Consider the following 71,917-nt stretch of genomic DNA (forward strand, 5'->3'; position numbering starts at 1 on the left):
GATGTCATAATATATACAAAATATTATAATATTTTTTTAAAAAAATAAAAATATTTTTATTATTTAAAATTTTCAAATAAAAAAATAAAGTTGTAAATATTAAATACGCATTGAAAAGTAGTTGGATAAAAATATATTTTTTATATTATGATATTTTGGACCATATTATGACACTCTGGACTATAATACGTCACAAAATTTTATAATTTTTTTTTAAAAAAATAAAAATATTTTTATCATATAAAATTTTTAAATAAAAAAAATTATTCTATCGTTACTGAATATACATCGAAAAATAATTATTATATAAATTAATTAGATAAAATAATATGTTTGGCATTGAATTTTGTACGTCACCTACAGGACGTGATAATTGAATAAGATACGCAATGATGCATCTTTATCGTTGGACAGAACAGCAAACTTCAAAGAGCGTTGCTGGGCCCGAGAGAGTCGTTCACTGACGACAAACTGCAGATAGGCATAACTAGACATGCATTCCTATTTCCACGTCTCCCTCGTAGCAAGGAAATTTGTAGGTCAAACTCGTTGTCTTCGTAACTAGTCATCCCAGCTGCTCCAAGAACTTGTTACCTTAGAAACGAAGACATTCGTTCCAAGTAATTCTATTCTTGGCACAAAACGTTTCTTCCGCACTATTCTTACGAGGGTCTCCAGTATTTTCCTGGGAAGATGTAGCTAGCATTAGATCCCGATGTTACTGAAAAAAAAAAAAAAGATCATTCCAGAACAACAGGGAGCTTTCATATTGAAATTTTTAGATTGACACGTATAGGATGCCAGCCACGACATCTGACTAATTAGTGAGATTTTTAAGCAACTAGAGTATTGGCGAAATTGGTTCATACTATTCTGGTTAACTTTGTTCAACTCTGCTCAGGCAGGAGAATCACCACCAGAAAAAGACTCAAGGACTGGAATTAGCCTACTGCTATTTTTCTCGTTGACCGAGGACTTAAACCGGCCTATCCTGGTAATCTGATGGGTGGGGATTATTAAGTATTCGAGAATTAAATTTATCCTTCGCTTGAAGTTGCATGTGAGGTTGGATATTAGGAAAAGAGTCCAAAAACCAGGCGGTCCAAAACCGAGAGTCTCGGTCAAAAGAGACGGGCCCAGTCCCGCAGAATAAGAAATTCGAGAAATTCTTTGCACACGGCGCGTTCCGCACCGCGCGCGGTGATTGGCTCACGCGCGGAGCCGGACAGCGGTGCGAAAAAAAATATATATTTTTTTTTACCCGGCCCCGCGGATGAGCCAATCACCGCGCGCGCGCGCGCGGTGCACCAAGAATTTCTCCTTTCTTAAGGCCAGGTTACCCACTCCCCCACTCCAAGTCCCAAAACGCCCGCTTGTGAAGCAAGAATTTCTTTCAGAAAACTTCACCCACAGACGTGACATGCAGTAAAGAAGACACGGGATTTTTAATTTCCATGGCAAAATTATTTTTTACCCCCTCACCTTTTGCGCATATTGTTCAACGAGACCCATCAACTTAGTTTTCAGTATAATCTGATCCTTCCGCGAATGAGGCCTTTAATGAGTGATTCGCATGACCATTGTCCAGAGTGGCTTGAAATATACCAATATTCCTAAAATGCCCTTGACATCTGATGCAAGCGGAGAAAGCCTCCTTCTGGTTCTGTTGGTCCCCCTAATCTTCCTCGGGCTTTTACGGCACCCATGCTCGTTGTCTCCCACACTCGCCGCTCTCCATGGGTCCCATGATATGTGCAAAGATGTAATTCTCTCATCCGGTCGGATCCTGCGTCTCCATCCCCCGTTCGCCATTTCATTTTGTTCCCGGCCGGAGAGAGAGCGGGAATCTCCGCCAGCCAGCTGAGAGAGATATCAAAAGCGCCTTACCCCGCAAGTTCAGGTTTCCTCTTTCTCTTCTTCCTCTTACTCGTCCTTTCAAAGATAAACACCGCTCTCCTATAGTATTCGTTCGTTCTTTTTTTTTTTTTTTTTTTTTTTTTTTTTGTTTCCCGTAAGCCTAGTATTCATTCTTTAATTCATTGCTAGCTATTCGCTAACTGCCTAATTGGTTTTCATCACGGTTTGGTTTGATTTGATGTTTCTTGCAGTTAATTTGTTGCTGCTATTCTGGTTAGTTTTGGATCATATTCTTGGATTTGTTATAGAACAAATTGATCAGAAATAACAGCCCATAAAACAACATCCCCTTCCAATACCCAACCAAATAGCTCTCTAGCCTTCTCTACTGTGTTCCAAGCGATGAAATCTCTGTAAACGGACTCATCGAACCACTAATGACTAATGAGAAACATTTAATTTGCCTCTTCTTGCATAGCCTGCAAAAAGAGCAGATTGAGCAAACTATATCCCTTCTCTGAGGTCCAAAAGGACCACCAGCAGGTTACCAAATCTCCACAATTCGCATGTAGATCCATGAAAGTATTCCTCAAGAATTTGCAGGGAATTCCAATCCAAGCTTCAAAGCCATTCCATGCATCTGGGGTCAAGCATAGGCCGATTTGAGCTTGGTGCAGGCCTTGAGGAAAAAGAGGAAGGTGATAAGCTATCATGCTTCATAGTCCTTTCCACCATCATCAAGTATAAAGAAGATGACATTTGAAAGATAATTTTCTGTAATTCCATTTGAAGAATTTCTTCTCATTAAAATGAGAACTGGAGATCTATACAAGAGCTCGACGACAGAAGGGCCGCACCGCTCCTCCATCCGTTTTTAAAAAACAAAAAAGCTCGGAGGAACAACCAAAAAGATTAAAGCAAAAAAAGAAAAGGGGAAGAAAAGTAAGGGAGGAACAGCAAGATGCCAAGATATATAGGAGAGGAGCACACCCAAAACAAAGCATCGGAAAGGCTCCATCGTCCGAACCTCGCTTCCTCCTTTTCCCCCATGTTCTTCTCTCATCAGCCCCGGCTTCGGATTCATATTATTCTTATTTTCTCCATCACTACTCCGAATCACTGTCCATGCTCTCCATTCCCTTCAACCCTCTCCGCTTCTGCACCCAAAACCAACGAAACAATCATTGTGACCACCCACAAGATTCCAGAATAAAATAATAAGAACAAACAAAAAATAAAACAGATCTGAGGGTAACCCGTTTCGGTCCAAAGGGGAAAAATTAAAGGCAGGGGTTGAGACCATCAATGAGGACACCACTCACCAAACATCGAGGTCCCACTCGACAGGGAAAGCCAACCAATTATTTTTGAGTTTGGATCCTTTCGAGTCCGCGCTTGGACTGGAGAAGGTCCGTTAGCCGATCACGGCAGTCCGTATTTGCACTGACGGCCGTGATCGAGGAGGCCCACCATAATACATAACGGCCAATCACGCGAACTCCGTCCGATTACGGTCTTTCACACAAAAAATCGACGGCCGTTACTGGTAACGGACCGTCGATTATAATTCCCCTTTTCTTTCAAATTTATTATTTATTTACATCGTTTTCACTTTCCTTTAGCGAGTAATTTTGGCCCTCAGCCTAAAATAAAAACGAAGACAGAAGGGAAAGCAAAAGAGATAAGGCGCGTTTTGATCGGACGGCTGGAATAAAAGCACCAAGTTACGGAGCATCCAGGAAAGGTCCAAAAGGCAACCTGAGTCCTTCGGGCAAACGGACAGTCGTATTACAACACACCAGACGTCCATGTACTATTATGAAAAGAAATCAAAGGAGAGAAGTTTCGAGGAAAGAAGGGGAGCAAAATAAATAATAATAATAATACCTTCTTCACGCATTTCTTCTCCCTCACTTCATATCGTCCTCTGGTCAAGTCCGAAAGCCACATCCCTGGAAAACAATACTGCACCATGCCCAAAAATATACAACAAATTAGACAAGACCATAGAAATAAATAAATAAATATTAATAAAAAAAACACAAAATGTGAAGATAAATCCGGTATAAGTTCCAATAACAAATAGATCAAAAAGAGATAGAATGGATGGAGACCTGGAGGGTTTTATCGATGTTCTTGGCCCGTTTCTTGGGGCGCTGGGGGAGCTTGGTGCCCTTCATGGCCAAGAAGTCGTCCTCTTTCTCCTTCCTCGAGAGAGAGATGTAGATCCTCGGCCACTCGAAGTTCTCCAGGTTCAGCTTCTCCCCCGTGGTGGCCGCCACGTTGCTGCCGCCCATCTCCTGGTCGGACGGCGCCTTGGAGTCCGCCGGATTCGCATCCGCAGCGGTGCCGTTGGGAGCCCCCTTCTGGGTCTTCTCCGCCGGGGAAGGTGGGGATCGCTTCTCGGATCTCGACAGGCCGCCCGATCGCTCTTCGACGCCCCTGATCATGGCGAGAAAAAGAGAAGAATTTTTTTTTTAGAGGTCTGAAAGGAAAGGTAGGAAATGGACGGGAAGAGGGGACAAGCCCGATGGGCTACTAATGTGCCTTTGATGCCACTCAAAAGATATTGAAAGTAGTAATATTTATAGCCCACAGTAGCGTCTCCGAGGCGATACAAAAGGGGCAACGCAATACGAGCTCTCTGCTCATTGCGAACACCGTCCCAACAAATTAAGCTACTAAACTTTCAGAAAAAAAATTCCAAAAATAAAAGGGAAAATTTCTGAATGAAGAAACAGCTAGGGTTTGCTAATAACGAGAAAAGAGCCCAAAATATTTCCACAGGGGAGGAATATTATACTGTAGAGACAAATATGTCACGAACAAGAAAAAGATTAGCGAGTGATGGACCGGAAAAAAAAAAAAAAAAAAGTTAAGGATGCCCGCAGGGACAACAAGGTATTTAAAGTGGGATTCAAGCTTTCTATCACATGGAACCGAGAGAGAAGGAAACGAATAATCGGATAGGATAGGATCTATAGCTAAGACGGCAGAAATTAAAAACGAAACAGCCTCTAAAATAACTTTACCACGTACGACCGGAGGTAAAACCCACAGCAATAAACCAAAACCACGAGTACCCACCAACCAAAGCATGATATCAAACACACCGACTTTTTTGCTCTCCACCTCAAATGCACAAAAGCATACAACTAAAAAGCCAAAAATTCGTCTCTGGAGAGACGGTATTGTCACAACCAAGCCCGAATGAAATAATGATATAAAATATAAATAAAAATAAATAAAAACCCAACAAACCGCCACCCTTCTACAACCTAGAGGCCCAAAAGAGTCCATCCATCAATGAACTTGTGCTCTGCAGACTCCACGCACCCAGCACAAAAGCACCAGCCGCTCTCTCCTCTCTTACCACAGAGTAGCGTAGGAAAAAAAAAATTCAGAGAAAAATAATATTCCAACAAAAAAAAAGAGGGACAATAGAGTGGAGATAAATCAGCAGAAAAGCCGGATATACCTGTTGATCGAGGAGGCCATCGCGTCGCGGGAGGGCAAGCAAGGCCGGAGATTGGCGCCGCGTGTGTAGGACCCACAGGGCGGGGGCATCGCCGCAGACGCCGCGGCGGCGGCGGCGGCGGCGGCGGCGAGCTTCTCCGCCCCGGCGGCCGCCGATCTCCGCTGGATCTTGATCATCTGGCGCGAGTGGACCGAGCCATTCCCGGCAGCCGGCCGGCTCTCCGCTCTCGAACCCCGGGATCTCTTCTTGTGGCCCCACTGGAGAAGCACATCCCCGCTCCCTCGCGACACCCCGTTGATCTCATGGTGGTGACTCGGGGCTTTCGCGGCCGGCGGAGTGGAGTCTGCGGCGGCATAGGGCGGTTGATTCTCGGACTGGGAGGAGTCGGATGGGAAGGGGACGTGGGGGGAGTGGTGGTCCTGGGGCACGGTCGATCCCGACCCAGAACGCCTGGGAGGTTTCCCTTCAAAGGGGGAGTAGTTTGGGATCCGCCCACCGTTGTCGGCGTCGTCTTCCTTGCAGGTTCTCAGGCTGTTCTTCCTTCCATTGCTGAGGGGGACGCAATCTGGGCTTACTCTGTATCTGCTAACAAATCGAACAGAAGAAAAGGTCATCAATGGCACCAAAAAGAACAATATTTGGAGGATCTAATGCTACAGCTATCAAAAAAATGACCAGAAATGCAGATCAAAGAAGGATTCAGGCAAAAGGCATCAAAATCTAGCTCTCAGAGAAGAGAAAAGATTACGAAATGTGGATCCTTTCTATGTCAGAGGGCATTAACTTCTTCAGATGAGCATAATCCAAGCTTCTCGCTAAACTGACAGCAGGGAGAAGATTTTGCTTGATTTCTTAGGTAATTTCCGAAGAAAACATGGAAAAACAATTGGAACAATACAATTCCGGAGAACTCGATCCTGAGATTCGAATATAGGCAATCAAAGAGAAATCTTATAGAGAAGAAGAACAGGTCGTGAAAAAGAGGGAGATAGAACCAAAAAATTATTTCTTCTGAAAACCAAAGCACAGGCCTACAAGACAAGAACATAAAAACTTCTAAAACTTGAAATCTACCGGAGATCCTTGAAACACAGAAGGCAAATGAAATGAAAAAGCATGACCACCCGCAAGAATCCTAGTTCTCCACATCAAATGGAAAAAAAACTGAGAAAAGGGAAAAAAACTTAAACGAAGGAAAAAATAAGAGAAAAAATTGCACAGAAGGAGAAAAAGAAAGAAAAGAACCCAGCAAGGTAGAGACGGAGCCTGGCCGCCAAGCGAATTCTTAGCCTGTCCACTCCCATCGCCGGAGATCCAAAAGAATCATCACTGGAAGATAATTTTGACTAAATTGCAAGCAAAATCAAACCAGAAACTGAGGAGAAGAGGAATAAAACGAAAGAAAATAGGGGGGAAAAAGCTTTAGATTTCCATCCAAACATTAGCCCTGCTTTCCTTCCACCCCAGAATTCTCCCAAATGATTCTAGAGAAACCCGATCGCCTCTTGGTGGAAGACCAAAATCCGGCAATACTCCGCCGGAAATCCACATAAGAGGCAGATAATGACAATCCAGCACTACTCGATCTGGAAACTATAAGATTTTCAGAGAAAACCACCAGAAAAAATGGCAACAAGAACCGATACAAAGGCACCGGTGGGGGGAGCAGAGCGATCCGAAACCCCACCGGAAATCAGATGTCTCGCCGGGAACCGACAGTTGCTCTCCTTTTCCGGCCAGAAGCCTAAAATGACAAATCAACAGTCCATAAGAACAACAACTAAAATAAGAAGGTAGAAACTCGAAACGCCGGACTTCCGGAAACGCCAGGCCGGACTCGGCGTAAGGGAAGCAAATCGTGCCAGAACCGACCGACTTCCGCTCCCAAAACCCCACAAACTGGATCTATAACCAGATACCCGCCGGAATAGAGAGCAATCTCCACCCAGCGAAGCGTTCAAGGCCTCCATCGCCGCCTCTAGCATCCAGCCATCTCCTTATCAACAAGAAACGAAACAAAACATCGATCTCAAGCGAGGAGACCTCACGAGAAGGAATCCAAAAACTTCGAAATTAGAACGCCATCAAAAGATACCAAAGCAGAGAGACAGATGGAAAGAAAGAGGAGAAGAGATCGAGCGATCGGAGCAAACCTCATCATGTCCAATGCCGAGGGGATTCACCGAGCGGTCGCCGTTCAAAACTCTCCAAAAATCGCATCCCTTCCTCGAGAGAAGCACATCGATGGCTTCCTCCTAAGAACCAGAGGTCTCTTACCTCAATCTTTCGCTCTTAGATGCGAAGCGTAAGATTCAGAGAAGCAGAAGAAATCTTTAGGAGTTGCGAGAAGAATTGCTCAATAGAAGAAAAAAAAGAGGGAGGGAGTCAGTTCGGAGAGGGCGGAAGAGGAGCAATGGGGCGATGCGGCAGAAACGGGGTTAAAATAGCGGCTTCATCGAACGGGGTTCCCACTATACCCCCGCTTCTTGCCCTACAACTTCCGAAATGCCCCTCCTAGCCTGGGCTTTTTCGAAATTAGGATGGATGGCTCCGGGCATCTCTGAAACAAGAAAGATCCAGTTTACGCTTCGTGCGTGGATTAGCTATCCTAACTTGTTCCCGTATAATAATCTCCATGCGACCAAAAGATCCGCCGTCCATTTTCTATGAAACGGACATCGCCCTCTACTCTATAAGACTCTTTATGGTGACCATCAGATGGAATTTCCGATACTCGCTGTCGCTTATGTGTCAAATTCTAATATCACCCCTGTAATTTAAAAAAGCTCACTCCTCTTTTTTTCACATCTAATGGCAGGTTACCAGCGATTCCCGAAGCACTGGCTCGGTAATTCTGCAGCCACCATTCATAGCCGGTTCACGACCGGGTGAGAGGCTGATGGAAGCCATTATCCATAACGGCCGTTACAACTGTTCAAAAATATTTACCACTAAATATGATATAACAAAGAAAATTATATGGTTGGCCCACATATATTTGGCTGGCGCGGACGGGGCTTATCCGCATGAAGTATTTTCTGCAAAATAGTATTGCAGAAGTAACAGTTGTTATTTGACCATTACTTTATTAAATTTATAATTGAATATTATTGAATACCATATTATCTTGCCATTATTTGCTGCTATATAACCTTAGCTGATGCATTGCGACAAGTATTGTTTTGCTTTGAAAAGTTTCATCAGAAATATTTAATTAAGTATGACACTATAAAGCAACCTGCCATATTTCTTTTTTTTTTTTTTGTTTGGAAAAGCATGATAATCTAAAATTCAAGGTATATAGATCCCAAGAAAAAGTGTAAACAATTGATATTTTTCTAGATATGTTCTGATTTGCAGGATTTTTTTAGTAAAATGAAGAGAGTAAATTAGATTAAATATGAAAAAATATATTCATAAAAATTAAAAATAAAATATTGAACTGAAAGATCAATCGTAGAGATCCGTAATATCGTAGATACCTATAATATCGATCTTGTATGGATAGTCTCGTCCGATCAGCGATCCTATTAACTCTCGATAAATAAACTTAGAATTTACGAGAGCCTACTGTAAATAACAAATTAATGAAGGGTGAGAATATCAAATCTGGACCTGAAATGTGTTGATAATTAATACACTACCTTATTTACTCTAATTACCAGTTTCTATTTTAATTTCGACAAAACTATTGATGGCTCGAATCCAGATCCTATATCCAACGGGCGCCAATCCAAATGCATCCTGTACGTCGGTTCTAGGGCAAATAAGCTTCCATTTTCAGCCGTCCGATCAAGATCTAACGAATAACATTCGCTCGTTAACTCCCTCAGCGGGAAACGCGTTGTCTTCTGGGGAGCGCAGTCCCGATAATTACGGTATAAGAGCGGGAGGTTTGACGCTACGTGGGCAGCGATTATCTCGATTCTATTTTTCTTAATTTACTCCGGCGAAAAGATCTCGCCACCTAAAATAATAGATCGGGAGCCAGACACTACAACCCCTCGATCAAGATCGTACGACCAGGGATCGAGACAGGGATTGATATCAACCCACCAGCGAATCACTCATTTGGATGGACGGCTATGACGGATGTAGGAGGACGAGCCGCATTTGGATTACCTTCACCCGAGGGACACTGTAACTCGCGCACGTTAGATTCGAGGGATCACATTACCCGCACCCGGCTTTGGACCCACCTGGGCCCCACCACTGACGACGGATTAGTAATTATTATTTGGAAATGACGCAGTAAAAACGCCTGCATGTGAGTCTCATACATTCGTTAGTAGCTCTGATGGCTGTCACTGCGTTACATGTCTCGCAAATACTTTTTTTTTCCTCATTTTTTTTTTTAAAATAATAGTTGGAAAGGAGCATATTTTTGTCATGCTGATTGATGGGAGGTGTCACACCGAATGGATGATCTTGATCGTGTGATGTATATGGATTGCTCCTCAGATGGTGATGCAATGGAGTTCCCCCACCATTAATTATATCTCACTGCTGGAATATCAGCCATTTACCCTCTCCTCCATGTGCAACATGACATATGAGAACTAAAATTTATATGGTAAACTTAACCTTTCCTTTATTAAAGTTAAAAGAGTATGGTTTCATCCATAAATTTGGGCAATGGTAAGCACCATTATGATCGATTTGGGAAATATGATTTTGTATAGAGTGTTTTTTTCAGGGTTATCTTTAATAACAAAGAAATTCATATAGAAAAAATAATAATAAAACCTTTTAAATAAGAAAAAGTTTTGCAAATGCAGTAGTAAGTTTTTAAATTTATATTTTTTAAAAAAATTATCAATTTGAAAAATAAATAAAAAATAATTTTTTTATTAAAAAAAATTGAACTTAACGTATCTTTGACCGAATAATATCGGACAGAATATAATGGCAAGTAACTCCAAATATTTGAGATCTCTATTTAGGTACTATTTATATTTTTAACATATCAACTAATGTATTCTCTTTCATATCAGTGCATGTGCATTTTTTAAAATTAGGAATGAAAAAATAATTGAAATATAAAAAAATCTATCTAATTTGATCTAATAAACATTTTTTTTATTCGATTGAAAGGTATAAATCGGATGGAATCGAATTAAAATTTATAAAAAATCGATTATTTATGATTGGATTTGGTTCCTACACTTTGAACGATATGAAATCGAACCAAACTTATGTAGTATTTCATAAATTCACTTTCATTTTGGAGCGGCATCATTTAAACCTCAATATTTTATTCTAAAAAAATATCATATCACCTATTTAGATTTATAAAAATATTAATATTAAATTATTGATCGAAGTACGTCAATTTGAGACAATTCTAAAGTAAAAATTTTCAAATGTAGTTACTTTTAGATGAGTAAATTTTTTTTTTCTATTTTATTTTACACTGATTCAAAAATAAATTCAAAATTTGTAACTTAAAAAGTTTAGATATTTTTTATATTAAATTGATAAAAAAAATAAATAAACTTAAGTGGATCAATATTGAAGTCCAAATCGATACAACATATCCGAATCTACTTCGGTTTCAAACGATTTATAGATGTTAAACACACGGCAGCGTATTAAATTTTCTTCGTTTTAGTTAAATTTTTTTCAATCTAATTAAATTTAGTCGGATAAAATTTTTCTCTCAATTCAATCGAATCCAATCTGTACTCTATCTTACTTAAAATCTAATAATATGATAATTATAGATACTTCCAATTTTGACAGTGGAGCAGGTTAATACTCACAAAAAAGCCTTTTATATTGCTTATCAAAAAAAAAAAATTTTTACAACTAGATAATTTCTTTTTTCTTTTTTAAAAATTAAGCTTTATATTCTTTTTGTTGAAAAGGTTTATATTTTTCACATTCAATGCTGGGGATACGATGAACATTTATAATAAATAAAAGAATAGAAAATTTTGACCAAAAAATAGGTAAGCATTCTACATCGGAACGGTGGAAAACTTTCTCAGTTAAATGTTTGGAATTAAATATTTTTGCCATTCCAAAATTTATTTGGCGGTAGATTTAGTAAATTTTTTAATGATCATAGAAGTAAAGCATCCATCAATAGAAAAAGTTGATGCATATAAAATGTTTTTTTCTTCCTTTCTTTTTTTCTTTCCATTCCTCCCTTCAAATTGTCCAGAAAAAGATATAACAAAAATTATAGTTGTCTACCCCATGAGGCAGTTAACTAATGTTGGAAGAAATTTTAGTCATCTCCAACAGACTTTGAAACTATGGGTACCCTAGATCATTTTGGAAAGTTGGGTAACCTTAAGATTAGTTCACTCCGACAGCTGGTAGCCAAACGAAATTAATTTTATGAAATCATTATAGTTACAAGCTGAAGGTGTATTGATAAAGATCAATTTTTCTTTTTTCTCAGAAACATCAAGTCTATAATGCCATTAAAATTAGAAGCTACTGCAGTAAAGCAGTAGAAAATGGAGTTTGCTTGCCGTCATATGCTCTTTGTAGGAGAATCCAAAGCCATGGTATGGGACACAATTTTTGCTTATGGTCGATATCTTGACTTCCAGTTCCAGAAAGGGACATCAAAGTCAATTTCAAGCACCTCCCTTTACCAAAAGCTTAGTATATAACAGCAGAGTTTTACCATAACCTTTGACTTCCAAGCCATAGACCTAATCGAGAAAAAAATTGAGGGGGGGAAGGACAGAATCCTATTTTGCACCCAACTGATTTGACCAAATCATGACATGGGAATTGGTTTTGAGTGCCAAATCTGGGCCGTTCTCTGCCCGTATGGGTCTCGTTTCTTGGGCAACTTTGGACCTAACACTATTAGCGTCATCAAAGTCTTAACCACGTTCCAGGACCTCAAGTCAATTTAGAGAAATTCTTTGCGCACCACGTGCGGTAGGAAAAAAAATACAGCACTTTACCGTATTGACACCCTATAAATAATTATTAAAATATTATAAAAATAAATAAAATTTCATAATAATTTGATAAAATTTTATTTATGTTGGTGCAAAAATCCGCCTGCGCCGGAGAAGTTGGAGTTGAGGAGGCCGCGGTCGCCGCCGGGACCTGCAAGGAAAGTCTAAACCGGAGGTGGGGTTGCTCCGGCAAGACCCTCCGACGCTCAAGTCAGTTCTCTGCCTCAACAAGAATGGAGTGCTCGAACGGAGAATTTAGCAGAGTTTTGAGATAAGAAAAATGAGCTTAAGAAATAACGTATCTGAGTCCCCCCCTTTTATAGGCGGGGAGGCAACGGACTGATGGCGACGTTTGTAACCGCTTGGTAGTGGGCCGCCCATGATCAGGGGAATTGATTGCGAAAGATAATGGAGCAGACACGTGGGTATCACCTCGACTTGCCACGTGGAATCCGTTATGAGGGGTGGAGCAGCGTCCGTCGTCAGGAGAATCGCATGGTATCCGTCGCAGGAGGTGGGGCAGGTTCGTGGCCGTTACTGTGGCCTGCCAGGGGGATAATGGAGCTGTGCGGAGTCCGCCACAGGAAGTGGAGCAGGGCGGCTATGGCTGTTGCGGCTTGTCAGGGAATGATGATACTGCGTGGAGTCCGCCACAGGAGGTGGAGCAGGGTCGCGGCCGTTTTGAGGGCCTGTCAGGGGGCGTGGATCTGTCGATTGAAGCTCGGCAATGGTCGGAGCCGTCGTGAGCGGAGCCCGGCTCCCGTAGGAGTCCGGGCGGAGCTGTTCTGATGTCGGCGGCGGAGTCCGGCTCCCGTAGGAGTCCGGGCGGAGCAGCGCTTGCTGATGGCGGTGGAGCCCGGCTCTCGTAGGAGTCCGGGCGGAGCTGCGCTGGTGGCGGTGGAGCCCGGCTCCCGTAGGAGTCCGGGCGGAGCTGCACTTGCTGATGTCGTCGGTGGAGCCCGGCTCCCGTAGGAGTCCGGGCGGAGCTGCTCTGCAAACAAAGTCAAGGGTGAAGTCCGGCTCTCGTAGGAGTCCGGACTGAGCTTACCAGCAATTGATATTGAGAGTGGAGCCCGGCTCCCGTAGGAGTCCGGGCGGAGCTGTTTTGATGTCGGCGGCGGAGCCCGGCTCCCGTAGGAGTCCGGGCGGAGCTGTTTTGATGTCGGCGGCGGAGCCCGGCTCCCGTAGGAGTCCGGACGGAGCAGCGCTTGCTGATTGCGGTGGAGCCCGGCTCCCGTAGGAGTCCGGGCGGAGCTGCACTTGCTGATGTCGTCGGTGGAGCCCGGCTCCCGTAGGAGTCCGGGCGGAGCTGCGCTGCAAACAAAGTCAAGGGTGAAGTCCGGCTCTCGTAGGAGTCCGGACTGAGCTTACCAGCAATTGATATTGAGAGCGGAGCCCGGCTCCCGTAGGAGTCTGGGCGGAGCTGTTTTGATGTCGGCGGCGGAGCCCGGCTCCCGTAGGAGTCCGGGCGGAGCAGCGCTTGCTGATGGCGGTGGAGCCCGGCTCCCGTAGGAGTCCGGGCGGAGCTGCGCTGATGGCGGCGGTGGAGCCCGGCTCCCGTAGGAGTCCGGGCGGAGCTGTGCTGATGTCGGCGGCGGAGTCCGGCTCCCGTAGGAGTCCGGGCGGAGCTGTGCTGATGTCGGCGGTGGAGTCCGGCTCCCGTAGGAGTCCGGGCGGAGCTGTGCTGATGTCGGCGGTGGAGCCCGGCTCCCGTAGGAGTCCGGGCGGAGCTGTGCTGATGTCGGTTCCGCCGTGGGTTCCAGCTGTGGGTATTTTATACCCAACACCAGTCCCCCTACATCCGAGTTTTGAATTTCAAACGAAGGAAGTACACAGAAGTGCAGCCGGAACCGTCCCTTCGAATCCCGCGCCCTGCCGCTCCCAGATATTTCGACATTAAATGAGCGCGTGCCGGAGTCTTTTCGAATTGGGGCGGAACGAGGGGACGCTTCGAAGACCCCGCAGGTACGCTGGCCTAGGTACGGCGCAATTATGGCCCTGCCAACCGTCAGTCGCCTTCAGCCGTCTGCCATGGGGAGTGGGACACGTGTCGAGCGCGGACTGGCCTGGGGGCATTTACCAAAGGGTTTGAGCTTTGCCGGGAGAAGGTGGCCAGCAGATATCCCGATCTTGGCCTCGAATTCTTGGAGGAGTCCGACGACGAGGCCGGCCCTTCGCCCGCCGCCACAGCAGTTGCACCCCCCGCGCCGAACTCTCCATCCCCCGCTCCCGAGGTCTGAGACCTCCGACCTTGTATCTTTCTTTTGTTATCATGCTTCCTTTTCATTTGTCTTCAAGATCAATTAATAAAGCTGAATTTCTTTTTGTGGATGATTTTTTCCTCCCTCTGCTCCTTCTTTCCGGCCTTTCTTCTTGTAACGAATCGGTCTTTGACGCTTGCCTCTTCCAATGGCAGCGCCCCGCCGAAGCACTCCCCCTGCCCCTGGGGGTCCCGCTGAAGTCGACTATCCAGCGGCTCAAAAAGGAGGTCCTCCACTTGACGAAGAAGTTGAAAAAGTCGGAGGGCGAGCTCCGCCAGGCGAAAAAATGCTACTCCGAGGCCGCTGCCGAGGCCGCCCACTTCAGGAGTATCCAAGTGAGGGCGATCATGGACTACAGTCGGAGGAAGGCGAGCTTCACAAAAGAGCTTGAGGAATGTAAGAAGAGCGCTAGTGACCGAACTTGGGCTCAAGAAGCCAGGGTCAGCGCCCTTAAGATGGAGCTTTCAGCTGCGCAGAGGAGGATCGGCCAGCTGGGAGGAAACTCATCCCGGCTCACAGCGCGGGATGAGCAGATATGGTCGCAAAAAGTTTCCGACCTCCAGAAGCAGCTTCAAGACGCCGAAATGAGCCACGACGTGCAGCGGGCTAGCTGGCGCCGACAGGTAGGGGAGCACAAGGGGAGATTCCGTCGAGCGGCGGACGAGGTAGTCCGTCTCCAGAAGCAGCTGGTTACCAGGGCGCAGCTTGCGAACGCCCAAGACACCGAAGAGCTTCAAGCCTTGAGAGGCACCGTCGAGGGGATCTCTGTCTCCCTTGGGGAGAAGACAGCTGAGCTTCAACAAGTAAAAATCCAGCTGGGACTTGAGCGGAAGGCCGTCGCGGATGCAGAGGCGGAGTCCGAAGTTTTGCGGAAGTGGCATCGGGAAGCGGAGGCTGAGAGCCGGCGACTTCGGCAGGCGCTCCAGGATATGCTGCAAAAGAAGGAAGGACTGGAGGAAATGGTGGAGACCCTGAGGCAGTCCCGGTCGGGGGATGGAGGTGATCACCCTATGTTAGAGGGAGCAGGACCTCCTTAGAGTTCTTTAGTAGTCACCCCCTTTTTGTAGCTGCTCCCCTTTTCTTTTCTTGTCGTTTTGTCCCTCTTCTTCTGGCCGTCCTGGCCCTGTAGCATATATATCGGAAATGAGAAAAAGGCATTTTGTGTTACCTTGTCCGCGCGTAGCACCAATATTGTCGTTCGCTGACCCTTTCTCGTTGTTTGGCTTGTTTGGCTTAGAGGTCGTCGTGGGAGAGGGCTCTTCCCTTCCACCCGATCTCGCCATGTGGCCGAGTCTCGCCACCGTTTTTAACCCTTGCTGGTGAAGTGGCGGATGGAGCCCGGCTTTCTTAGGAGCCCGGGCGAAGCCTTTCTTGGGGGCGGAACCCGGCTCCCGTAGGAGTCCGGATGGAGTTTTACCTTGGCGGCGGAACCCGGCTCCCGTAGGAGTCCGGGTGAAGCTTTCCTGGCGGCGGAACCCGGCTCCCGTAGGAGTCCGGGTGAAGCTTTACCTGGCGGCGGAACCCGGCTCCCGTAGGAGTCCGGGTGAAGCTTTACCTGGCGGCGGAACCCGGCTCCCGTAGGAGTCAGGGTGAAGCTTTACCTGGCGGCGGAACCCGGCTCCCGTAGGAGTCCGGGTGAAGCTTTACCTTGGCGGCGGAACCCGGCTCCCGTAGGAGTCCGGGTGAAGCTTTACCTGGCGGCGGAACCCAGCTCCCGTAGGAGTCCGGGTGAAGTTTTACCTGGGCGGCGGAACCCGGTTCCCGTAGGAGTCCGGGTGAAGCTTTACCTGGGCGGCGGAACCCGGCTCCCGTAGGAGTCCGGGTGAAGCTTTACCTTGGCGGTGGAACCCGGCTCCCGTAGGAGTCCGGGTGAAGCTTTCCTGGCGGCGGAACCCGGCTCCCGTAGGAGTCCGGGTGAAGCTTTACCTGGCGGCGGAACCCGGCTCCCGTAGGAGTCCGGGTGAAGCTTTACCTGACGGCGGAACCCGGCTCCCGTAGGAGTCCGGGTGAAGCTTTACCTTGGCGGCGGAACCCGGCTCCCGTAGGAGTCCGGGTGAAGCTTTCCTGGCGGCGGAACCCGGCTCCCGTAAGAGTCCGGGTGAAGCTTTACCTTGGCGGCGGAACCCGGCTCCCGTAGGAGTCCGGGTGAAGCTTTACCTGGCGGCGGAACCCGGCTCCCGTAAAGTCCGGGTGAAGCTTTACCTTGGCGGCGGAACCCGGCTCCCGTAGGAGTCCGGGTCTTCCATTTTGCTTGAGCCGGTGGCGAGGTTCTCGTCATCAGCCTGGCTTGTGGGGGCGCGTTAGGGCGCTGTAAGGCCTCTCTCCCCTCCGGTCTAAAAGAACCGGACCTTCAACTTTGCTCATGTCAGGACGAGGTTCTCCTCCTGTTCCTGACATGGCTATGGGGGCACATTAGGGCGTTGCAAGGCCTCTCCCCCCATCCGGTCTAAAAGAACCGGGCCTTCGACTTTGCTCAAGTTAGGGCGAGGTTTTCCTCCTGTCCCTAACAGGGCTGTGGGGGCACATTAGGGCGTTGTAAGGCCTCTCCCCCCATCCGGTCTAAAAGAACCGGGCCTTTGACTTTGCTCAAGTTAGGGCGAGGTTTTCCTCCTGTCCCTAACAGGGCTGTGGGGGCACATTAGGGCGTTGTAAGGCCTCTCCCCCCATCCGGTCTAAAAGAACCGGGCCTTTGACTTTGCTCATGTCAGGACGAGGTTCTCCTCCTGTTCCTGACACGGCCGTTGTTTTTTGGAGAGGTCATATCCAGTTATAATACATCCGCGATAAGCAGGAGGAGTGTGTTAGCTAGAAAGAAAAGTAGATTCAAAACGAAACAGTAGGCAATACATTTACAGTTCTCCCGCTCCTCCTTGAGGCCCTCCGGTGATGGAATCGATGGTCCCGATAGGAGGCCGGTCCCCGGGCTGCTCCTCCCTCTTCTGCGGTTCGGACGGTGGGAGGGCTCTTGGCCGGTCTCCTCTATCCTCAGGCCTGCGGCGGATGAATCTGTCGAGCCGACCTCGCCGGATGAGCTCCTCGATCTCGTCCTGGAGCTGGATGCACTCTTCGGTGTCGTGGCCGTGGTCGCGGTGGTAGAGGCAGAACTTGTTGGGGTTGCGCTTCCCGGGGTGCGTGCGCATCCTCTCCGGCCTAGGGATCAGCTCCCTGACCTCCATCAGTACCTGGGCCTTCGAGGCGTTGAGGGGGGCGTAGCTGCGGAACTTCCCTGGCGGGGAACCCCGCCGAAATCTGTTGTCCGGGCTTCTCTGCCTGCGTGCCCGGGGTGGAGTATGGGCGCGCTTGTGCCCAGGAGGGGATCGGGAGCGAGGTCGGGCTTCCCCTGGCCTCTTCTCAACTGCGGGCTTGCCAGAATCTCCCACCCGGCGCTCCCTTGCAGTCTCTTCATCCTTCATTTTGAAGGCCTCTTCCGCTCGGGCGTATCCTTCAGCCCGAGCCAGCAGATCAGCAAAATCCCTGGGGTACTTCTTCTCCAGGGAGTACAAGAGATCATTCTTCTGAAGGCCACCTTTCAGGGCGGCCATGGCAACCGACTGGTCCAAGTTCCGGACCTCCAACGCCGCGATGTTGAAGCGATTGATGTAGGCCCGTATGGACTCCCCTTCCCTCTGCTTGATGTTGATGAGGGACTCCGAACCTTTCCGGGGACGTCGGCTGCTGACAAAATGGGCCACGAATTGGTGGCTCATTTGGTCGAAGGAGAAGATGGTACCCGGCTTCAGTGTCGAGTACCAGTTTCTTGCCGCTCCCTTCAAAGTAGACGGGAAAGCCCGGCACAAGATGGCGTCGGGGGCACCATGAAGCAGCATCATCGTTCGGAAGGCCTCCAGGTGGTCCACCGGGTCCGACGTCCCGTCGTAGCTTTCAAACTGGGGGAGCTTGAAATTCGGCGGGATCGGTTCCTGCATAATCATTTGGGAGAAGGGAGGGTCAGTGCAGATATCCTCACCGTAAGCGGGAGGCGCATGGCGGAGTTCTTCGATCCGTCGGTTCATCTCCTGGAGCCTCCGGTCCAGGAAATCCTCTCGACTTCGAGTCTCGAGGGTCCTTTGGCAGAACGGGGGCAGGGATCTCCCAGGGGTGGAGTCGTGGTCCGACTGAGGGCTCTCCACCCTTGGATTCGCCTTCTCGGGAAGGACGGGGCGGCTAGCCCAGGTGGCCCGCCCCACCACCGGGTTCTGGCATTCCGGAGATGCCCCTTCCGGATGCGCTGACGCCTGCGGCGGCTGCTGCTGCATCGCCTGTACGGCCTCGACGAGGCCCTTGACCTGCTGCGCCAGCAAGTCAAACTGCTCCGCGCCGACCGCCGTCGCCGGAGGGGGAGGAGGAGCTGGCTGAGAAACGGGAGGGGAGGCCGGAGCCTGAGATCTTGCCGCGGAGGCCGTGGACCGCCGGGTGGACGCCCTGCGCGGAGGCATCGGGTGCCGGTCTCGCGGGGGAGGATTAGGGGTAGATGACGGAGAGATGGCCGGAGGTGGCTCCGTTGAGCGCTCCTTCAAGAACAAGGGTGCTGCGAAGATACAAGCCCCTTCCTCTAGCGCCAATCTTGTTGGTGCAAAAATCCGCCTGCGCCGGAGAAGCTGGAGTTGAGGAGGCCGCGGTCGCCGCCGGGACCTGCAAGGGAAGTCTAAACCGGAGGTGGGGTTGCTCCGGCAAGACCCTCCGACGCTCAAGTCAGTTCTCTGCCTCAACAAGAATGGAGTGCTCGAACGGAGAATTTAGCAGAGTTTTGAGATAAGAAAAATGAGCTTAAGAAATAACGTATCTGAGTCCCCCCTTTTATAGGCGGGGAGGCAACGGACTGATGGCGACGTTTGTAACCGCTTGGTAGTGGGCCGCCCATGGTCAGGGGAATTGATTGCGAAAGATAATGGAGCAGACACGTGGGTATCACCTCGACTTGCCACGTGGAATCCGTTATGAGGGGTGGAGCAGCGTCCGTCGTCAGGAGAATCGCATGGTATCCGTCGCAGGAGGTGGGGCAGGTTCGTGGCCGTTACTGTGGCCTGCTAGGGGGATAATGGAGCTGTGCGGAGTCCGCCACAGGAAGTGGAGCAGGGCGGCTATGGCTGCTGCGGCTTGTCAGGGAATGATGATACTGCGTGGAGTCCGCCACAGGAGGTGGAGCAGGGTCGCGGCCGTTTTGAGGGCCTGTCAGGGGGCGTGGATCTGTCGATTGAAGCTCGGCAATGGTCGGAGCCGTCGTGAGTGGAGCCCAGCTCCCGTAGGAGTCCGGGCGGAGCTGTTCTGATGTCGGCGGCGGAGTCCGGCTCCCGTAGGAGTCCGGGCGGAGCAGCGCTTGCTGATGGCGGTGGAGCCCGGCTCCCGTAGGAGTCCGGGCGGAGCTGCGCTGATGGCGGTGGAGCCCGGCTCCCGTAGGAGTCCGGGCGGAGCTGCACTTGCTGATGTCGTCGGTGGAGCCCGGCTCCCGTAGGAGTCCGGGCGGAGCTGCTCTGCAAACAAAGTCAAGGGTGAAGTCCGGCTCTCGTAGGAGTCCGGACTGAGCTTACCAGCAATTGATATTGAGAGTGGAGCCCGGCTCCCGTAGGAGTCCGGGCGGAGCTGTTTTGATGTCGGCGGCGAAGCCCGGCTCCCGTAGGAGTCCGGACGGAGCTGTTTTGATGTCGGCGGCGGAGCCCGGCTCCCGTAGGAGTCCGGGCGGAGCAGCGCTTGCTGATGGCGGTGGAGCCCGGCTCCCGTAGGAGTCCGGGCGGAGCTGCGCTGATGGCGGTGGAGCCCGGCTCCCGTAGGAGTCCGGGCGGAGCTGCACTTGCTGATGTCGTCGGTGGAGCCCGGCTCCCGTAGGAGTCCGGCGGAGCTGCACTGCAAACAAAGTCAAGGGTGAAGTCCGGCTCTCGTAGGAGTCCGGACTGAGCTTATCAGCAATTGATATTGAGAGCGGAGCCCGGCTCCCGTAGGAGTCCGGGCGGAGCAGCGCTTGCTGATGGCGGTGGAGCCCGGCTCCCGTAGGAGTCCGAGCGGAGCAGCGCTTGCTGATGGCGGTGGAGCCCGGCTCCCGTAGGAGTCCGGGCGGAGCTGCGCTGATGGCGGCGGTGGAGCCCGGCTCCCGTAGGAGTCCGGGCGGAGCTGTGCTGATGTCGGCGGCGGAGTCCGACTCCCGTAGGAGTCCGGGCGGAGCTGTGCTGATGTCGGCGGTGGAGCCCGGCTCCCATAGGAGTCGGGCGGAGCTGTGCTGATGTCGGCGGTGGAGCCCGGCTCCCGTAGGAGTCCGGGCGGAGCTGTGCTGATGTTGGTTCCGCCGTGGGTTCCGGCTGTGGGTATTTTATACCCAACAATTTATATTCTATTATATCCCGTTACATCCTATAAATAGTTATGGAGATGTCATAAAAATGAACAAGACATCATAAAAATATTATGATATTATATTGCATCTTATAAACAACTATTAGGATGTCATAAAAATGAACAGAATATCGTAATAATATTATGACATCTTATTTCATCATATGATATTTTATTGCATTCTATAAGTAACTATCGGAATGTCATAAAAATAAACAAAATGTCATAAAAACAAACAAGACATCATAATAATATTATGACATTTTATTGACATCTTACGACATCCTGTTGTATCTTATAAATAATTATTGAGATGTCATAAAAATGAATAGGACGTCATAATAATATCATGGTGTCCTATCATCCTATTATATTTTATAAATAATTATCAGAATTTTATAAAAATAAATAGTACATCATAATAATATTATGAATTCATGTTGCATCCTATAACATCCTGTTGTATTCTATAAAAAAGTAATAAGATATTATAATATTGTATGAGATGTTATATCATTCAATAGAAAAAAATATTTTGATCAGAAAAAAAATTAAAAAATTATTAAGCTATATTAAATATCTATCTTTTTATTAATTACATTACGTCGTGTGATCTGATGAATTGGTCCATTTTGTCTCCACCGCATGTGGTGCAGAAAAAATCTCTAGGCCAAATTATAAGATGGCAAACCCGATACCAAATCCTGGACCTCTAGACCAACGGCTGGGCCCAAAGCTACTGAACCCACTTCAAGTCCCCAGGATTCATGGTCTCACTCTGGTGGAAAAGACCGTACAAAATAAAGATTCGATGACACATACAGAGGAGAAATTCTTAGGTTGACCATATCTACCGTGAACCAAGGATGAATTTGCTATCACACATAAAAAGAAGAAAGAGAAGGGAAAAGTTGATTAAATTCATCCTATATTCACACCAGACCTCCTAATAAATTTCTCCGCAAAGAGAGGGACAAGGATGGGGAAAGGAAAACCAAATTCACTACAAGAAGGCCTGAGGAAATTAGGTTCACTCCAAATTCACCACACACTGTCATGCAGCCACCTCAGTTTTATTGCTCTTTCTATTGCATGGGAACGGTATATTAAATACATGGTCTAGTCCAAAAGAATAGAGAAAAACGAAAAAAATCTTGGTTCAGATGGTACAATTGTTCACATTAATGGCAAAGAGTAGGGTTCAATTAGGAAGGGCATAGGTTATATATAATTTTCCATAAGCATTGGCTAGATCTGTTTGGGGACTGGACTTCGAGCTACATAGGGATGGGATGGATGCGCAAAAGAGGGTGGAAATAGCCCAAATCCAATGACATATAGAGAGGAGAAATTATTAGGTGCACGAGATCTACCATGAACCTAGGATGCATTTGATATTACCAAAAAAAAAAAAAAAGAAAGAGGAGGGAATAGGGATTAAATTTATCTTAGATCTATGGTTGACCTAGTCCACCTAAGAACTTCTCTACCAGAAAGAGAGGAGAGAGACCAAATTCACTATAAGAAGGCTGAGGGATATTAGGTTCACTCCAAATTCACCATATGTCTTGCAGCCATCTCATTTTTGTTACTCTTTCCATCGCATAGGAATGATATATCAAATGCATGGTCTGAGCTAAAAGAATAGAGGGGAAAAAAAAAAATCTTGATTTGGATGGTACAATCATTCACACTAATGGCAAAGAGCAGGATCAATTATGAAGGGCATAGCCATATATATATATATATATATTCCCATGAGCATTGGCTTAATCTGCTGGTAGACCTCAACTCCAACCAAACAAGAATGGGATGCATGTACAGAAGAGGGTGGGAATAGGCCCTCCTAGTTCTTTAAAAGAAGGAAAAAAAAAAAAAAGAAACCCTAGAAAACATTGGAAATGAGAAAAAAATGATGGGCTCCAACATACAAAGATTAAATAAAAATTCATCACCCTTTTTTTCCTGTTGTCACAGTCATGGGCCATATTACATCAACTGAAGAATGGACTTGTGACCAAACTTTAATACATTTGTTACAATGTGGAAGTTAGATAACCCAGTCAAGGATTATTGATTTGAGACTAATATATAGAAAGACTTGAGAAGAGTTAAAGCTTTGTTTTAAATATGCTAAAAGAATGTTCTCCCCCCCTTAGCTGCAAACCTCGCCTAACTGATGGATGGATCCAACCATTCATCTCTCTGATTCCAGGCCAGGCCCAAGCTAGATGCAGGATAATTTAACCTTTCATATAGATACAACTACCAAATAGAGTGCAGCAAGAGGGTCCATGGTGGATCTCATATATGTTACCAATGTTCAAAGACTAGCAAGAGATTTGCTCCTAGAGGACTAGTAAACCATCTATTAGGCAAGGAAAAAAAGGAACAGGATGGTGAAATTTATTGTTGTACGGGTCAGCTTAAGGGCAGCAAATATGCTATCAGTCAACCTATCACCATTGATATCGACTAAGTAGTTAGAACTGAAGCGAATAAAGGCTGAGATGGGAGTTCGACACGATTGAGATTGACAAGTGGGAACAAACTTTGGAATAATGTGGCCCTCTCGCTGCACACGTCTCCATGCAGAATTGGATGGATGATGATGAATTATTCCGTTGCTTCGAAAGCAAAAGATAATCATTATTAGGTGTGAAAGATATGTTGCCATGACTGACCCTTGATGATGGATCATGAATTCAAAATAGTAGAAATTATCATTTGCAGCTCCTGATCATGATTCATGTTGCACATTGCCACAACTCCCAATTGGCTCCTCCATGCTCATCTCTTTCGGATCCTTTTTCTTTAATCCTTTAGTCCTTTGGGAAGAATTAAGCGAGATTGAGCTTCTGGTGAGTTCTAAAACCAAGAGCACCAAGCCTTAAAACTCTTTTTTGAGACTACTGAGGTTGGCTTATTGAGGCCTCATCCACCCATCTCCCTACTAATGGCTACCCCCGATTTCATCCTAGCATTACGTGATGCTGAAACCTAAACTGGCTGTCCATCAAACATCAACCTTAACTGGCTGTCTACCAAACATCAACCCTCCCCCCATTTTCCCCTGATATCAGGGGGTGGCATAGGTCCATTGAGATGCGTTGGGGAAAATTTTACATGAACCAATTATATGAAAAAGTTCGGAGCCCAAATTGATTGTGCTCAGTAGATCTATCTACTCCGGCTAAACTAGTCCTTTATAACCGCTTGATCGATACCTCACATCCTAGACAGACAGATCATGCCCAACCATCGCTCGGCAACCTCTGTGTGCCATTGCCGATGTCTCTTCATTGGTTGATCATGTTTGGTCTACCAGCTTCATGCCAGTAAATAAATTTTGACCCTGGACGTTCCTATCCGATAGTGCTTTACAGTGACCGACCTCCAATCGTTGCCGACCAACTCTCGTCTCGACAACACTCGGTTGGCAATTTTATTCAAAACATAACAACAACAACTGTCGCTAGACTGATAAGACAACCACAAACACCACATCTCGAAAATCTGGAACAACAATCTCGTGCCTTATGAATCACGTTCTGATCATTCAGGATCGTGCCAACTACTTACCAACTGAAGCTCCAACTCTCTGCTATAAAAGAGACTTAAAGAGGATTCTGAAAAAGGTATGTCATTATTTTACTTTTCATGCTCTTTCTTTTATTGGACGAAAGTTCTGATTTGAACGTTGAAGGATCTTCACCGGAGCCATTTTTGATTAGGATTTTTTTGCAGATCGTACCTCCGAGAGACTCATCTCGCCATCAACTCCAGTATCCCGGCATCAGACTAATTCTCGCACCAACAAGATGATTTGTTCTCCGACTTAGATACAATAGCCTCAAAAATGCTTGCTTGCTTAGATTTTCTACTAATTAGATTTTTGAAGATGCTTTCCACCTACAGAATCCTAAGTAGCAAGTTTGCAATTCTTTACTAACTCAACATTTTCTAGTAAAAAATGTGCAAATAGTTGCTCTGTTATTATTATCTCAGCTAGACTGGATAATGTTCAACAATTTATCTTAGAAAACCTGGTTTTAACCACTTTATAGACAGGTTCATCTGAAGGACATTAAATATTATACTACTGTTGACAATGGTATTCCTTTCTTTAAACATGCAGATAAGACAAGATGATAACTAACAAAATTAACGTTGCAATCATCATTAGTTTCTCATCTTTGACAAAGAAATATCACTGCATTATTAATGACCCAGAATGCCTCCAATCGAAGTCAAGTACTTCGACATAACTAGATAAGATTCTGACTGAAAGACAGCATCCTATCTGTGATCATACCACCGGCCATGTTTTTTTAGAACATGGAAAACATTAGATCTATGTTACAGGCGCCTTTGAATGCCTCATGTTTGGCAGAGAAATAGTCACTATTAATATATTGGCAAGACTTCACAAATAAATCGGAGTACTTCAATACAACTAGCCAAACTTCCAACTCTGTTAAATGGTGCTCACCGAACCGTGCCTTACAATATGACCACTTATCCCATTATTCGACGAACAGCGTCAAAGATGATTAAAAGTCGAGATCCAGATTTTAAATAACCACCTCTGAATCTCAGCTTAATTGTCTAATAGTCACTTTTGTTGTTGTTTACAATATGTAGTAAGTGGGAAAGTTAGAACATATTTCAACAATATGCAGAATAAGTGAAATAGACTAATTTTAGCGAAAAAATTAGAACCGAAACCGGATCGAATATGGATTGAATATCATTATATCCATATGTATATTTATTTTATCTGATGAATACATATACGGATATAAATATTACTTGAATACAAAAATTCATATCCATATTTATTTTAAACGAATACGGATATAATTCGGATACTGAAAGTATGGATATTGTTGCAGCCTGTCTTCGGTGGGTTAATCGGGTGGAAGCCGAATTGTTGCGCCTGGATGTTGAACGGTAGGAAATCTGCAAAATGAGTTCATTTGTCGGAAATTATCCGACGGAGGACTCTCCGATGCTTAAGTTAGTTGGAAAAAGAGAACAGCCAAAGAGAATAAAAAACGAGAGCGAAAGCTTATATTAAGAAAGCTTACCAGGTCCTCCGTTACTTATCGGTATTTATAGAGTAGGTGATACTGTTACTGTATAACTCTTATCCCTGAATGTTCGGAACATGGTAGTTATGGCATTTAGTTGGCAGTTTTCTCATTGACTGCCATTAAGGTCGAATAATGAGCCGCTCTGAGCGATTATTACGCTCCACGTTCGCATGTAGTTAATGCCTATGCCAGATAACCATCGTCGATTCTCAAATATACAGAATTCAAATAATCGGCATGGCATCGAAGAAGTAGTCAACTACATGCCAGATATCACTAGCTAATCGTAGGTTGCATGTCGAACCAAATCGATTAAATACCGATTTGGTTAGATCCGTTGCTCTTAGTTGATGGTCAAGTTCCGTCGATCTTAATCGGTCAAACACTGAGTAGGACAAGACTCGTTGATCCAAGTCGAATTGAATCACAGCAATCCGATCGGTGCAGAGATGAGAAATAACCAATTGTTGCGACTTAATCGATTAGGAAGCGAGGAAAAGGATTAGTCAGTTAAGCGACAAGGATCTACTTCAACAGATATAATTATAAATATTGCTTAGATAATTAAACTTTGTGACTACAGAATTTAAGATATTACTAAATGGATGATAAATCAAGTTAATAACAGATTTATATAGTTGTATATTTTTTTAAAAAATTAATAATTATTATATAAAATTATATAATATTATATATGATTTGGATATTCGAATACAGATCAGATAGTTGTCTATCCATATTCATATCTATTGTTCTTTGATGGATATGAATACGAATACGGATATTAATTGGATTTTTAAATTTTTATTCATATCCGAATTGATTTTGTAAGTTGAAAAATTCATACGCAAAGAATATGCATACAATTCAAAAAATTAAAAAGAAGGATATTCTGCATTGACATCAACAAGAAAATGATACATCTATCCAATTATTTTTTTTAAAATGACCTGAAACAAAACTTGCGATCCAATTGACCGCGGAATTTAACGGAGACCCCCGGTCCCAGACCAACAGATTGTAAGCTATTGCTTCAAAAGGGGTTTCAAGCATGGGACCAAAAATTACTTGATTTGAAGCTTGATTGGAGGTAGTAGCACAAAGTTGTGCTTAAACTAGAATGGTGCTTATGCTTCCATCACCGTCTCCTCAAACAAAATTAGGTGAGCTTAAGCAATTTTTCTCCGTACCAGGCTCAGTGCAAGAAAAAGTTCCAAGAAAAGAAAGCATGGTCAAGCCCAACATTAATTGAGATCCAAAAGGAATGAAAGAGGCCTTAGAGTGAGGCTAAGGTCATCACTGTGACTAATTTATCGAGAATAATAATAGATGAAAAAGGAAATCCATTTCAAAAACTGACATATCAGAATGTCTTAAAACAATAAAGCAAACAAAGAATAGGCACATGCGGGCACTTTCTTTATGGCTGCTTGTTTTTGTTATCATCATCCTCCCCCGCACCGCTATTTAATTATTTATTTATTTATTTATTTTTTAAAAAACTTCAGATTACTGAAATCTGAATTGTGATTTACTAGAAAAATGTAAAACAAATTGCCCGAAAACAATTCAGTGATATTTATCAGTAAGCATGGGATCCTTGTCAACAATATGCAGTCCCTTGCGGTAATTACATAGTTGATGAGCTATGTTTCTTTTTCGTACATAAAAATGAAATTTAACCACAAAAAGCTTGCAAAATTATCTGAATCGAGATTGTTCTTATCTGGATAGAACAAAATATCAACTCAAGAGGCTTATGAATTACATGAAATGATGCAAAAGGTAACAGCGGAGAGCGTCCTGAGATTCAGATCCATGCAAAGCTCTACGGATGCAGTTCCTACAGTCTCAAGGTAGCAAATGATTTGCAAACACGAGGATACCCATGGTTAATGCTGAAGCATTTCTGGACAATTTTTTATATTTCATTTCATTCTAAATCACAAATGCAAGTGGTTTGCTTTTAGACGCCTGAGATTTCAAAAAGCCATAAAGGAGTTTAATACAGATTTGTCGCAGTAATTCACAGTTGATGACCGAAATTTAAAACAAAGTGAGTTTTGCTAACTCATTTACCTTTAGACCCTCTTATTGGACTTGCTCAGCTTTCCACCCGCCATGAAAAATACACAACCATGCTCCTGAGATTCGAAAGACGCTTTCGCTACTTTGCAGTGAATACGTAATGATCAAAATCATGAATACTACTTAGAAACTATGCATCGCTAGCTTGCAGTCAAAGAAGAGATTAGATACATAGAAACAGGAGGAACTAAGATTTTTAGTACATAAGAGAACTGAATCATTGGCCTATCATTGCTAATGAAAACACTATGGAAGATTCATCTTAACTAGCCCACGAGCTGCGACGGATGCATCAAGAAAAGCTTCACAATTTCTGAAACAACATCCAACTAATACTCGGTCTTGCATTTTACTCCAGTGGATACGTACGAGCGGAAATCATCAAAAGTACATAAACCATGCATTTCTAAGCCAATGCCCCCAAATATGGGGCAATTCCCAAGCAGAAGCCATCATGCACAAGCAAATGTAGACCCGACATCACCACACAAAAGCCCAAGGAATCCACTGAATTACGGTCTAAACTCCCCTATCGGAAGAGCCTTGGAACTGACCGCTTCGGTATCTTCCCTTCAAGCTTCAGTCTCCTATATGCTTCTCTGATGTGACAAGGCCTGATAGGCCCACTCTCTTTTCTTTCTGTCATGACTATTCTAGCTGCAATGTTAATAGAAATTATTATTTTAAAATAAAAAAAAGTATATATCAAAAAGGTAAAAATATGAGAAAAGTACATATGCCGTATGACATGCAAAATCCAAATATGAAGTTTTGGAGGATCAACGTTTATATATATATATATATCAAATGATCTTAATAAAGAGTATATGCCACACTATTTTAAGTGTAAACAGAATTTAAAAGATAAGGCTGTACCAAAATGATGGCAAAAAGGTGCAGCAAGGTCATCTGTTTCTTAATTATGGATCTGAAATTCAAAAGAACGAAAAGATAGACTACAGCATATCAACGAGGTCAGAGTGGGTCATGAAGTGCAATTGCGTACTAAGGTCATCATGATTATTGCATGTCATTAAAAGCATAGGTAGAATTTATAAGTGAAGGGCTCATAAAGTCGTGTTGTTGACAACATGGTGCAATGAAGAAACCATGCCACATAAGATGGGCATAGAAGAAATGAGAATGCAAAGGCCGATGCAATAAAAACAAGAAATTTTTATTTAGGGGATAACATATACCACTGACCAGGAAACTCAACTAGCATGCTTGTACCAAGAGCTTAACCATTAGTAAATATTTTAACTTGCCTGTCTCCACTAGCTCTCCAATGAACATTTTTGCTATTCCTGACACCACAATTGTCATGGGTACAGAAATTTTTTGAGTTCCAGTGATGCTTGTCAATAGCTGAAATCAATCCAGAAACATATATCATCAGAAAACGAACTCATAAAACCCTGCCAGATAATTAGAGCAAACATGTAGAACTGAGGCTTCCATGATGCCTAATAGGGCTTATCAGTTAACTATAGTCTAAATTAACTCATCAGTGATCTTGTCCAACTAATGAAATGCTCCATTTGTTCCTCATATATAAAATATATATAAAAAATGGTGCTACTCCAGGTAGCGAAATTAGAATCACAAAATTTAATTGTGCAACCAACAAGCAGCAGAAAGCTATCTTCCCTTCTTCCTATAGGCTTTTACCAAGTCCCGTGAAATTTTGGGGGTCTCTGGTTGTGCATGCTTGTATTGCAGCCAATAAGGTAGCTTTCTCCACCTGCTGATTGGCCTTCTATATGGCAGGCCTCCTCTAGTGCCTACTAGAAGATTGAAACCAATTTTTAAAGGATAGCATAATACTGACAACTGATCACAAAAATCTGTTCAATCGCTCCATTAGACTGTTGAGTCCTAGCAAAGAGTTGTCCTCATAGCCAAACGGCAAACAAACCACAAGATTGAGATGGCTTGAGATGATGATGACAATGATAATGATGTTGAATGCATGAATAGAAAGTATCACCCCTTTTCTTTCACGTTGAAGATAAACATTGATCTCGCAGGCTGATTTTATTGAATCCATTGTTCTCAATCATGGACCATATTGTTCATTGACAGTTCTGCTGAATAGCCTCTGTTCCATGCAAAGACAAAGCAATTATCGTGAGCAAACAAAACCTAGAGGGAGACATCAAACTAGCTATACAGACAGGATAATGTTTCATGGAAGCATCACATCCAACTTCAGTTGTCATTCTCTACCCTCTACACGGTAATCCTTTACCTCTATACAGTAATCCACAAAAGATGAATCGGAGAACAGAGCTGCAAATTTGCCAGCATTAACTTATCTTCAGGTGTAGTGAGATCTGGGGCCCTGATCCCGTTAGTCTCCTGAGTTTGATGTATTTTCTCCGTAGTGCCTCTCATTTTTAAGGCATCAATTGCTTCAATTTGTCTGTTGCTTCAGCTTGTAACAAAATTGGAACAAAAACCTCGAAACTTAGATAAATAATATAGGTCATGTGGAGATTACTAATATACCCCATATACAAAGGGAAGCTCCAATTACTGACTCATCTAATAATAAGGATTGTAAGACAGTCGAAGGACAAGAAGAATAAAGCCCATCGTGCAAGGAGGAGATCAGGAGAAGGATCTATCCTATTTTTTGTTGAGCTAATTTCACTGCGATTACAGATGGAAGAATATCCATCTAGGAAGGGAAGCTCCAATTGCTTACTCTCCTGATAATGGGTTCTACGACACAGCTGAAGGACAAGAAGAATGAAGCCCATCACAGGAGGACATAAGGAGAAGGATCTATCCTATATTTTGTTGTGCTGTCATAATATCACTGCTGGGCCAGAGATCTGCAAGAATTAAAGATTTAACCTGTGTAAAGGAGCCAAAATGAGTACTGCACAGGGTAAGTTAATACTGAATAATTCACTAGTGTAGCTTATGTGTTTAGTGATTTTGTCAAAAAGGACACTTAAACATGGTTGGCTGTTACATAACTTTATTTATAAACATGTCCTAATTCATATTTGGAAAAGGACCAACTGGATCAAAGTCTGCGCCTCAGGCTATTCAGAAAGAGGGAGGAGGTGACCAGTGAGATGCAATGGGCAAACAAGAGAACAATCAAAGTGGAGATGGACAAAATTGTTGGAAAGAAATCCAGCAGCCACCAAGAAGTGGACATGCAAAAGAGATGATAAGTGGATACATGGATGGATGGATATACCCACAGTTCCTAATGTTTTTTGAGAATAATGTTTTCACCACTTCAATGCTGAATCCACTTTCATGCTAGCAGCTGAGTTTACACTGGCACGGGAATTCCAGTTACATCATGTGAAATTTTATTATTTGTCCAATGTCTTGAATTTTATCACTTATTGTTTATTCAGGGAATACTGAATAGTTAAAATTCAACAAACAGAACATTAACAATGGGAATCTTGAGGTGGTATTACTCAAATTCAACCTACGGTTCAGATTTAGGGGCCGTTAGGTTGCCTTTAATTGGACATGTTGCGAATTCAATTGCAGCAAATATGGCCACAATTTCAATTGGAACCTCAGCTGCAAATCCTATCGTCTCACCCTCTCACCTGCCCAACTTAAGTTACAAACTTCATATTATATAAGTTAACATATTAGACATTAATTTATTATTATTATTATTATGAATAATTATTATCATATCAAATATTTTTTATATTAATATACGTTGTATAATTTTACAAAAAGGTTAATAATTGGCCTCTTGTTGGTCAGAATATCATAGATAAAACAAATAGTTCAATGTTTCGTGAGTTTGGTAATCTTACCCAGTCATTTACAAGGTTACCATTATCTCTTTCAACATCATACAACCAAACTGTACCTTCGCAATAATCAATTATACGAACTGTTGTGAATACATTTGCAGTCGACAATTATAGGCAACTAAAAAGAAGCAGCTTTTGCAACTGCAGTTCTTATTCATGTAATTAGAATCCAGGCAACCAAACAGCTCCTTACTGACATAGGATGGTAACCATAGCTCATTAACTAAGATAGGTGATTTGTGGATCCATAAACATTATCTTGATATTCTATAGAAACCCATATATGCATTTGGTGGGCTTGTCCTAAACCAACAACCCGCCTGTGAGATTTCCCAATTCTCTTCTATATGACACAATGACCGAAGCATGGCAATGCAGTGCTTTCGAACTTCCATCACCACGGAACATAATATTCATTTGGTGAGCTTGTCCTAAACCAACAACTGGCCTATGAGATTTCCCAATTCTCTTCTATATGACACAATGACTGAAGCATGGCACTGCAGTGTTTTCAACCTTCCATCACCATGGACATACATTATGCTGTTAGTTCTGTCCAGCTGCAAAACCCATGGCTTCCCTTGCCACAAGAATTTAAAGATTTTGTCGATTGCAGGATTCCAATTTGTTGTCACACAATAATTCTTGACATATGAAAGATGATGAAATGCACTTTCTCATTCCTTTGCTTTCACAGCTCATATCTCTATGATGCAGACATGCTTCCTATTGTTCATATCTAATACATTCTCCATACAATTAACCAAGAAAGAGTTAATATTGAACATATATAGTATCAAATGTATAAATAGTTCAATTTCAAACAAATCAAAAGATATGACCTCACATGTATTCAGTTACACTTGATATAATGGGGCACATGTTTCAAGAAAACATAGTCCAAGCTAGCAAATTGGTGAGTTATATGGTAAGCATACCCTTTTCATGTTAGCTTTCTGAAAACCAGACCTCCGAAATGACTCATAACGACTCATTTGCTCCTCCGTGAAGTGGGATAGAATGGCCCTAAACAAGAAAATTGGTGTCAAGCTAACTTATAGGAAAATGCATTAAAACCAATTTAACATTAATTTCTATATTTGTATGCACATACTCATCAAAATTAATAAAAAAATAGCATAAAAAATCATCTCAAGCAAAGTGTATTTTGTAACAGTGCCTAACCACCTTTTTAAGTTATAAGCCCAGCCAACAGATGGCTGGATAAATATGGGCACTTATTTTGCATGTTTAAGATATATGTCCTCTACATCCCCACAAATAAAAAAACCACAAACAACATCGCTGTTGTTGAACCCACTGTCATGCAAGATTCCCATTAATGTTAGAGCCCAACAGAAATTAAATTAAAGATTAATCTAAGAAAGGAGTGAAAAACATTTGAGCCACCATAATGTGCAGAATTAGAAGATTCTCCACAGTGAACCATCAAGATACATAATCCATTTTGCCATGTCATTCAACAGCATAAGTCAAAATTCATTCAAACTAAATCACTTGCACCTTTTTTTTCTTTTGAATGGGCAGAATAAAATAGCCCATCTAAGCCATACTAGAAGAATCGGTCGATGACACTATTTCAAACAAAACCAAGAATAATCTACTTCATCTGTTCACCAATTACACGGTTTTATCAGCTATAAACAATCCCAGATTCAATAACTATCACTTGTATCCATGCACTTCACATTAGCCTGGAATTCGCTCCCAGCAATATGGCCATCCCTGCCCTATAATGTCACTCCCACAAGCTACAGCCAAGTTATATCCCTTCCTGGCCCCAATTTGAGTGGAATAACATAGCGAGAAAATAGGACTCCTGGAGGCAGGCTTATCAATTGAAAAATATCATGAGTCAAAGGAGTTTTAGCAGTTCTTGTTGTGATAGCATATTAGCAGCATGACCTGCAGGCTTCAATATTAATGTGCTGGCAAGTCCAACATGCCACATGAGGTTCAAATGGAAGCTTGGTCAATATTGATGGAAAGAACTTTGTGAAAGATCATTCAACTTTTAAATTTTTCTTCTATCTAAAAGGAATCATTTGTACCTTGAACAATACTAAAGAAAAGGTGAAGGGAGAGTGACACAATAAAAGAAGCATGTGCAGTGCTCAAATATTTAAAATCATGCCAAAAGCGTTCGGCAAATTATTGGTACATACTTTATCCAAAAAAGAGCCATATAATGGCAATTTATGTGGTCATATATTAAAATGAAAGTGGAAAAAAGGGCAATCTACAAACTATTCAAGGAGAATTTCATATTGGGATTCACCTCCAATTTAGACAGTGTGAATTAATACAGAGATGAGTAAAGATTCATGATGAAGGCAGCATACAACCTCCATAACTCATCGTATAGACTAACCTTTCTTTTAATAATATTAATTGTCATATATAGAAAGAAGGAACAAATTGTCATCTCGGTATCCGGATCCCATATTGGTACCATCCCATTACATCCTATTACAGTGTCAGCACGTAGTATAGCACCAGATGGTAAGGCATATTGAGCGTTCTACGATATGAGACTGTGTACCCACTCGGCACTGATGCCGGTATGGTACGATAACCATTGATATGGCAAACCTTGCATGTATATCTCCAAGCATGTATTTGTAGGTATATTCAATTACATGTAAAACTTATGAATAACAAATGTGCACAAGTTATTATGTAGGAGTGTTGCTCAAAGAAGGGAAAAATGGACTTCACTAATTTATTACATTCTGATGTCCACTTCAATATTTACACATCAAGGGTTTAAGACCTAGTCCATCCTTGCTCTCCCAAATAGGATCATAGAGAGACTAGGTCTTGGGATGATGGTGGGATCCTAGGTCTCTCTATATTAGGTCATACAAGCCTATCCCAAGTCATACCAGTCAGGATCATTTGGTTCAATAAAAAAACCAAGTCGATCACTACCATGGTTCACCATATTGACTCGTACCCCTATCGGGCATACCATACCATACCCGTATGATACTGAGGTTTCATGAGCTAAACTAGGTGGAACAATTGATTCTACCTAGTTTCATATTGCGCTGATGAAAAATAGAAAGAAATCGATTAATACCCATCTAATATCATTCAAAAGAGCATCGAAACGGTAAGAAAGAAAGATTCTTTGAATATAGAGCGCGGAACTCACTGCATCTTCGCCAGTTTATTCGGGTCGCCATCAGAGGGAAGCTTGCTGAGCTCCTCCATGTTCTCCTCCTCCTCCTCATCTTCTTCCTTCCCCCTCTCCCCACTGGCAGGGGCAGACGAAGGTGCCGATGCAGCGGGCTGCGACCGCGCTTCGACCTCCTCCTCGTCGCCGTCGACCGCGACCGATGCGCCGGCGGTGTCCTCCTCCGGCGGGATCGGCGATTCCGGAGGTGATTCTTGCTCCTCGACGGCCGCCTCGAAGGGATCCTTCATCTCTTGCCCGAACCAAAACCCTTGGGTTCCGTCGGTTTCTTTCTCCTTTGCTTCCCCTTGTTCTCTGACTGGCGAAGAAATGATTTATTTATAGTTCATCATGCTTTCATGCTTTCAGACACAAATGCCTAGTGCTTGAGCACATGAAAAATTTTAGGAAAAAATCTCCATCCATCGTCTAAACTTCCTTATTCCGCCCCTATTCCTATTGAGACTTCTGAGAACGGATGAACTTCCCTATGCGACCGCTCCGAGCCTCCCACCAGATTGAGACTCCATAGAGAAAAAACCAAGACAAAACATAGGAAAAATCAACGAAAACAAACGAAGGATGAAAAAAGTAAAAGCACCTGAGGGAGATCGGATGGGAAGGCCAACGCCGGTGACGATGGGGAGGAAGGCGACGGCGTAGACCGGTGGGAGGTAGTGGCCAGGAGAGCAGGGAGGCAGGTGAAGGGGGAAGGCCGACGCCGATGATGATGAAGAGGAAGGCGACGGCGGAGACCGGCGGGTGGTGGCGGAGGAGGTGGGCGTCCTAGGGCTCCGGAAGGGTTGGTCCAAAAAAAAACGCTGCCAAGTGCGTGAAAAAAAAAAAAAAACTCGTGAGAGTCTAGAGCTCGGCGCGCCGAGAGAGCTCTGGACTCTGCTTTAATGTGTCGCATATGATGTATAAAACGTGAAGCCGGCAGAAACGAAGTCGGCGCCCGGCCGCCACTTCATGTGCAACTAGTGTGCGAAAACAAAGGATAGGATATACAAATCCAAAATCAATTTTATCGATCACAATCTACCTCTCTTAAAATATAATAGATTCAAATTCAAAAGGTTTGCATCATTAAATCATTGGTAAGATATGGTATTATATTTTTTAAAATTTTTGTTTCTGCACCAATTTGATGATTAAGTTAGGGTCCAAATATATTTTCTATTTTTACATATAATTTATTTTCAATAATTTAGATTGTTAATTTAAATAATCTATTATTATTTTTCGATTATTATTTTTCAATTATTATTTAAAATTATTATAAAGTATGTAACATGACTTTATAGTTGTACTAGTTTTTCATTGAACCATTACAACCTGTAATAGTTTAATGTAATAATATTATATATATATATATATATATATATTATATATATATATATATATATATATATATAATGATTATATAACAAACAAAGAGATAGTTAATAAAATATTTGATGATTAAATTATAGATTTTTACATATTATTTTTTTTAATTTTCTTCAATATCTCACCGTCACTATCTTTGTCTTTAAATTTAGAGTTTTTGATTTTTTTAAAAAATTATGTAATTTATGCTTAAAGAATCATATTAGTTATGTAAGTTATGCACGTGCATTCATGTATTATTCATCTCGAAAAAAATCTCTATCCATCATCTAAACTTTCCTACGACACATCCCATTCGATTAAGATTCTTGAGATGAGAGCGGATCTAAACTTTACTATTTAGCTACTTGGAGCCTTCAATCCTATTGAGACAATTAAATTGCAAGACCTTTTCCCGCAAAGATTGATCAATTTTTTTCTTTTTCTTTTCATTTCTTTCTCTTTTTTCAAGATCTGTAGGAAGCAAAGCCCCTAAAGAAGATCGAAGGGGAAGGCCAATGCTAATAACGATGGTGAGGAAAGCGGCGGCGAAGACCGATGGAAGGTAGTGACGAGGGGAAGATAGATGCTAATGACAATGGGAAGGGAGGTGACGGCGAAGATCGATGGAAGATAGTGACAAAGAAAATAGGAAAGATGTCGGTATCTTTCTTTTTCAAAAATCTATAGGAAGGAAAGCACCTAAGGGAGATTGGAGGAGGAAGGCCTGTGCCAACGATAATGGAGAGGAAGGTGATGGCAGAGGTTGACGGGAGGTGGCAGTGAAGAGAGCAGGGAGGAGGTGAACATCCACGAGAGTTTAGGAAGGCTTCGAAGCAAAAAATTAAAAAAAAATTGTATTAGGATTTGGAAAGGGTTTGAAGCAAAAAAATAAAAAAAAATAAATATTGCTTGGGAAAAAAATCTTATCGTATGTGGGGTACTAAGAAAGCTCTAGACTCATATAGATCTGCTTGCTTGATATTTGAGCTATCGGGTTTAATTTTAATTTTATTATAATTGGTCAAGGTTTGCCTTTGTATCTTTATTTTTTCATTGAACGAATTTGTAAGCTAATAGTGAACTATCAAACCACAAGAAAGCCTCCATGATCAGACCTCATGGGTTGTTGGATGTACTGTGCATGATCTCATTATTCGTGCCAAAAATGTTTGTATACCTTGGATCTTTCATGTAAGTTGGATGTGTAAATCACCCATAGATACATGTATTATGATTCCAACTTACAGTCTTTTCTAAAGAGAAGCAACATACAAATCAGTAGTTCAATCCCATAAAATAATGTTTGACTTTATATTGGATATCAACCCTTGTTTGTCTTTTAAGATTTTGAATCAATTACAAATACACAACAACTTGCAGACATCTTAATCGTTCAAAGAAGACCACCAATGCCACCATATCCTTTAAGTCTTGTATAATTAGTGGTTGAACAAATGTCGGTGTCCTGTGAATTGAATCACCATTCCTTATCTAAAGTGACAAGTTTTCGTTGCATCCGAATCAAAGTAAGGTGGTTCCAATACTATTACTTAACCTTGCAGATTCAGCCAAACAAAATTATTGCATCTTATATCATACTATTGACTCATTTTGTTCCCCATTTCACACAGCAATGGCTTTTGAGCTTGGCATAACACTATTGTAATATTGTAACACCCGGCCCATTTGAACCCTGGACCAAGCCCAAAAGCCCAAAGCCCAAAGCCCATATATATATATATATATATATATATATATATATATATATATATATATATATATATATATATAATAGAACGAAGAAGACTCCTGCTGGGAGTCTTCTTCCACCCAAATCACCGGAGGAGAAGTCGAATCCGAGGGGGATTCGACCTTCCCTCCACTCTATAAGACTCCCCTCTCCTCCTCCTAAACAACCCACAATGATCACCGATCTCTCTCTCTCATTTCTCCTTGTTTTCTCCAATTGAAGTCAAGGCCTCCCGTACTCGTGCTCGTCGAAAATTAGAGTCGACGATGCTGTTAAAGCTTGAGGTAAACCCTTCTTCTCCTTCCTCTCTTCCTTCCCCTCCTTTCCATGGCTTCATGCACCCTTGCCGGCCTTCGGGATCGTCGGAGAATCCATGAAAAGGGTGCATCATGTTTTGCTCTGTTTTGGCCGGACCCTTTCCTCTCTTTTTCGGCCACCAGCGCCGTCAGTTGCGGCGTCTCACCCCTAGGATAGGACCCTCATCCCTCTATCCTTCTTCCTTGAAGGTCTTAGCTGCCGATGACCGGCCAATAATCGAAAAATAAAAAGAAAAGAGGCAGATCCCCTGTTTTTCAAATCCTTTAAATCTCCTGCCGGCCAAACCTCATCGCCGGCCATCCTTTGCTCCACCGCCGCCTCCACCTGCTGCCGGACCTCCGATGAAGCCGTCGCCCTCACCAGAGCAAAGCTGGAGCCCCTCGTCCGTCCCCTGTTTCGGCCCAAGGGAGGCCGTGGGAAGAAAAGGAAAAAGAAAGAAGAAGAAAGAAGAAAAAGAAAAAGAAAAAGAAAAGAAAAAAAAAGAAGAAAGAGAAAAATAAAAATAAAGAAAACAAAAATAGAAAAAAAATAAAATAAAAGAAGAAGAGAGAGAAATTTTCTCTCTCTCCTCTCCCTCCTTTCTCTCTTTTTCCTCTCTCCTCTCTCTACCTTCTCTCTATATTTTCTCTTTCTAAATTCTCTCTCTAGATCTTTTTCTCTTTATGGATTTTATCTCTTTAGTGTCTTTCTATCTCTGATTTCATCATGAATCCTAGGATAAAATTGATATGAAAATATGATGACCTGAGATTACTCCGAATTCGTGTAGGAGATTAGATTCCGATCCGATCTTTATTCGAAATTGATAACATCAATCATGGTTAATCCATATTGAGTCACCCTGATATGACCTCTGATGATCTCGACCATGATTGTCTCATCGAAAGAATACGAAGATTTTCTCCCCACTTTCTCTCCCCACTTTTTCTCTCTAAAATTTTTTTTCTCTTCATGGATTTTCTCTCTCTAAAAGTCTTATGAATCAGTGGAGGATCCTGATACATAAACAAATCCTAATTTTGGTTAATTCTAAGAGAGGTCCTAGATTTGTGTTATTAGGATCGATTATCGATAATTTTCTTCATATATGATTTTTATATTTGATCAGGGTTATGAAGAGATGATTATCTGCATATGATATCGAGTGGAATATTTTGTTAGAGAAATTTATAAATTAAAGAAGAACATTGATTTCTGTGCTTGGATCAGTCATCGGTAAAAGTAAGAATCCTTATACATGATCACTATTGTATATATGCTATTTTACTGTTGGTCTTGCATCATTGGTTTTGCATCGTCGGATTTGAAATCGATGAATTTATTATATCTGAGATACTGTTATTTGATTTTGAGTATGAGTATATTATGTCAATATATATGTATCAGAGATTGATGGCATGATTATATAGATATGACATATCTGAATTGATCATAATGTAAGACAGAATTGATTTGATGAAATCAACACATAATGATTAAATGAAAAGAAAGAGATATATGGTATGGACTAGCCTTGTCATGTGGAACAGCCGGCCAGGAGCTTATGTCTGGGACAGCCCGCTAGGAGCTTATGCCTGGGACAGCCCCCACTGGCTTACAGGTGGATCAGTCGGTCAGAAGCTCATGCTTGGGACAGTCCGTCAGGAGCTTATGCCTGGGACAGCCTCTCACGGGCTTTCGTACGTAGGACAGCCAGCCAAGAGCTCATCCTGGGACAGCCTTGAAAGGCTTTTAAGTGGACTGATTCGGATGATGACTGAGGTATAGACTTGGTTAGTCCAGAGCCAGAAAGAAAAGGTTAAAAAAAAAATCATGTGATTATGAAAAGAAAAATGAAAGATAAGACATGAAATAATTGTTGAACAAAAGTGTTTTACCTGTTAACATATGATGATGCATCTATTTTAACAAGACAGAAAATTTATGAATATTTGCATTATTCTGGATATTAAACATGAGATTTCATATTTGATTGCTTATCCTTATTTTCAGACTATATTACTATATCAGTGTGATATGAAAATTCTTACTGGGCTGTAAAGCTCACACCCTTTCATCTTTCTTTTTTTTCTCAGAGTTACAGGATGCTTATGATTGGCTATGGCTTGGATTTACGGGTGAGCAGAAGGATAAATAGAGTGTCATAGTATCTGATCAGAGAATTGAAGAAATTTAAATTATAATTATGCAAGGTTTTATGAATTATTGTTGAAATAAATTATTCTGGATGTTAAGGTTGTAAGGATTTAATTTGGCCTTGCATATTCTTTAGAGCTTGCTCTAAAGAGTGTGCGGCCATCACGTATCCGATCCAGATGTTAGGTTCGGAGCGTGACAAAGTGGTATCAGAGCTTAGGTTATGATCATTGGAGATTACGATATAAATGATTAGGATGTGATAGAATAATATCAAAGCTTAGATTTAAGATCACCAGAGATTATGAAGAGATATTAAAATTTTATGTAAGATCAATAGGATGTGACAGAGTGATATCTGAGCTTAGAACTTAGGTTATGATTATGAGGAATATGATAGATATAAAAGAGAAGATTCAATATTTAGATTTCGAATCAATAGATATTAAGATAAAATTTATGCATAAGTGGCATATGATATCTATAATAGAATTGACGAGTTATATCTTGGATTTTAATTAGTAGGGTGGCCTGAATATAAGAAGAGTTGACTCTGGAAGGAAGCGGGAGGTATTGATATGTTATGTTGAGTATACTCGATGATTTTGGAATGCTAAATTTATATGGAAGAAATCATGATAACTTTTCTGATTTTGATGTTAATTATCTGAGCATTACAAATTTTAAATTTATCAGAATGAAGTTAGGATATGGTCTAAGAAAAAATTTCATCATATGAGAGAGAAATATTTTTGAGCATTGAACTTATAAGAGGATCATATATGAAACTCAATCTTAGATGAAAAAATATACTTGAATTTTATTATGAGAATATGAGATACACATCTTGATGAAATCTTTGGTTACTCAAAATATCATATTCTGAATATGATTTCTTGATCTTTCAAGTTACATTGAATTTCAAGACAAAAGTTTACTTTTCTAAGTGAATCAAAAGTATTTTGATATTGTTGTTAAATTAAAGAAAAAAATTTATTTTGTCAGAGTATGATATACAGATTATGATGAAATCTTTAATAATTCATATTACTACTGTGGATTAGTTTTTTTTTAATTTTTCTTATGATTGTTGAAGATGGTGAAGTGTATTAATTATTCAAGTCAAAGTTTGGATTTTTTTTAAAATTAAACTAAGACATCTTGCTAGTGTTAAATTTTGAATGACTTATACAAGGGATAAGATTTTGTATGGATTTATTGATTAATATTAAGGGTTGTGATGAAGGGAGCTCTATAAGAAATAATCAAGTTGATTCTACTTATAAAGATGTTGGCTTGAGTTCTTCTAGTTTGTCAAGTTAGAATTAATTTTTTTAAAAAAGAAAGATTGATTTAGAAATTATCTAAATAATTATAAGGTAAATCTAAGGTTAACTCCAATTGATTCTAGACATGTTGGATTCTTGAAGAGTGATGAAACTTATGCAATGATTTCAAACATAGGAAGTGGATCAAGATTTAATTTTTATATGCTATACCCAAAGGTAGTAAAGATAAAGAAACTTAAAGTTTTGTTCTAAGTTAAATTTGAAAGTTGGATCTATTTATGATTGATCTAACATACAAAGATATTCTTATCTTTCGATAAACCTATATAATTTGATAAATTAAAATCAGAGTGCGTAGCAAAAGTGTGATGGATTAAATTGATTAAAAATATTAATCCTTTGATTCAAAAGATATTATGATGGAATACATTAGTTGCAAATAATGAAAGATTTTATTGATAATGAAAGGATGCTATTGATTTTGATCTAATCTAATCATAACTGGATAATTTTTGTCAGTAGGTTATTTTATTATAGATGATGTCAAGAAATTCTAAATATCTCAAATTTATTATTAACAGCTTGATAGTTTTGTTATTAGTTCAAATCTAAAATGCCTTGACACAGATCTCATATTTTTGAAATTTAATGTTGTTACTCAAAATGACATAGAAGATTGAGATTTTTTTTTTTAAATGAAAGTTCACATGTTAAATTTATTGGAAGGACAAAAGAAGAAAGAAATCGATGATTGTGAAGAGTGTCCAATGTTCGATCTTTTTTTATTTATTTCATTATAGGTAGTTTGAGATAATTATAAACTTTGACTGGAATGATTAGATAAATAACTAGAGTATTTTAATACAAGATCAAAATATTACTATTCTTCAAAAAAAAAAAAAGTTGAGAAATCAATAAGAAGGGATGAGTTTGAGATTTCAAATAATTTTTGTTATAACAAGATCATGAGAAATAAATAATAAAATGTAAGACATTATCGTAAGCTTGAGAATGACATGAAGAATGTATACTTTGAAATATATATCTCGAATGACATAATTTAATTTCGGAGACGAAATTATTTGAAAAAGGAAGAATGTAACACCCGACCCATTTGGACCCTGGACCAAGCCCAAAAGCCCAAAGCCCATATATATATAAAAAAAAAAAATAGAATGAAGAAGACTCCCGCTGGGAGTCTTCTTCCACCCAAATCACCGGAGGAGAAGTCGAATCCGAGGGGGATTCGACCTCTCCTCCACTCTATAAGACCCCCCTCTCTCCCTCCTAAACAACCCACAATGATCACCGATCTCTCTCTCTCTTTTCTCCTTGTTTTCTCCAATTGAAGTCAAGGCTCCCGTACTCGTGCTCGCTGGAAATTGGAGCCGACGATGCTGTTAAAGCTTGAGGTAAACCCTTCTTCTCCTTCCTCTCTTCCTTCCCCTCCTTTCCATGGCTTCGTGCACCCTTGCCGGCCTTCGGGATCGTCGGAGAATCCATGAAAAGGGTGAATCCTGTTTTGCTCTGTTTTGGCCGGACCCTTTCCTCTCTTTTCTGGCCACCGACGTCGTCAGTTGCAGCGTCTCACCCCTAGGATAGGACCCTCATCCCTCTATCCCTCTTTCTTGAAGGTCTTGGCCGCCGGTGATCGGTCAATGATCGAAAAATAAAAAGAAAAGGGACGGATCCCCTGTTTTTCAAATCCTTTAAATCTCTTGTCGGTAGAACCTCATCGCCGGCCATCTTTTGCTCTACCGCTGCCTCCACCTGCTGTCGGATCTTTGACGAAGCCGTCGCCCTCGTCGGAGCCAAGCTGGAGCCCCTCATTCATCCCTTGTTTCGGCCCAAGGGAGGTCGTGGGAAGAAAAGGAAAAAGAAAGAAGAAGAAAGAAGAAAAAGAAAAAGAAAAAGAAAAAAAAGAAAGAGAAAAATAAAAATAAAGAAAATAAAAATAAAAAATAAAATAAAATAAAAGAAGAAGAGAGAGAAATTTTCTCTCTCTCCTCTCCCTCCTTTCTCTCTCTTTCCTCTCTTTACCTTCTCTCTATATTTTCTCTCTCTAAATTCTCTCTCTAGATCTTTCTCTCTCTTTATAGATTTTATCTCTCTAGTGTCTTTCTCTCTCTGATTTCATCACGAATCCTAGGATAAAATTGATATAAAAATATGATGACCTGAGATTACTCCGAAATTCGTACAGTAGATTAGATTCCGATCTGATCTTTATTCGAAATTGATAACATCAATCATGGTTAATCCATATTGAGTCACCCTGATATGACCTATGATGATCTCGACCATGATTGTCTCATCGAAAGGATATAAAGATTCTCTCCCCACTTTCTCTCTCTATTTTCTCTCTCTAAAATTTTCTCTCTCTTCATGGATTTTTTCTCTCTAGAAGTCTTATGGATCAGTGGAGGATCCTGATACATAGACAAATCCTAATTTTGGTTAATTCTAAGAGAGGTCCTAGATTTGTGTTATTAGGATTGATTATCGATAATTTTCTCCATATATGATTTTTATATTTGATCAGAGTTATGAAGAGATGATTGTCTGCATATGATATCGAATGAAATATTTTGTTAGAAAAATTTATAAATTAAAGAAGAATATTGATTTCTGTACTTGGATCAGTCATCGATAAAAGTAAGAATCCCTGTACATGATCACTATTGTATATATGCTATTTTACTGTTGGTTTTGCATCATTGATTTTGCATTGTCGGATTTGAGATCGATGAATTTATTATATCTGAGATACTGTTATTTGATTTTGAGCATGGGTATGTTATGTCAATATATATGTATCAGAGATTGATGGCATGATTATATAGATATGACATATCTGAATTGATCATAATGCAAGACAGAATTGATTTGATGAAATCAACACATAATGATTAAATGAAAAGAAAGAGATATATGGTATGGACTAGCCTTGTCATGTGGAACAGTCGGTCAGGAGCTTATGTCTGGGACAGCCCACTAGGAGCTTATGCCTGGGACAGCCCCCACTGGCTTACAGGTGGATCAGCCGGTCAGGAGCTCATGCCTGAGACAGTCCGTCAGGAGCTTATGCCTAGGACAGCCTCTCACGGGCTTTCGTACGTGGGACAGCCGGCCAGGAGCTCATCTTGAGACAACCTTGAAAGGCTTTTAAGTGGACATTGATTCGGATGATGACTGAGGTATAGACTTGGTAAGTCCAGAGCCAGAAAAAAAATGTTAAAAAAAAATCATGTGATTATGAAAAAAGAAATTAAAGATAAGACATGAAATAATTGTTGAACAAAAGTGTTTCACCTGTTAACATATGATGATGCATCTATTTTAACGAGACAGAAAATTTATGAATGTTTGCATTATTCTGAACATTGAACATGAAATTTTATATTTTATTGCTTATCCTTATTTTTAGACTATATTACTATATCAATGTGATATGGAAATTCTTACTGGGCTGTAAAGCTCACACCCCTTCATCTTTCTTTTTCTTCTCAGAGTTACAGGACGCTTATGATTGGCTATGGCTTAGATTTACGGGTGAGCAGAAGGATAAATAGAGTATTATAGTATCTGATGAGAGAATTGAAGAAATTTAAATTGTAATTATGCAAGATTTTACGAATTATTGTTGAAATAAATTATTATGGATGTTAAGGTTGTAAGGATTTAATTTGGTCTTGCATATTCTTTAGGGCTTGCTCTAAGGAGTATGCGGCCATCACGTATCCGATCCGGATGTTGGGTTCGGAGGGTGATAAATATTATTTTTAATTTTTACTTATGTGCAAATTAGATTTTTTTGAAATATTTTACATTAAAGTTGCTGGACTTATTCCAGATAAGGAGGGCATTTTGTCAAAACAAGTCCCAATGTACAAACATCTTAGGGGCATGTCCTTTACAACTTGGAGTTGATATTGCATTTATGACATGTTAGATGAGTTAGGCTGTGTATAGGATAGCAATATCTCATATTTTATATATAATTAGTAAATCAAAATACAAAATATATATTAAATATATAGAAATAAATAAAATAAATTAAATTAAATTAAATTAAAATTTTAATTTAATTAGTCAAAATTTCAAATTTCACTATCATCACTTTTCACACAAAATAATATCTCTATTCTCAATAAATTATCTATTTTTTTATTTTTTAAACTGATGCTTCAATAATAAGCTAAATGTATAAATTAAATTATGATATTTTGGCATTGTCAACCACAATGAATTGGATACGTTATTGTGTTTTCGTGGCTCCGGCATTAAAAGTTTGAAAAATATTCCCCATTTGTCATAATAATTTATAAACATATTTTCTAAACATGATCATAACCACATATTGTACTCTACCATATTTTAATTTTTAACACACATACATATAATATATATATATATATATATATATATATATATATATATGACATTTTGACATTGTCGACCACAATGAATTGGATACGTTATTGTGTTTTCGTGGCTCCGGCATTAAAAGTTTGAAAAATATTCTCCATTTATCATAATAATTTATAAATATATTTTCTAAACATGGTCATAACCACGTATTGTACTCTACGATATTTTAATTTTTAACACACACACACACACACACACACACATATATATATATATATATATATAATATATATATATATATAATATATATATATAAGAACAAATTTGGATAAAATTGATCGGATTTAGATTCAGATTCGATCATATTAAAACTGAATAATAGAGATCTTACATCGGTGATCCAAGTTGTTGAATATGATCTACTATTTCAAAACTACTTGCATATCAAAAATCATATAATTTTAAGATTCTTAACCCATACATCAAGTGATCAAAAAATATATCTGATTCAATTTTTTTAGATCGATCAATTTTTGACTACTTAATGCATAGGCCAAGAATCTCTAAATCATATGACTTTTTGTGTACAAGTAGTTTTGAAGTGGTATCACATTTTAGGATTTAGATTATTGATGTAAAATTTTTATTATATAGTTTTGATCTGATCAGATGTAAGTCCAAATTTGATCAATCTGATTTCAATCTGATAATCTATTTTTATTTTTTTTATATATTTATCAAAAAAAATAATAAACAAAAAAAAAAGGTAAAGTGGATCAGAACTATTGGTAATTTATCTTATACTTATCGTGCTATTCCTCCAAACATTTTTCTCCCACGTGCACCACACGTACCTATGCAATGCTCTCCCGCCTCAATTGCCGTCCTTTTCCTTCGGCGATGGCTTGCACCATCTCCCGGTTTCCCACCCCACGTCCCCTCTCTCTCTCTCTCTCTCCTCTTCCTCTCTATGTGAGTCTATCTATATCTATTCTATTTCCTGCTCTGATTCCAAATCTATATTTATCCAGCTATTTACATATGCATGGATTCTCTTATTTCCCCCTCTTTTCTCTCTTCCTCTCCCTCCACGCTTTCTTCTCCTCTCCCCACGACTCCTCCTACCTTCTCCAATCCCTCGATTCTTTCGCGGGGGACTCTCATCACCAAGTCCTGTTCGGGATTATCCTGGTTCACGGAGGTTTCATCTCGTAGTTTTTCTGGGTTGGAGGTTGTGGAATTGATCGGGAATAGCTGACGGGGCCAAGAGAATATATCGGATTCCGAGGATTATTCGCAGTCGGACAAGCTTGGTATAAAATTATTTCTCCCTTCTCCCTCTTCTGGGGCATTTACGTTCCAAGCTTTCGCTTTATGAATCTATTCGAGATTCTGAATTTTGTTTTCGATTTATTAGTTTGAGGATTGATAACTTGGTACATAGGTCAGAAACCACCAAAATACATAAATTTTAGATTTTAAACTAATATAAATCATATTTTAATATTTGGGCCTTCAATATTGAATGGCCTACTGTTGATTTTAAAATCATTAGCTTCTTTATCAAAGCGTTAACATAAACGGTATGGTCCAATAATATATGTATAATTTGATAGAATTCATCAAAAATACATTGTTTTTGGTTAAATGGTAAGAACTAATGTAATTCAAGTTCATGGAAACAGAAAAATATACGAGAGTTATGCAATGTTAATAGCACACGTTCTGCCATTTCTTTTTCTTTTCCCATCTCTTGGAATATTGGGCCTTTTATAGATATTGAATTAACACTTTGCAAAGGGATAACATCGATTCAAAAAAAAATTTACTATATTGTTGTAAAGGTGAAGAATTTGCTGCTATATCTTTGATAATATTTCAGATTGCTTCGTGACATTGCTCAGAAACCAGTTACAGTCCATTATTCCTGTTTCCGCCATATATAACCATGCAACATTTTGACTCATCTTCTCATGGTGAGATTACATTGATAATTTTTAGTGTCTGATGCAGATATTCACATGGACTGTCAGATGAATACTGTTTTTTCGGATAAATCATTGTGCAAGAACAGAAAATCGGATCCAATTCCAAAGTATAATGGCGATACAATGACAAGTCTAGATCATGGTACTGGACCTGTCCAGTATCCCATTTCCAGCCTATACCCAAGCCCAAGCCAAATACCCGTTGCAAATCTAGAAGCAACACCAGAGAAAGGGGAGAAAGCACTAAGCAACAAGAAAAGATCTGATCCAGTCACCAAAGATGGTACTGCTTTGACATCAGGGGACTCATGTCCATTGTCAAGCCACCAACCAAACCCCTACCATAGTCTGGAAATAACAATGAAATCAGAGACATCATCCACCTCAATATCTACCTCGACGACAACATCATGCATGAAGTCAAGTGACGCAAATATCAGCAATTCATGTACCTCTGTAAGCCGAGACAGCACTGGTAGTGCCCACAGTGACAGCTTAAACAGTTCCACTACAGCATCCATCAAGCGGCACACTGGGAGTGATTCTCGTTGGAAGGCCATTCAGCTAGTTAATTCCGAAGATCCCCCTCTTGGCCTGAACCATTTCAAGCTCCTCAAGCGCCTTGGTTATGGAGACATTGGCAGTGTTTATCTTGTTGAGCTCAAGGACACTAGCACCTATTTTGCCATGAAGGTTATGGACAAAGTCTCACTTGTTAGTAGGAATAAGCTAATCCGGGCACAAACTGAAAGGGAAATTCTTGGCCTCCTTGATCATCCATTTCTACCAACTTTATATTCCCATTTTGAGACTGACAAGTTTTATTGCTTGGTCATGGAGTATTGCAGTGGAGGTAATCTACACTCTCTCCGGCAGAAGCAGCGTAACAAGTATTTCAGTGAGCAGGCTGCACGGTGAGCTTTTAACTTCTATTCTGCTTCTTTCATTTACTGCAATTTGTGTTAATTAATTTTGATAAATGCGATAAAATAATGTAGTATGTTGAAAGAAAATTACATAGAGTCTTCAGCTGAAAGGCACATTCTAGCATTTAGTCATTCCATTACAACTACCTTTAATATTTCTTTTTTCCCTTGGTGAACCTCCCTGTGGCATCTTCTGCTTTTTGTTTGCACCTAGGACATGTATTGGTTTTTCCCATTTCTTGCACTATTGTAATCCTTATTTATTGGTGTCTGCTCACTGTTGCTTAGTTCTAGGAGGTGAAATTAGAATTTCGTCTCGCTCTTTTTTACAACTGTGCAAGAATTTTCTATTTGGCATGGATTATTTGTGGTCGTGCTTTAATTGCATGACTAACAGGAAATGGGAAATTTCGTGGTTAAAGTAATTAGAAAGACTCAGCAAATAAAATGACCTTCTCTTTTAGCAAGTAAAATAAGCTATGCGCATTATATCACTCAAGATGCAGAACCTTTACTTAGATGGCATAGGAAATACTCTTGAAGCATGTACATCTCAATGTCAACCCTTATTTCCAGCACTAGATGTACGTACCATAGTGGAGATGCCCAATAAATGGTTGAAGCAATGTTTAGTAAATTCTATGATTGGCAGTCCACCTATGTAAAGCATCACTAATTTAAATGTGACAAAGGGGAGTAGCAGAGAGGATTATACAGGAATTAATAGCTTGTTGTGGTTGGGGGGGGGGGGGATGTGCAGAGAGAGGGTTGATGTATCAAGATGTTGGTTTATTTGTGGTTTAAAGCAATGCAGGAGCTTGGGTGAGCCTTTTCAGAGAGGGAAGGAAATTGGGAAAAAAAGGAGCAAAGAAGGGTGTCACAGTGGAATATTAGGGTGATATTATGAGAAGGGGAGGAATATCTCATATCTCAATGATGGTAAGGCATGCCTTTATTTCAGATGGTAAATACCTCATAAGGAAAAATATGGAAATATTGGGAAGGCATTCCGTACTGGGTGTTCAAATATTATGGAGATAGTGGGAAATTTTGAGTTGATCCATGAGAATCCAACAATTTTGTGTTCATAGATATTGCTTTAAGGATGGCATTTTACTTTAGAGTTCAGATCAGATTAGGAGTCAATATTACTCTGAACTATCTATGAGGATCCTAGTTTGGATTCTGTTCTTCTTCTTAGGTCATCACTAGGCAAGTCCTGTTCACAATCTTAAAACATGATTCATTTGGTACATATATTGATGTGTTGAGAGTAATGAACATTTTTTCTTGAAAGAAAATCGAACATAGTTAAAGTATGAAGCATGAGTTTTCTTTTCCCTAGGTGGATGCTAGAATGTTCTGTTTCTATTTTCTTCCTCTTTTTTCTTTTCTCTTCATTTCCCTTGCTAAAAAGAAACAGATTATTGTTGCAGATTGAAACCACAACCTCAATCATATTTTCTTTCTAAAAGATAATCCCCACTCATTACTCAATGATCTAGTCTCACCCTTCACTCAAAAAAAAATAAAAAATAAAAAAATCCACATTGTGTTGTTTTTCATCACCAGAATCTTCACTTCTTGCATACAGTTTTTGTTTGTGCCCCATATGAACATTTCCTGAGAGTCCAGGTTCAACAAATCAATCTATCATATGCTGTAGGAATACTTCAAACTTTGTTCATTTCAACAATTCGTTCATTTATGTTTCTTCATTGTTTGGAACAGTTTTTATGCTTCTGAGGTGTTGCTTGCACTCGAGTACTTGCACATGCTTGGTGTTATATATAGGGACCTGAAGCCAGAAAATGTTCTTGTTAGAGAAGAGGGCCATATTATGCTATCCGACTTTGACCTGTCGCTGCGGTGCTCTGTCAACCCAACACTAGTCAAGTCCTCATCCAACCATTCTCTCATCGGCGAAAGCATGCTGGACAGTGAGCATGCAGTGCAGGGCTGTGTCCAACCAACTGCATTCTTTCCCCGCATACTTCCTAAGAGGAACCGGAAAACCAAATCAGACTTTGGCCTTGACAAAGAGGCCCTCCCAGAACTAATGGCAGAGCCAACAAATGCACGTTCGATGTCATTTGTTGGGACTCATGAGTATCTGGCCCCTGAGATCATCCAAGGACAGGGCCATGGCAGTGCAGTTGACTGGTGGACGCTTGGCATCTTTTTGTATGAGCTAATGTTCGGAACAACACCTTTCAAGGGGTCAGGAAATCGAGATACACTTGCAAATGTAGTAGGCCGGCCATTGAGGTTCCCAGAGATGCCAGTGGTGAGTTCAGCTGCCCGAGACCTCGTTCGCAGCCTCCTGGTGAAGGACCCAGAGAAAAGGATTGCATACCGAAGAGGCGCCACAGAAATTAAGCAACATCCATTTTTCGAGGGGGTGAACTGGGCATTGGTGAGGAGCTCCACACCACCTCATGTACCTGAACCTGTGGACTTTGCACGATTCGCTTGCAAGGAAGTTCATAACCCTGGGAAGAAGGCCACTGAAAATGGCAGTACTGGTAATGATGCGTGTAAGGTCCACACAAATGATTCTTCTCATCTTGATTTTGAGTATTTTTGACCGAATATTTTGACTAGTTATAGAAAAAATATTAGTAAAATCATTGTTATACATCCTCGTGAGAGGATGACTTATCAATAGAATTTATTTGTGAGAGATTGAAGGCTGGATATTAAATCAATGAAAAGGTGCTTGGGCACTTTTGGTTCAATGACTGATGGTGGGGATCGTTTTCTTCCAACTATTTTCTCCTGTCTTTTCTTCTACAAAATTCTTTTGTTTCCTTTCGTGATTTGGTTGATGCTCCAACTCATTTTTATCAGAGGAATCTACATGGTAAACTAGTCTTCACTGTAAAACAAGGTTACCTTTAGCAACAGCTATTGGTTTGTATGATTTCTGTTGGGGGTATGGTGAACTTATTTAAATCAAAATGAAAAAGACTACTCTTCCTCATTGCATAGAATTATTAGTCGTGCTACTCATCTGATACAACAGCGGTTCTACTTGTTTGAACAGAAGCAGCTTTTGCTCCTCTGGTGATGTAATGTTTGCCTTGCTTTAACAATGTTTTGCTTTTGCTTGGAAGCCATCATCTATCTCATTTTTAGCTTTTAGATGGTCACCCTTGGCAAACTAAATTACTTCCCTATGCACGACCCTCTCACTTTATCTACTCTTTAACATGATTGAACACATATATGATGGCTGATTGTTTCCTTTCTGTTCCTCTGTACATGCTTTCCTATAACTTTTTAGGGTTCTCATATTTTTGTAGGCAGAATAGTCTTACTAATCAAATAAATCTCTTCATGGCTGACAATAGGAAAACTCTCTTTTCCAACCACGTGTTAACTAAAGAGATGGAATGAGTACATTCCTTCTATCTACCAACATCCATCTTTTCTTTTGCACTTTGTAGTCTGAATACAAGGCAGGGATTCGAACCATGCATGAAGGAAAAGCATGAGATGGACCCCAGTCGTCAAGGTAGATGAGCATAGAACTGTAAATATCTCCCGTCTTGAGTTACAGTTATTTTATCTTTCTGCTAGTCGGTAGTAATATCCTCCTCACCATCATTTTTCTCATCATCATCATCATCTTCTGTTTCCTTTGATGTAGCTTCTGCAGTGATTTGGAGAAGTGAATTTATTATTTAGATATTTTTGGTGATAACCACCACCACCGGGGTTCATAGTTGGACAAAGTTATAAGTGTGCATTCTTACTGGATCTTAAAGCATATGACAAAGAACCTCTTTTTTTTTTTTCTTTTTGCGGTTTAGGATTTGTTTGAATCCAAGCAAGCCTGGCATAAAGGTAGATCAATCTAAACCAATGAAAGTACAAATTATTAAAAAAGCAATAAAAACTAATAAGCCTCATGACATGTTCCTCACTGCATATCCTCAGGTAGATGAGCCTTCATGTCAGGCATCATTTAGTGCTAGTTTTACACTATAATTTGACTAAGAGTTCCATCGTTTTTCAACAAATTCATGGTAGTTGTGTCACTAGCATTTGCATATTTGTCTAAATCTCCAGATTTTTTCCTTTCCCAAGCACAATTTACTTTGGAAAATTCCAAACTTTCAAAAACTTGGAGAGCACTAGGTCAGTTCTCTTCCCCCGTCATTATATTTTGTGTGAAATGATATCTAGCTTTGGTTACAATACTCTGACCTTAACCTTCTATAATAGCACCATTCCATTCATCTAGAAGTGCATGGAAGCTTTGAATAATTCCAGATAATCTGATGTTTTCTTTTCAAATTGGACTCAAATTTTGATGTTAAAACATTCAATTCACCGCTTTATTCACAGGTGCAATTCACAAGGTCGGACAAATCATGAAGCACCACATCGCTGCATGTTGTACTGTGAATAGTGGTGGGTGGAGTGGTGGTAATGGCATCGTTTTTTTTCTTTCTCCATGACCAACTTTGAACCTTGATCCAGGCTCCACTAGACAATTTAAGGACTTGCTGTGTCTTGCAAAGTTACCAACACCTATTATTCTCCAACATTTGATCAGGTAATGACAGTTGATTCAGCCTTTGTCCCTCATGATTAGGGTCTGGAATAATTTGTTAAGATCTGGGGTTACATAATGTTGGATCTTTACTATAATAATCCTTGGGATCATTGATTGCATATGTAGACCCCCCTCATCTGTGTCAAAGTTGAATAATAGCTTGAGGTCTCTAATAGGGTTTAAGACCCCAGCTCTTGCTATAATTCCTATCAAGAGCCTTTTGACCTTGCAATACTGAATCATTAGCATCCAGCAATTTGGCTTCAAAAAGCTATTCTTTGTCAAGATAGGACCCCATGATGCTCCTAAATCATTAAATCTCACATCAGAACAACTTATATCCATGCATTCACTACCTACTGACCATTTTTTTTTTTTGATGATTAAAGCCTTAAAGACTGCATACAGAGGCTATGTAGCCTATTAATTTTCTAAGGTAGTGTTTGATTATCCTTTTCGTATTTCTGAAATAGGAATACGAATTTTCAGAGAATAGCTATTCACCATGCCTATTACAAATTTCTGTTTGGTTGGAAATCTGCTATTTCACCGGAAATAAGATACAATTAATGCAGTGTTATTCCATATACCTAGAATAAGATGCAATTAATACTCATTAAAGATCTAGAATAAGCTATTCCATGGTCCATCATGGAATAGCTAAACCAAAGTAGATGGGAAGATGCAATTAATGCAGGGTTGACTGGAATTGCTAAACCTACGGGGCCCACCACTATTTTTTCCTAGTATTTGGGCGAACAAGATGGACTAAGCCCTTATTCTACCTAGAATAAGGATATCCAAACACTACCTAATACCATAACCAAACTGGCTTCATGAGCCTACGTGCCATGCTTATTTCATGACAAATGCATCTAGTTGCACTACAGCTTAAATAATCTGAAAGTGATAAAAATTCAAACCCATTATCTCCACCGGAACAAGGGTTAGATACCTACTAGCTAGCAAAGCCCTTATTGGTCTGTTACCAAAAAAAAAAAAAAAAAGCCCTTATCGGTCACAAGGCCTCCTCGCAAACAGATAAACTCACGAGCAGAATAGAATGGTGACCAATTTTATACAAATGAATACTTGACAGTGCTAGTGACAAGGCTTACATGAAACAGTTGATGTATGGTGCTTCCTCTCTCATATGGATGACTAAGCTGACACACTGCCTGCAATCAAGGAAGCGGAGGGTGTTTCAGAAAATTTATTCATGAAGAGGGGCTTTCCACCAAGGGCTCCCTCTGATCCGACGGGCTGTTGGATCCGCTTTTAACACACTCGATCGCTTTAGCTTTTCTTTTTCAAAAAGAAGAGAAAGGAAGAAAGAGAACCCGAAGGCCAAGGCACACGTCCGCTTCAATGCCATTCCTCTGAAGTCTGAACTCTGCTTGAAGTTACCTTTGTTTCTCTTTTCCTTCTACTCTCGCAATTAAAAGCATCAGACATCTGAAGAACCTACTCGCTCTTCTGTCCCACAAGGCTCACCCATGGCTCTCTTCCTCTCCTCTCCTCCTCCTCCTCCTCTTCCTCTTCTCTCCTTCCTCTGCTTCTCCCACCAATTCCCCGAGTTTATCTCTAAGGAAGCAAGCTTCAATCTTGGTTTCCCTCAAGCAGTCTTTATACACCTCAGACTACTTGCTCCAGAGCTGGAACATGTCAAGCCATGCAGCCGTTTGCTCATGGGTTGGTGTCCGATGCGACGACACCAAGCGTTTAGTAGTCGAGCTTAATATATCCAACTCGAACATCTCTGGTTTCATCTCCCCAGCAATAGCTGAGCTCCATAGTCTTAGATACATTTCAGTAGCCGGAAACAGTCTCTCCGGTGAGTTCCCACCTATCGTCACTAAGCTCTCGGGCCTTCGACATCTCAACATCTCCGACAATCAGTTTAATGGTACCTTGGCTTGGAACTTCTCTACAATGGTGGAGCTCCAAGTGTTTGATGCTTACAACAATGACTTCTTTGGGTCCCTACCTCTTGGCCTTTCTATGCTACCCAAGCTTCAACACCTGGACCTCGGCGGGAATTATTTCTCAGGAGCCATCCCAGCGAGCTATGGCGATTTCAAGGCCCTGAGCTATCTCTCGCTCGCTGGAAATAATCTGAGTGGGTTCATACCTGCCGAGCTCGGCAAACTCGGTGGTCTAAAGCAGCTCTACTTGGGCTACTACAACGAGTTTGATGGCGGGATCCCGGCCGAGCTCGGGATTTTGGCAAATCTAGTCCATCTTGACCTATCAAGCTGCGGCTTGGAGGGCCAGATCCCACCTCAGTTGGGAAATCTCGAGAATCTGGACACTCTCTTCCTGCATGCTAATCAGCTCATTGGCATCATTCCTCCCCACTTAGGCAACTTGAGCAGTTTGAGATATCTCGACATCTCGAACAATGCTCTCACCGGCGAGATCCCGAAAGAGTTTTCCAAGCTCCAGGAGCTCGTCTTGCTGCATATGTTCTATAACCGGTTTCATGGTGAGATTCCAGAGTTCATTGCTGAGCTGCCAAATTTGGAGACCTTAATGCTCTGGCAGAACAACTTCACCGGGGCGATCCCACCTGAGCTCGGGCGGAATGGCAAGCTCCGAGAGCTTGATCTGTCGACCAACAAGCTCACTGGATTAGTCCCAAAAGCTCTCTGCTTTGGTAGGAGGCTGGAGATACTAATCCTGCTCAACAACTTCCTCTTCGGTCCCTTGCCAGATGATCTCGGAGCATGCTCAACACTCTCAAGGGTTCGAATGGGTCAGAACTACTTGAGTGGTTCTATTCCCCGGGGATTTCTCTACTTACCGGAGCTGTTGCTGATGGAATTGCAGAATAATTATCTTACTGGAGTGATAACAGAGGAGCCAACAAAGAAGCCTGGGAAACTAGGCCAGCTCAACCTCTCAAACAATAGGTTGTTTGGGCCTCTGCCATCATCGATCGGAAACTTCTCCGCATTGCAGATTCTTCTCCTCGACGGTAACCAGTTCACCGGGCCGATACCGCCTCAGATGGGCCTACTGAAGCACATGCTGAAGATAGATATGAGCGGGAACAACTTCTCTGGTAGAATTCCCCCAGAGATAGGTGATTGCCTCCTGCTCACATACTTGGATTTGAGCCAGAACCAGCTCACCGGACCGATCCCAGCTCAAGTCTCTCAAATTAGAATACTGAATTACCTCAATGTCTCATGGAACCACTTGAACCAGAGCATCCCAAACGAGATTGGAAGCATGAAGAGTCTAACTTCAGCCGACTTCTCGCACAATGATTTCTCCGGTAGAATACCGGAGACCGGGCAGTTTGCTTATTTCAATGCCTCATCTTTTCTTGCGAATCCTCAACTCTGTGGATCTGTTTCAAATCCATGCAACTTCTCATCGATGTCGCAGTTCCAACCAGACCAACAACATGGTGTCAAATCCCAACTCTCGGGAAAATTTAAGCTCCTCTTTGCACTTGGCCTCTTAACCTGCTCTATTGTTTTTGCCACAACAGTTGTCATCAAGACCCGGTCGATGATGAGAAGGAACTCGAAGTCATGGAAGCTCACAGCATTCCAAAAGCTAGAATTTGGGAGCGAAGACATCGTAGAATGCCTCAAAGAGAACAGCATTATAGGAAGAGGAGGAGCTGGAATTGTCTACAGAGGAACCATGCCGAATGGGGAGCAGGTTGCGGTGAAGCGGTTGCTGGGTATAAGCAAAGGCTCTTCACATGATAATGGATTCTCTGCAGAGATACAGACTTTGGGTAAGATAAGACATCGGTATATTGTGCGGTTGCTCGCATTCTGTACTAATAAGGAGACTAATTTGCTCGTCTACGAGTACATGTCGAATGGAAGCCTGGGAGAAATACTTCATGGGAAGAGAGGAGGTTATCTCAACTGGCAAAGTAGGCTTAGGATTGCAACTGAGGCAGCGAAGGGATTATGCTACCTGCACCATGATTGCTGTCCTCCCATACTCCACAGGGATGTCAAATCCAATAACATCTTATTGGATGAAGACTTTGAAGCTCATGTTGCAGACTTTGGCCTGGCCAAATATCTGAGGGACACCGGAGTCTCCGAATGCATGTCAGCCGTTGCAGGTTCTTATGGCTACATTGCTCCAGGTATGTGCTCGAAGCTTTGTTTAGAATTTAGCGGCTTGAGGTTAACCCAATTGATCTGAAACTTTCAATTAGTTTCAGTTATTTTGATAATAGATCTTCTCTAGTATTTTATGTTCCAGCTTATAAGTAGAAAAAGAAGTGCAACTTGTGCTTCCACGATCCCAAGGAAGAAACTGTTTGCATATCTATATATCTAATAAATTATTCCTTAAAAAATATATCAAATTAGTTATTATATATTAGAAGGCATTAAGTGGACCCTCAAAACCATGAACGGTCCTCTAGCCTTTAGACCTATCACTTCTGGTGCTCAGATATTCTCTGAGTGATTCTTTTCTTTTCTTTTTTTTTTTTTTGGGTACATCCGCTGAGTTATTCTTTTGATGAAGAAGATATACTCAATAAAATACACTGGTATTTGGGGCTAAAGCAATGAGCTTTATCTAGTGCATTCATAAGAAAGAGAGCACTGAGTACCCATCTCCTCAAAGAAAGAAAGCAGCATCCCTTCCTTTTGCTTTTTCCCTCGTTCCACCATTTGTGTCACCAATCTTCTCTCTCCTCTCCCCCCCGCTCCCTCTCTCTCTCTCTCTCCTTCGAAACCCATGCCAGTTTGCTTTCAACACAATAGCATCACCTTTTTGACCCAAACCCATCATTCAGTCAATGACAAACCCCAGATTCCAAACACTGTCTCATAGGAATCCTGATTGGGATCCATGCTTTATATTTTCTCCAATTCCTAGAAGCAAAAAGCACATAAATAACAGGATAAAGTTTTTTTTTTTTTTTTTCCTTTTTAAGAAGGAATAAAGTATTGGCAGCGCCTCATTTGCCTTTTTCTTCCCATATATACAAATGCCCCATCGGCCAGGAGCCATATGTTGTTGGACTTGTCATTTATAAAAAATTCTCACTTCCAACCTGCATGACATGACATGGATCCGAAGGTTATCTTTCTTTCACAAAAGAAATAATGACAGGTTCATATGTACCGATCTCGATCTTCAAGCATAGCCATAACAATGGTTGCCTATCTTTTTTTTATTTTTTATTTTACTATATTTGCAGAGTATGCATACACCCTGAGGGTTGATGAGAAGAGCGATGTTTATAGCTTTGGAGTTGTTCTCTTAGAGCTGATCACCGGTAGGAGACCAGTGGGGGACTTCGGAGAGGAAGGACTAGACATTGTCCAGTGGGCAAGGATGAACACAAATTGGAGCAAAGAAGGGGTGGTGAAGATTTTAGACCCGAGGCTGATCGATGTTCCATTGGAAGAAGCCATGCAGGTGTTCTTCGTGGGGATGCTCTGCGTCCAAGAGCACAGCGTCGAGCGGCCAACCATGAGAGAGGTTGTTCAGATGCTTGAACAGACGAAGCAGTCATACAGTATCCGGACGCTCTGAGGTCTTCAGCGCCTTAAAAAAGTCACTGCAATTTAGTTTACAGAGAGCTTTTCCTCTGCTGCATGGTGGGTGTTATAATGAGGAGGAATCATCCTCTGGTTGATGGGGTTGTTCTTTGTCAAATTATATGTACTGGTGCATGTGATGGGTGCAGTCTGTGCCCACTTTATCTCTCTAATTTTATATAAAACTTGTTAGATGTCCCTATTAATTGTTTGCATTCCTGCCAGTTTGGTAACACTCAATCTGAGGTGCTTGATATACTCTCAAATTCCTCGATATCAATCTAAGAAGCTGCTACTAAACATGGACACCTCTGACAACTTCGGCTATCTTATTATTATTATTATTATTATTGACAGATGGTACTGAACCAATTATATTTTAATGCTAACGATGTGGTCCTGAGCGAAGGCAAAGTTATGGCTCAGTGCAGGCATGACTAGAGATTCCGTGATAGACCTCATGGTCCTAATCCATGCTGTAGGGGCACACAGGACTCTTTGTGTCTGTAAGAAGGTTCAGGTGTTGGTAGGGGCAGGTCCTGCCTTATGTGCATTATTGCTGGTGGAACTAGTTGCTTGCGACCAACATAGCGACATCATGCTAGTGTCCTCCATGAGTCACGGCAAACTGTGTCCACAGTAGCCAGGGGCATTGAAACACGTTTCGATAATTCAGGAAGGAGAGCAGTAGTTGCCCAACGAACAGAAGGGATACTTGTGGGGATCAAAATATTCCATGTACATAGAGAAAACTTGGTGGATATTCATGAAGGGACTTAGCAACAACTGGAGTGCATTTCACTGGAGTCTGGTAGCATTTTATATATACTGCTATTTTAATTGTGTGCTTAAATTTTGCTAAAATAATGTTTTTTTTTTTGGGTAAGATGCTAGAATAACGTTTGATGGACTCTCAAGTTGCATTTCAAATTGTTGCTGGCTAGCACCTAAGAAGTTTGTGGCATCACAAGTAGAATCCTTCGAGTCCATGACGAGAAGAAAGGCATGAAATCCTTTGAAGAATGATGGTTATGCAGCTCAGCAATGGGGCATTTTGGCTATGATTGGAGGACCAATGCAATGCTTCAGAAGAGGATAGAGAATTGATTTTGATAGAGGTTGGCCTGCATGTTGAATATGGCTGTTACGCTCTATATATAGACATGCAACAAAGTGCCTAACATGATCCAACCGACATTGTGGATTTTTTTAAATATATTTTCATTTTTGCTAAGAAAGTTTCGTTATACAATTGACTCCATGCACGGAATTTCGAGGAGAATACTAAAAATTTAAGGATCCATTTGGTTGGGATATGTCAGATTACAGTGTAATCTGACGATTCTTAGAAATCATTTATCTAAAAAAATAGTTATAGAGGAAAATAATTTTTATTATATTTGGTTCATGCAAAAATTATCTAAAGAATGATACTGAAAAAAGATTATTATATTTGGATAGAGATAATTATATATAGGAATATGGCCAAATTTATAAGTATATTCATCAATATAAAATAAATTTTTAATACCAAGATAATATAATCATCTTTAATCAATTTTTATATAGTGATTCTAATCATATAACTCTTTGTATAATGTCATTTGTATCTTAAATTTTTTTTTGATAAAAATTTTTTATTGAATGAATTTGAGAAAACATCAAAATAAATTCAATGATTACATACAAACTCTATTTTTTTTAGCTTTATTCTTCTCGATATTTTCATTATCATCAATGTCTTATTTTGAATATTTTTTATTATCATCTATTGGGGATATTTTTGTCAAGTATGGATTACCACCATTCGAAAATCTATCAAATATCACCTACCATATTACTTATTTTATCTTCTCTCTTCAAAAAATAAAAATGACCCATCAATTTTTTTATTATCTTTCTTTTTATTTTTCATACTACACACAGTAATTTGATATGTGACTTATCAAATGGATCCTAAGTGCAGGTTGCTTATATCTACCATGCTACTACCATGCCATTGTGCAGTCCCTTTCAGGCTTTCACTCCCAGCAAAAGCGTGATGAGAACCAAAAAAGAAAACGCAAAGAACACTTTTTTCCCCCTCTGTTTTGCTCGACAAATGATGAAAAAATAACGCAACCCAGCATGCTTGTACGAGTTGTGCCGGAATTTATGGAACGGAACAGAAGCTGAGAGAGAAGACAAATTCCTTTCCTGAATCTTTTTGACCTCGATTGATGAACATTAGGCCTGGTCACTCTCAGTTTCTCTAGTTTTGACAATAAGAACAGATAACATCCGAGTTCATTCAAAATTATTACGTCGCTGCTGGAACTGATAACAAGAAAAAGGAAGATAAAAATGAAAGATGGAATAAGAGAAATGGAGAGATTTATTTATCTGTTGTGCTTTGGATTTGCTTATATTTCACATTGTGCATACGTTGCTATTGGTGCACTTGATTGCTTCATAAAGCTTTTATGATGATGAGCTTAGAAGCTTCTCACGTTTGAAAGTTTAAAGTAACCCCATAACTGATAGGAGCATAAAAGAGAAGCTTCTAACTAGTGCTGATCATAGAATTACTCATATCAAGCTTGTACCCAGGATATCATGTCATAAGTTGTGCTGCAGCCTTCAGGGCTAAGGTGGAAAGATCGAACTAACAGAAAAGGTTCAAGTTAATGAAGAGTTATAGAAGATAAATGCATTTCTTTTCTTTTCTTTTGATGGTAAGATAAACGCATTTCTGATCAATTAAATTTTACTATTTTATAGTACATTTTTTTTTTCCCCTATGACCATAGGACAAATTGAACGAAACAGTATACCAGCTCTAAACAAAAAGACACTAATGAAGTTGAATCATTGTAAAACATTTCAGTGTAGGCAATGTATAGAATCTATTAAAAATTAATGGAAAACTTTATGACCCTGATAGGATCAACAATTAACTGAGCATTGGCAAGCATTTTAAAACATGACCAATTTTTAAGGGAAAAAGTCATGCCAACAAAGTAAATTTTAATTATAATTTAAAAAGAATAATCAAACATTATTGCCCCTTAAATAATTTAAATTATAGTAAAATTATTGTCTAGGTGATTTGTTGATCTGAGGGTTAAAAGAGTTAAACGGAATTAAACTTATCTTTCCTGTGCTGTTGAACTAGGTAGGATGTTATTAGCCCTGGTCTTAACTCGGCAAGAGATGGGGGTTCGATTGTGAGGGTTGTCAATCTTCATTTCATTTCGTGAGTGGTAGGCTTGATCTGCTTGGTTGCTTGAGTTTCGGATGGTGCTAGTTTTTTTTTTTTTTTTAAAGGAAAACATAGATTTTTTTTTTTTAAGGAAAACATAGAAAAGCGTACCTTGTATCTTTATGGGAACAGTGGTTGAGCCTTCTTGTACTCAGCGAAAAAACCAAAAAAAAAAAACAAAAAAAAAAAAGGCAATCCTGAATGGGTCTGAAGGCAAAATGACAAGGCGTGCCTCTTCTCAAGCGTCCGTAGTCAACCTTTTCTTTTGTTTGTCTCGCACCACATGGTATAGTTTAATGTTTGTCAAATCGACGCAAACCAACTGGTTTGGGACACGACAAAACGGAGAAATCTGGTACCGAGATGGTTTAATGTATAGTTCGATTTTGGGTCGGATGTAAACCGATCCGATGTAACTTTCCAATTCTACTGGATTTTGAGTAATTCAACTTGGTGCCACTAAACCACCCCAATCGTCTTTCCACACCTTACCTCAATTCCTTCTCGATTGGACGAGCCTATCGCTCACCTTTCATGAGACAGACAGTCTTGTTATTAGGATTTTAAGGTTTTCACCGCTGACGTGAACTCTAAGAAATTATTTGATTTATGGAAGAAAATTTTCATCTTAAGAAATTATTTTTTGAAAAATTACTTATTGATATGATTTTAGTACGTTGGTTGATCATGAAAAAATGACTTATTTTAGAATGACTTATATTTGATTAATATTTATTTTTTTAAAAAAATTATATAAAATATCTATTATATCCTTAATAGATATAAAATCATATCTTTTTCTTCTCAAACTTTATATAGATAATAATATTATATTTATATTAATATAAATATAATATTAATATATTATAATATAATATTAAATAATAATAATTTATTATATTAATATAATACTAATATATATTAATATTTTTATCATAATAAAATATGGATATAAATATGATATTAAATATAATATTATATTAATATTTATAAGGGTATTCTTGGAAAGAAAAAAGCTATCAATCATCCTATAGGAAGTGCTAACATTCATTTCTCTTATAAATTTTTATTTTTCATCGGACATGAAAAATAAAAAAAAATTTTATTCTTTTTCTTCTTAAAACTCCAACCAAATAAATGAATTTCTCCCAATTTTTTGATTTTTTCCCTCTCCACTACCCCAAACCAAATGAGTCCTAATTATTCATCTTTTCTCACCTCTCTTCCTCCCTTTCTCTCTCTAACCAGTAGCTTTTGGATTTTTTTTTTATGGACATGGGTTCAGCAAAAATTGATTAATTTTTTTAAAAAAAATCTATATAAATATATTAAAAGAGAAGCCAACTCCCTTCCAAAGCAACAAATGTCGCAAATCCATAAAACCATGTGTCTATAATCTGAGTTGCCATGTGTCTTTTATCCAATGGTGCAGGCAGCCCACTATGCCCCTGGGTTGCTTACATAAAAAAATAATAAAAAAAAGTGCAGTGGATCTAATGGTGGATTGAGTTCACATTACAGCTGGGCTGGTTGTATTAGAAAAAATAATTAAAAAAAAATATGGCGGCCTTACATACATTTATTTGGCATAAAAAAAGAAAAAAAAATACGTGCACTGCATGTGTTTGTTTGGCGATAGAGCTTTCTATGGATATTCATTGCAGAATGGGACTCAATTGAATAGAGTAATCCTCAGATAGCCTTTCTTGACTGATTCAGAAGGATTGATAGTCTGAAAATGTTGGATAAGATTGATGGAGGAGACTGTTCAATTAGAGAAGCAGAACATATAATATGATGGAGGATAGCCAGTAAGGGAGGACGGGGTTATAAATATCCCTCTCTCGATATTGGGCAGCATGCTTAGGTGGAAGACAAGATTTTCAGATGGGTTTTTTCACCATAAGTGAAATTTTATTTGCATTATTTTCTCTGTTTTGGACTCATCGGACTATATGGGGTGGTTGCTGTAGGTGTGTTGCAGCCATCCGTTCCCCATGCTGCATCATCTGAGCAAGGGAGAGGTTTGATCCAAATCGATGTGTGATTCATTAGCACTTTCACCATCAGAGCTACGGGGGGTTGCTGCATCCTTTGGCAGCCTTTCTCCTTCCATGCTGCATCATATGGGAGATAGAGTTATTGTGATCAACATGGATACAGGGGCACGTTGAACGTAATTTGGAAAGGTTACTGCGTGCGATAGCCTCCAGTTCCTGGAGATCGCCATCTTTAGCAGACATCCATAGTGGCATTGAGGAAAAGAGAGAGGAGAACTGGGTCAGGATGGTTGCTAAACTTCAACCCCCTGGTCCCTTCGAGTTTTTTTTGGAGGGTTTCTAGGTTTTGATCTGAAGGAATTAGTTTTGGATTTTGGGTTTGGGCATGCCGGTTCATGTTTTATTAATTAAACTAATGGGTTCAGGCTGAAGGATCCGGTTTTGATTGACCAACCTAACAAGTTTGGGCTATTGGGTGATAGGTTATTGGGAATTGGATTAGATTAGCCTGGATAGTTGGGTTCAACCTACGTTTCCCAATAGGGTTCGGTCTGGGCTTAGGTCAGGGTTGGGTCCCTGATCAGGGTCAACATCGGGTAGTCTGGGCTTAGGGTAATGGTTGGGTTGACCTTGGGTTTCTGAATAGGGTTCGGTGTGGGCTTAGGGTCAGGGTTGGGTCCCTGATCAAGGTCAGCTTCAGGGAGCCTTGGTCAGGGTAGTGGTTTGGTTGAGCCTGGGTTTTTCAATAGGGTTCAGTCTGGGCTTAGGGTCAAAGTTGGGTTCCTGATCAGGGTCAGCATCAGAGAGTCTGGGTTAGGGATTGGCTTGCAGAGGGGGAAACGATGGAGGAGGGAGATGACGACGGGTGATGAGGGTCCAGGTTAGGGGGATCGTGATGATGGTCGGTAGGTTGATAGTTGTGTGGGTAAGGATTAAGGTTTGATCTACGGGGGTGGTGACGGTGATGGGTTTGGGCTTAGGTTACGGTTGGTGTTAGGGTTTCTGAGATGGATGTCGAGATGTCGGAGGGTTAGGGTTGGGATGAGTAGGGTCCAAATTAGGGTAAGGGTTTAGATGGGAATGGTGGTTGGGAGGTTAGGGTTAGCATCGAGGTTAAGGCTAGGGCTAGGATTAGGGTTATGGAGATAGGAATGGCAACGGAGAAGTCTAATAGAAAATGAAGACAAGAATAAGGAGAAGAGAGAAAAACAATGAGAGAGGGGTGTTGAATCCAGGACTGATGGAAGGGGAAGAGGGATGCGATGATGGAAGGTACCAGAGGTGGAGAACCTAGCAATGAGCCAGCGCTTCCTCAATGATAGTTGGCTTTAGGCTCCTCGGTACGCATCCTCGATCAACAAAATTGGTCTATACCGATGGGATCCGATGAGAGAGAAGCATCAGGTGCAGATCCGATGGGTGGTCGCAGAGTGGTGAGGGGCTTCGGGGGTGGGACGGGGGTTGGGGGGTTTGCAAAAGGTGGCAGAGTGGAAACGATCGAGAGAGGAGGCTGGCATCTGACATGGGAGGATCATCGGGTGTGGATCCGACAAGTAGTCACAGACCGATGAGGGGCTTCGAGGGTGGGGTGGGTTTGGGATAGGCGGTAGAATGGAAAGGTCGAACGAGGAGGCAAAGTTATTTAGGGGGCCATTCACATGGAACAATTTATGCATGTGCCACGCATAAAAATCCCATGCGCCCTCATGATGCCTGAGAGACCCCATAAAAAATATATGCTGAGACTGGCAGCATAAATATTGTATGCGAGTGGTTACATGTTCTTGATTATAATGGTTGTTTTGTGCCAGCATCCTCATATTTGTATTATGCAGAAATTATAATGAATATATATTATTATGCCTTTTATTTGGATTTATTTGATGAAAAAATCTGACAAGGTAAATGCTATATCATATTAGCATAAATTGATTTAATTTTTTTAAAAAAATATTCATTAACATAAATTATCAAGGAATTTTTTTTAGAGAATATAAAAATTGAATATGTTTATTAAATAATTTTTTTAGATATTCACATGAATTGATTAAATCTTTTTAAAAAAATGCTTATTAACATAAATTGATAAGGAAATTTTTTGAAGGATTAGAAAATTAAATATATTTATTAAATAATTTTTTTTAGAATCAAGTTTATCATAATTTGATTACTTTTTTTTAAAAAAAAGCTCATTAACATAAATTACCCAAGAATTTTTTTTAAGGATAAAAAAATTGAATATGCTGCTTATTAAATAATTTTGATGAGATCAAGAAACTTTAACTCTAACGATTATATATGCGCCCCCTTCTTTTATTTTTATTTTTACTATATTATAGAATTTTTACATATGCATAATATGACTACAAAAAATCTGTATACTTTTCTTGTAGTTTGGAGGACGGGTCCCCTACGTACGAAGATTAAGATTTATGATGTATTAGATGATGACATCATATGGTACTATTTATTTTGTATTAGATATCTATATTCTGTATAAAAAAATGAAGATGAAATCAATTAATTTTATAGGAGATAGATAATATAATTTTAATTAAAATTATTAATTTTTTTAAATCATATATATATAAAATAATAATAATAATATTCTGTGAATGAGTATTGGAGTGTTCCCAACTCAGCTGCTCAAATGAGTATTGTTGTGCCATCCGAAAAAAACACCTCTTTATATTACATTAGATTATTAATATATGATATTATTATACTTTTATAATTAAAATTTATTTATATAAATAGTTGAGAATATAAAATAATTTTAAAAATTTAAATAAATATTATTTTATTATTTGAATATAATTTTTTAATCTAATTAAATTTTAAAAAAATATTTTTATACATCAGGCTTCATTCAGTATATGCATCCTCTATTAATTATTTTATATTTTTACTGATTGTTTTTGTCTTTACTTGATTTCGACCCGCAGCGCAGCGCGGGTACGTCGCTAACATCCGCACTAAAATAGAACTCAAAACAACTCCAGGGCCATAGTCACTAATATACTACGACAGCAGCGACAACTAAACGACGTTACTTTTAGATGTTCGAGCCCGTCGTTGTCGGTCCATCTGTCTTTTAGTCGCGTATTCAAAATCGACCCTGATACGGGGTCCAGCAGCGGTCCTTTCCAGGTACCGGTTCCATGTTTCCTGATTCAATTTTCTGAAACACCCCGGCTAAATCCGTAAAAAGTTAGAATTCTCGAGGGACAAAATCCTGGGTCATCATCGTCGAAACATGATGGAGCCCTTCGTTCTCACTCCGACCACCCCCTTTTTTTTTTTTTTTACCCGCAACTTTTTTTATTTTTTACCCTTCGTTGTTTTTTACCCGCATATCTCCAAAAGATTTCGGGAATGGGTCCCACCGTATAACTCATACGTGTCAGGTGCGGAGCTGGTGCGTGGTTTTGTGTGTCCCGTAAAGCCGCTACCAGATCCGGTTTCGGTTCCAGTGATCCTACAGGGTCGTTTACCGTAGCGATGGCAGGAGAATAAGGACAAATCGGAAAAGCGCCGGCTGGTCGCGCTGTCGTGCGTGACGTGATGGGTCGGTGCACGGAACGACGCAGGACTTATCTTGAGTCTGTTGGTCCGGTCGGAGGTGTCGGGGTGGTGGGGATGGAAGAAGAAGGGCGTGAGCAGAGACAGGAAGTGCACCGTGGCCGAGGATCGAAGAGGGCCCTGAGATAAGTATTGTTGGCTGGACCAGCTGCAAGGATTCCTCTGGCTGTAGAAATGCATGCTTCTGGTGTACGGGTGGGGCTTCTGAGAAATATAAGCAGCGTTTGTGGTGAATGTGAGAGAGATGCTTGTAAATCCTGCTTCCACGCGGACCCCGATGGCCGGCTCCATGCGATGGTCTCTTGGTTACAGTGACGTCTGGCACTCTAGTTTCGAGAGAGAGGGAAGGCGGACAAACTCGCGAGTGAGGAGATGACAAAAACTTGGGGTATGTTTCCAGGGCTCACTGTGACCTTCTAAACACTGTGATGATGTAAATGTGACTGCTTACGTGCTTTTCGCATATGAATGCTCATACAAAGATGTGGATCGGAGTCAGATACATTCAGCCTTTGCGTTGTTGCTGAATACACTCGGAACTCGTTTGGTTCGTAGAAAATGAAGAGAGGAAAAGATAATTTAAAAAAAAATGATGGGAAGATATCTTATTTGATTGTAGTTTTAAAAGAAAAGAAGATGAAAATTTTTTCTTATGGAAAGATATTTTCTATATTTTTATATTAATAGTAAAGCGACACATGAATATTAGAAATTATTTTATATTGACATGTAAGATTAAAAAGATAATCTCCGACAACGTCATATATCAATTTTTTATTTTTATATTTTTTTAAATAAAAAATAAAATATAAATACTATGATTAAAAAAAATCTACCTATCTATAATAATAATAATAATAAAGTAATACATTCATATAATAAAAGTAAAGCGATACATGGATTAGAGGTGATATTCCGTATTGAAACGTAAGATTATAGGATAATCTTCCATAACACTATATATTAATTTTTATTTTTTTAAATAAAAAAATAAAAGTATAAATAATATGATAAAAAAATTAAGGATAAATTATGCTTCTAGTCTCTAAACTAAATCAGATTTTTTTAAATAGTCTCTAAACTACAAAACTGTAACTTTTGATCCTTGATCTTTTTGAATTATCTTAATATTTTTTTTCGATCGATTTTCAATGACTTTCTTTCATCGATTTAGTTATTTTTTACTGAACCAGTATTTAAGTTGCCATTTTTTGAAGAGGTGGCACTGACGTGGCAAAGCATGAATCACAAAGCATCCAAAGCAAAAAGGAACAAAGAAGACTTAGGAGTCTTCTTCTTCCCCCTGGCCAGAGACCCCCCCCCCGCTCGCCCCGCCGCACCCTCGCCCATCCCGGTGCCACCGCGATAGTGGGTTGTGTGCTGGTGCCCCCGCCTCACCCCCGTGTGCCCTGTGCTTCCACTCCTCGATGCACCCCGCCCTTGTGTACCCTGTGCTTCCACTCCCCGGTGCACCCCGCCCACCCCCCATCACCGTCAGCTCAACAAGGTGGGAGGCTTGGAGTGACGGAACAGGAAAGCTTAGACAACCCCACCACCTTGGAACCTCCTCTGCTTACGAGCACATCCTTGAAACCTTCGTTGAGAAGCACGTCCTCCCATCCCCTTCCCATCCTCCTCCTCTCCCCTCCGTCGTCTTGCCTAATCCTCTCCTCTTTGCCACCGCCGCCTCCTCCTCCTCTTGTTCCTCGTCGTCTCCATCCCCATCCTTGTCGTCGCCTCCCTCCGTCAGCCTCTCGCTCTCCCGACCGGAGGGGTGGCTACTGTTGTTGCCGCCGACTGTGGTGTAGCATGTGTGGTGCAGCAGTGCACGGAGGTGGAGGAGGGGCACCGGAGCTGGGCGCAGCACCGAAAGGAGCCGGCATGGTGGCTGAGCAGGCTGGAGCAGTAGATGGAGACGGAGAAGCAGAAAAGAAGCGGGAGAAAGTGGAAGAGTTGGAGGCTAAGATTTGTCGCCACCGCCCCACTGCCTCCCAAGGCATTCTCTACCTCCGCCATGGACGACTCCAATGCCGCTGCGCACCCCCCCCCCCCCCCCAATCCTCCACACCTGCCTCTGCATCATCGATAGCAGCCCCGCCGCCCACATGGTGGCGATCTAGGTCGTGCAAGCTGAGCTCAAGCCCATCATGTTCGAGGGATGGATGGTCAACGACATCGTTGCTGATGCCCAGCTCACCACCACCATAGATGTCGAGAACTTCCCCAAATTTTCGAAGGATGCTGGCTTCGAGCTCAAGAACCGCTGCCACGCCCAATTGCTCTGTTTCGGCACTCACATCCTCTCCGAGACCGTCACCGCTGTCGACCACATCATCTGTCCCTTTCGCATCCTCTCCTCCTTTACCACTGTTGTAGAGGGGTGCGGGCGGGGGGCGCCCGCCCACAACCGACGTCGGAACGGACGGGGGTGCAGTGGGGCAGGCGCCGGGGTAGGGGGTGTTGGGGTGGGCGGGGGTGCGGCTGGAGGGGGCGGTCGGGAGGAAGGAGACGAAGAAGAACGAAAAAAAATAATAATAGTAATAAAATATTATTTTTTACATGATTTATTATGTAATTGGGTTAATAAAAAATAAAAAATAAAATATTATTTTTTATTTCAGATTAGCATTGATCGCTGTCACATAAGCATTGATGACTATCATGTAGGATTTTTGATGCAAGAAAGATATCAGAAATGGACGAAGGACAACATTAACATGGTTCAGAAAGTTCGAAGATTAAAGTTTAGGTTTTTATAGTTTAGGAATCATTTAAAAAAATTAAGTATAGTTTAAATACTACAATATAATTTATCCAAAAATCTATCTATCTATATAATAAAAATAAAGCAACACATATCAAGTTTTATTTTTTTTATTTTTTAAATAAAAAATAAAAATATAAATAGTATGATAAAAAAATCTATTTATTTATATAATAGTAGTAAAGTAATATACAAGTATTAGGGGTGGCATTCCGAATTGATATGTAAGATTATACGATAATCTCCCACAATACCACATGTCAAATTTTATTTTTTTTATTTTTTATATTTTTTAAATAAAAAATAAAAAATATAAATATAAATAGTATAATGAAAAAATCTATCTATATAATAATATTTATATAATAAAAATAATAATAAAGCAATACAAAGATATTAGGAGCGGCATTCCGTATGGAGATGTAATATTATAGGATAATCTCACACAATGCCACACATTAAGTTTTATTTTTTTATTTTTTTAAATAAAAAATATAAATATAAATAGTATGATAAAAAAATCTATCTATATAATAATAATAATAAAGTAATACACAAGTTTTAAAGGTGACATTCCGTATTGATACGTAAAATTATTGGATAATCTCCCACAACGCTATATATCAATTTTTTTTTTTTTATATTTTTAAATAAAAAATATAAATATAAATAGTATAATAAAAATATAATACCAAATGGAAGGCCATCTTTGGAAAGAAAAACTGTTAAAGATCTTTTTAATCTCATCATGAGATTAATTAGTAAAAGCAACTTTTAATGTAAAATATATCATTATTATCAATTAAATCCCTGTAATGTGGTGGTTGAGTGTTAGTTTCATGAAAAATAAAAATCTATGGGGGAGATAGATTTTGGCACTTCTCATGGAATAGAATTTATGGTGCTTTTTTTCTTTCCAAAAATATTTTTTTAAAATCTATGACTAAGACTTTACAAAATATTAATAGATGGTTAGGATGAAATACTGAATAATGATATAATATTATATAATATTATATTAATATTAATATTAATATTATAATATTTA

At 40.6% G+C, this 71,917-nt stretch overlaps 4 protein-coding genes across 19 annotated transcripts; 2 read left to right on the forward strand and 2 right to left on the reverse strand.

The window, feature by feature from the left end:
• Positions 1-425: 425 nt before the first annotated feature.
• LOC105047334 (uncharacterized) lies at positions 426-7,756 on the reverse strand. Of its 15 annotated transcripts, none has more exons than XM_073259088.1 (8): positions 7,489-7,756; positions 6,581-7,328; positions 6,084-6,155; positions 5,336-5,920; positions 5,136-5,225; positions 3,972-4,299; positions 3,745-3,822; positions 426-685 (listed from the first exon to the last, which is right to left on the reverse strand). In XM_073259088.1, the coding sequence occupies exons 2-8, from the start codon at positions 6,637-6,639 to the stop codon at positions 596-598; spliced, it is 1,302 nt and encodes a 433-aa protein (XP_073115189.1). In that variant the 5' UTR covers positions 6,640-7,328; positions 7,489-7,756; the 3' UTR covers positions 426-595. The 15 variants fall into 15 exon arrangements, with proteins under 15 accessions (XP_073115189.1, XP_073115188.1, XP_073115186.1 ...); XM_073259087.1 differs by having other exon boundaries at positions 6,581-7,331; XM_073259085.1 differs by having other exon boundaries at positions 6,581-7,378.
• A 20,391-nt stretch (positions 7,757-28,147) lies between these two features.
• Positions 28,148-35,904, reverse strand: LOC105047335 (transcription initiation factor TFIID subunit 11). Of its 2 annotated transcripts, none has more exons than XM_073259097.1 (5): positions 35,637-35,904; positions 35,015-35,350; positions 32,775-32,862; positions 29,299-29,398; positions 28,148-28,687 (listed from the first exon to the last, which is right to left on the reverse strand). In XM_073259097.1, the coding sequence occupies exons 2-5, from the start codon at positions 35,284-35,286 to the stop codon at positions 28,560-28,562; spliced, it is 588 nt and encodes a 195-aa protein (XP_073115198.1). In that variant the 5' UTR covers positions 35,287-35,350; positions 35,637-35,904; the 3' UTR covers positions 28,148-28,559. The 2 variants fall into 2 exon arrangements, with proteins under 2 accessions (XP_073115198.1, XP_010924537.1); XM_010926235.4 differs by having other exon boundaries at positions 35,015-35,354; positions 35,637-35,900.
• Positions 35,905-47,251: 11,347 nt separating this feature from the next.
• LOC105047336 (serine/threonine-protein kinase RHS3-like) lies at positions 47,252-51,884 on the forward strand. The gene is made up of 3 exons (XM_010926236.3): positions 47,252-47,583; positions 48,284-49,172; positions 50,916-51,884. Exons 2-3 carry the CDS (start codon positions 48,292-48,294, stop codon positions 51,769-51,771), a joined length of 1,737 nt encoding a protein of 578 aa, XP_010924538.1. The 5' UTR covers positions 47,252-47,583; positions 48,284-48,291; the 3' UTR covers positions 51,772-51,884.
• Positions 51,885-55,271: 3,387 nt separating this feature from the next.
• LOC105047337 (uncharacterized) lies at positions 55,272-59,549 on the forward strand. The gene is made up of 2 exons (XM_010926237.4): positions 55,272-57,868; positions 58,940-59,549. Exons 1-2 carry the CDS (start codon positions 55,411-55,413, stop codon positions 59,275-59,277), a joined length of 2,796 nt encoding a protein of 931 aa, XP_010924539.2. The 5' UTR covers positions 55,272-55,410; the 3' UTR covers positions 59,278-59,549.
• Positions 59,550-71,917: the final 12,368 nt, after the last annotated feature.

This window comes from Elaeis guineensis, chromosome 6 (assembly GCF_000442705.2).
Source record: "Elaeis guineensis isolate ETL-2024a chromosome 6, EG11, whole genome shotgun sequence".
NCBI lineage: Eukaryota > Viridiplantae > Streptophyta > Magnoliopsida > Arecales > Arecaceae > Elaeis > Elaeis guineensis.

Bases quoted from the DNA above. Each gene is read 5' to 3' on its own strand.
- LOC105047334 (XM_073259088.1), bottom strand. From the start codon at position 6,639: ATGGGAGTGGACAGGCTAAGAATTCGCTTGGCGGCCAGGCTCCGTCTC. The intron at 5,921-6,083 runs GTAATCTTTTCT...TCGATTTGTTAG, and splicing joins ATAGAAAGGATCCACATTTC to CAGATACAGAGTAAGCCCAG. The intron at 686-3,744 runs GTATTATTATTA...ACATCTTCCCAG, and splicing joins AGAAGAAATGCGTGAAGAAG to GAAAATACTGGAGACCCTCG.
- LOC105047335 (XM_073259097.1), bottom strand. From the start codon at position 35,286: ATGAAGGATCCCTTCGAGGCGGCCGTCGAGGAGCAAGAATCACCTCCG. The intron at 29,399-32,774 runs GTATGCTTACCA...GATTGATTTCAG, and splicing joins AGAAAGCTAACATGAAAAGG to CTATTGACAAGCATCACTGG. The intron at 28,688-29,298 runs GCAAGTTAAAAT...TTAACATTGCAG, and splicing joins TGGAGAGCTAGTGGAGACAG to CTAGAATAGTCATGACAGAA.
- LOC105047336 (XM_010926236.3), top strand. From the start codon at position 48,292: ATGGACTGTCAGATGAATACTGTTTTTTCGGATAAATCATTGTGCAAG. The intron at 49,173-50,915 runs GTGAGCTTTTAA...TGTTTGGAACAG, and splicing joins TTCAGTGAGCAGGCTGCACG to TTTTTATGCTTCTGAGGTGT.
- LOC105047337 (XM_010926237.4), top strand. From the start codon at position 55,411: ATGTCAAGCCATGCAGCCGTTTGCTCATGGGTTGGTGTCCGATGCGAC. The intron at 57,869-58,939 runs GTATGTGCTCGA...CTATATTTGCAG, and splicing joins TTATGGCTACATTGCTCCAG to AGTATGCATACACCCTGAGG.